This window comes from Miscanthus floridulus, chromosome 17, assembly GCF_019320115.1.
Source record: "Miscanthus floridulus cultivar M001 chromosome 17, ASM1932011v1, whole genome shotgun sequence".
In the NCBI taxonomy this organism is placed as follows: Eukaryota; Viridiplantae; Streptophyta; class Magnoliopsida; order Poales; family Poaceae; genus Miscanthus; species Miscanthus floridulus.
In genome coordinates, this window is record NC_089596.1 from 85042277 (window position 1) to 85113303 (window position 71027).

The following is a 71027-nucleotide window of genomic DNA, read 5'->3' on the forward strand; positions in this document are numbered from 1 at the left end:
TGGCCAACGCCAACGCGGGCGTGTGATCCTTCCGCGGGGCGCAAAGCTACCTTTCCCACCCGGCGACCAAGGCCGCTGCGCCGCGCCGAACGCCACAGCTCCCCGCAGATCCCCTTGCCGCGCCAGCGCCACCCCGAAGCAGTCGCCGTCAGCCCGTCAGCCGCGCAGCCCCAGCCTGCACCACTGCGCACAGCCGGCGTACCAGTACGTGCAGTGTGACCTGCGCGGCTGCTAGGAGCCTGCGCATGACTGCAAGCCGTCGCGTCGCGAGCACACCTTGGGCCTTGGGAGCTGACTGGCTGTGCCCTACGGAGTACAGTACAGCCCTACTGCCGCCCTGTGGGCGGCTTGCCGGGGGCCGGTGACGCCGGACCCGGACGTGCCCAATTTGGCGCCCGTGGCACTTGGCAGTGGCAGCCTTTTGGGTGTCGCGGTCGCCCCGCAGGCAGGCAGTTTCCTGGCTCAACTTTTTTGACGGGTCCCCGATCCAGGGAGCTGCCTTTTCAGTCCGGTCCGCTCTCCGCTGCCGTCTGGGGAGTGACACGACACGACACGACACGACACGCGTGATGGCGCGAGGACGAGGAACAATTCGGCTACCGCCACCACTACGGCAGCCCAGCCGTTTTGCAAACCTTGCCTTGAACAGCTTTGGTATTCATTGGCTAGCTGGCGCACGTTTTGGCAAACGTACTACACACGGCAGCAATTCGTTCATTCGTGTGTCTGATTTCCAAAACCTGTCAAAAGTGTCGAATGTCGAAAAAAGAGGACACAAATTTGAATCTCTCTCTCTCTCTCTCTTACCAGCACAATAGCTGATTTCCTAACCACTTTTATATATTCCTTCTCTCATACATTTGCATTAGAAACCCTTTCCTACTCCTTATTCTTTTCCACACTCTTTCACCTTTAGATTGACCCACCAATACGCACGGTAAAGCAGTATCCGCGCGACTGTGACTACGCGCAAAGTTACGCACGACGGTAGAGGATTTTCTAAGTACATAAATTTTGTCGAATGTAGGAGAGAGATAGATTCAAATTTGTATCCTCTTTTGTCCTGGGTAAGTTGTTAGGAATGTTCTCCGTGATAGCCGCAGCGTGACCAGATATTGTGCTTGCGGTTTAATTCCTAATTCCTAATGATGATTGGAGGTGACAAGCTTCCCTGCAGCTTCCTGCCAGAGTTGGGAAGGAGATGAGGGCCATGACCAGCCTATTAACCCCAGGGAATTCGCATTATTGACCCACTAATCTAACACGCATGCCAGGACGACGACTGTCCTTTTGCAATTTGTTGCATGCATGCATGCAGGGATGCCCATGGCCCTGCCGGCCGGCCTTGATTTCATGAATCGCCAATCCACATCCGTCGTCGCCCAAGCTGCATATGACGCACAGTACAGTATATGTGTGTACAGTGTCATGCATGTATGTATGTATGTATCTATGTATGTTTCCAGGTCCAGCCTGCCGGGTTGAACGAATCAAACTTTAAAAACTGTCCCTGAAAGAAATGCATGCGTGCTACCAAGCATAAGCGCGAGAGACTTGCTTTCAGATGGCGATTGCTCACCGGTCTTTGTCTGAATACTTATTTTTCAACAAAGTTGAAGACAAATTATATATTGAACATGTATGTATGGTTTGTTTATATGCAGCCGTTGTACGCAGAAAGCACTACTACCTGTATGTGTCGTCGTACCGCGCTTGTGAAAACGAAAGCGGCTGCTTCCACCGTTGTTCTACCTTCAACGCGCGCGCGCGTGCTTAATTACACTCTCCAGGGTTTTCAAGAAATTTTTTTGTCGTCACAGCAGCATCATCATATATATACTTACTCCCATGCATGGATCGTATGCTAATAATAACAATGTCATCGATATATAGCAAAAGCAAGGCAAAATTATTGGCATGTTGCTGCTTAATCTGTGCCACCAACAAACATAAACTTCTCAGTACTACTATTTTCAAAAATTTGTGCATTTAAAGCGAGGCCTGACGACCTGTTTGTGTGTGTGGTTTCGATAACGTAAACACAGGAACATCCGTCAAGAGACTGGGAAGAAGAAGAATGTTAGCATACGGCTCGCTGCCAAGCTAGCATAGTATATGCAGTACATATATACGCGTGTACTTTATATGTATTTTTCTTTCCATTCGCATGCAGTAGAATGTGTACACGGGCTACGTACCTTTGCAAGCAAGGCAAGTAGTAGTTACACAACGCAACACGAGGCAGAGTCCCGGCCCCCTCAGAACGAATCTCTCTCTCTCTCTCATGTGCGTAACTTCCATGCATCTGCACGAGCTGGTATAGCCCTAGTAGCTTCGCCTTGGCAATTGGTGCGTGGTAGTTTTCCAGCTGCGCACGGACGTGTCTGGCGTTCACCAGCCAGCAGCACACGCATGCGTGTCTGCCACCGTGCGTGCGACTCGATCAGCTACCTCCTCGTCGTCCGCTGCGGGCTGCGGCTACCTAGCAAGCTAGTTTCCCGCGGGTTCCACCACTCCCCGGCCGCCTAGAGCTCGACCCATCGATCACTCTCGTGCGACGCCGTGCAGTGCATGCGTGCAGACGCTGTTTCCTTGCTTGACAACAAGGCAGCTTCGTGGACACAGTCTTTGCTTGGACTTCTTGCATCGCCTGGTTCTAGTTTAAGGATACATGCATCGCCTGAGTCTTGGTGTTTGAATCTCTGGGGAGAGGTTCCTTGGAGAGAAAAAAAGCATCATTATCAGCGACAGCCAGTGAGGAACTTTGAAGCAATATGAGTTAATTAACCACAACCAGCAAGTCCATGCATGAGTTTTTGTCTTATTTGTGCTGGATATGGTCGATGACAAACTGGCCGGGTTCCAGTACTGCAATAATGCTAAAACACATCACCAAAGTGCACGGCTAATCTCAACTTTTTCTCATGGAGTCGAGCACTCGAGTTCATTGCATAAAAGGCATTCCTCCATCTAATATTCAAGGAATAAAAATTTCTTGGTCCATCATCGCCTCATAAGTTGGAAAGTAAAGTTTGCACATAGGGGCACATGCCCTCGCATTGTGCACCACACGTTTTGCATTGAGATGTGTGCAAAACATATTGTCTCTCTCTTACTGTGCATTGACTCTTTACTGTTGTGCACACATCTCAATGCAAAACGTGTTGTGCATAATGCGAGGGCATGTTGTACCCATATGAGTTACATAGTTAGAGCAGCATGCATCCAGTCATAGTATGGGGTTTGATTCTAAGACGAATTAAAACACATGACGTGATGGTCGAATGAATCTCCGAGTTGCGGGTTGTCCGAACGACCATACAACAAGTTGTACATTCCATTACAACACATATTTGCTAGTTTATATAAATGACGTACTATACCACAATAAATAATTGTACCACCAATTTTCCAATAAATTTACAAAAAGAACAAGGGGTTATCCTCTGATTCCAAAACCCTGTTTTTTTTTAAATTCTTTTGTATTCGCACATGAATACATCGAAACAAAATTATGCTAATCATTAAATCAATTGTCTCAACATAACAAGAAAACAAAACTTTTACTAGTACTTCAAGTTTTCAAGCGTCCATACTGCTGTCATCCATTGGCCTGCTGTAAACCGTGCGCCATAATGTAACGGTTCACGAGAAAAAGAAATGTGTACCCATTGCATTACCCACTTGAACATCCATGCACCATGATGGGTACTTGGATAGGCCGCCCGGCAAAACAGCTCTATATAAAACCCGTAGCCTTTCTCCGTGCCATCAGCTCCTCGTAACTCCCTCTCCCTGCCTAGCCAACAAGGCCAAAGAGAAAGCCAGGAGCCAGAGCTAGCCAGCGACCGGCATCTTCCTCCCCCTGTCGGCACGAGCACGACGCACCAACAAGCAGCAGCCGGCGCCGGGAAGGAGAACGAAGTGGGTAATGGGGAACAGCCTTCGGTGCTGCCTGGCTGTTAGGATAGCTGAGCAGGGGATGGGGAAAAGGAGGACAGAATTAGGAAGGAGAAGCAGAGCACGGGATTGAGTTCAGACGAATGATTATAGATTGGTCTGTTTCCGGTTTATACATCTCTGCCTTCTGTGAGCGTATGGTTCCCCATATATACATCCGGTTTACCGGTGGCCTGTTCCAGCAGCACAGCTGCTTCTAGACCTAGGAATCAAGCCCATTGAGGCCCAGTAGTACGAGTACTTGGAAGCTTAACACGCTCACTCTTCCTCTGTGCTGATGTCGAACGATGCACCGCTGATGGGCCGTCTTCAGGCGCTGCCGGTACAGTAGGAGCTGCCCTGACACTCCCTCCCCCTTTAGGACCTGCTTGACCCCAAGCAGGAGCATTGGGGAACCGTTGCTTGAGAGGCTCGAGATCTTCCCATGTAGCTAATGATGGATGAAGGCCAGACCATTTGATGAGGCCCTGCAGAACCACAGCAGAGGAATCGCTAGAAGAAACACGGCGCTGAAGGACTTGTTCAGGAACCTGGAATCCAGTCAGCGAGGGTGGAAGTTCAGCCACTTGATGCTTAACTGGTAATGCCTGCTTCAATTGTGATACATGGAAAACTGGATGGATTTGTGAAGTTGGAGGAAGAAGGAGTCGGTATGCTACTGAACCAACTCGAGCTGCAACCTGGAAAGGACCAAAGAACTTGAACGACAGCTTTTGATTTGCACGAGGGGCCACAGAAGACTGGACATACGGTTGCAACTTGAGATAGACCCAATCACCAATCTGAAAAGTTCTTTCCGATCTCTTTTTGTCAGCTTGTTCTTTCATACGACGCTGAGCACGTAACAGATGTTGCTTGATCAAGTTTTGCATGACCAGTTTGTCTTCCAGCCAGTCAGTGAGCTCAACAGATGGGCATGCATCAATAGCATCAATGCCAAAATATCGAGGAGAATAGCCATAGAGGACTTCAAATGGTGAACGATCCTGGGCCGAGTGCCAACTAGAGTTATACCAAAACTCAGCAAGATGAAGCCACTCAAACCATTTGACTGGAGTAGCATGAACAAAACAGCGAAGAAAAGTTTCCATACATTGATTCACGCGCTCTGTTTGGCCATCCGTTTGCGGATGGTAGGCGGAGCTCATCTTCAGCTGGACATCCGCGAGCTTGAACAATTCTTGCCATAGAGTACTTAGAAATATTTTATCACGGTCGGAAATGATGGAAGATGGTAAACCGTGAAGGCGGTAGACTTGCTGCATAAAGAGCTTAGCCACGCCCAGTGCTGTGAATGGATGCTTAAGGGCAAGAAAATGACTGAATTTGGAGAAGCGATCCACTATGACCAAGATACAATTGTACCCATGAGACTGTGGAAGGCCTTCAACAAAGTCCATGGAGATAGACTGCCATGCAGAGGACGGTACAGGGAGTGGTTGCAGCAGGCCTGGATAGCGAGACCGATCAGGTTTTGACTGCTGGCAAGTAGGACAAGTGGTGACGAAGTTATGCACATCAGATTTCAGTCCGGTCCAGGCAAACAATTGACGAACGCGATGACATGTAACCGGAACACCTGAATGGCCACCAACTGCTGATGTATGCAGAGCCTGTATCACTTGAACTTGCAGCTTCTTGTTGTTACCAAGCCAGATGCGGTCTTTGTAGCGGAGAAGCCCATTCTGAAGGGTGAAATTGGGCACTGCAGAAGGGTCCACAGCCAGTTGTGCTATATAAAGCTGTGCTTGAGGATCAGAAGAGTAGCCGACCACAATTTCAGCACACCATTGTGGAATGGCAGAAGAAACGGCAAAACAAGACTCTGGGACATGTGGTCGGCGAGATAAAGCATCAGCTACACGATTGTCAGCCCTTTCTTGTAGATAATGCGATATTGTAACCCAAGAAGCTTGGTAAAAACTTTCTGCTGCCAAACTGTATTCAAGCGCTGTTCATTGAGATGTATCAAGCTCTTCTGATCTGTAAAAATGAGGAACTCAGCAAGCTGTAAATAGGATCTCCATTGCTCTACTGCCAATAAGATGGCCATGTACTCCTTCTCATATGTGGACAGACCTTGAGTACGTGGACCCAACGGTTTACTGATGAATGCCAAGGGATGTCCCTGCTGCAAAAGAACAGCACCGACACCATTGTTAGAGGCATCCGTTTCAATCGTAAATGGTTTAGTAAAGTCTGGAATAGCCAGGACTGGGGCCGAGCTCATGGCTTGCTTCAAGGTATCAAAAGCTAGCTGATGATCAGATGTCCAAACAAAATAGGTGCCCTTTTTCAGCAAGTTAGTCAATGGCTTGACAATGACAGCAAAGTGTCGGATAAACTTCCTGTAAAAACCAGCCAAACCCAGGAAACTGCGAAGTTCACTCACATTAGAGGGGGTTGGCCATGTAACAATGGCTGCCACCTTAGCAGGATCTGTGGCAATGGCCTCGGAGCTGATAATGTGGCCAAGATATGACAGCTTTTGTTGAGCAAAGCAACACTTAGATAACTTGATGTGCCAATGCTCTGACTGTAGAAGTTCAAACACCTTTCTGAGATCAATCAAATGCTGCTCATAAGTTGGACTAAAAACTAAAATGTCATCAAAGAAGACTATCACACATTTGCGAAGAAGGGGTGCCAAAGTCAAATTCATGGCCTGCTGGAAAGTGTTTGGAGCTCCAGTGAGACCAAACGCCATGACCTTAAACTCAAAGTGGCCGGAGTGAGTGGAAAATGATGTCTTATGTTCCTCACCCTTCTTGAGTCTGACTTGATGATAGCCAGCATACAGATCCAAGATAGAAAACCAGCGAGCTCCAGACAATTCATCCATGAGTTGGTCAAAAACAGGAATAGGAAAAGTGCCCTTGACTGTAAGATCATTCAAGTATCGATAGTCAACACAAAAACGCCAAGATCCATCCTTCTTTCGCACCAACAGCACTGGAGATGAAAAGGCAGAGCTGCTGGGCTGGATGAGACCTTGCTGAAGCATTTGGGAGACTTGGGCTTCTATTTCATCTTTAAGTGCTGGTGGATATCGATAGGGCCTGATGTTGACTGGTCGAGCTCCTTGAACCAATGGAATGGAATGGTCATATGGCCGGATTGGAGGAAGCTCAGAAGGTGGCTCACACACTGATGTAAAATCCTGCAGGAGCTGTACTATATCAGCAGGTAACTGGGATGCCTCACGAATAGGTGGAATCCCTGACTGAACTGACAACAGCTGAAAAACCATGTCAGAAGATTGCAATTCAGGGGAACCATGCAATACCACAGTGGAAATGCCCATAGGAATCTGCATCCACTTGTTCCTCCAATCCACCCTCATTGGACTGAACTTCTCTAGCCAATCCATTCCAACAACAATATCATAAGTGCTTAATGGCAGGAGTTTCAGGGAATGAGTGAAAGAATGAGCAGCCATAGACCAACAACAGTTCTCAGCAATAGTAGAACACTGTAAAATATCACCATTGGCAACCTGGACTCTATAACTGGCTGGACTCAAGGCAACCGACTGTAGCTTATCAGCAACATGAGTACTGAGAAAGGAAGTAGTACTACCGGAATCAATAAGAACAACAATGGGTATATCCTGAATGAAGCCAGCAAACTGCATTGTGCGAGGACCAGCCACTCCAGAAATAGATTCTTGCGAAATGACAAGGAACATGTGCTCTTCGGCTGGTGACACATCATCAGGTTCAGTACTGGCATCAGTGAGGGCAAAGAGTTCCAGTACCTCTTGCATGGCATGTAGTCGAACAGTAGCTGCACACTTGTGATCACGCGACCATTTCTCGGCACACTTATCACAGAGACCGCGGGCTCGACGATAATTGCGGAGCGCTCGGAGCTTGTCTTCAGCTGTCTTGGCATTGGTCGGTGTAGTGAAGCCAGCATCATCAGGTTTGGAATTGCGATCGCCTGCTCCCGGTGGAGGAGGGAGAGGGTACGTAGTCCTGAATGACGGTCGGTGATAAGAAGCCTGATCACGCCGACCGTCCTTACGCTTGGAAGGATCGGCCACCTCTTCCTGTAACAGAGCCAAGGTATACGCAGTATCCAAATTTTGGGGTCGCTGAACCACAATAACAGAACGAATATCGTCACGCAAACCATCAACGAAACGAGTCGTATAGTATATCATGTCAATGTTTGGGTTATAGGCTTTGAGCTGATCGATCAATTCAGAGAAACGTTCGACATAATCGAGGACAGTGGACTCTTGGTGAATATGGAACATACGACGGATCAGAATTTGGTGTTGATCACGGCCAAAGCGCTCATGTAGCATGCGGCAAAAAGTGGGCCAATCAAGTGATTTCAGGTGGGGTTCGATAGATTGGATCCACCGAGCGGCAGTATCCTTGAATTGTTGTTTGGCGATTTTAAGCCAGAGGTGGGACTCAACTTGGTACATATCAAAGTAATCCTCAGCATTGGAAATCCACAGCCGAACGTTCTCGCCGTGGAAGGTGGGAAAGGGAAACTTAGGTAAGCGATCGGGCGGCCAGGTATGGGGGTCAGGAGGTTTGTTACGCGCGGTATACAGATCATAAGCAGTACCATGGAATTGAGGGATGGAGTTCGTACCATTGGCCGGGGAATGAGTGAGGGTGGTGACAACCCCGAACTCATTCTCCCGTGGGGGTGTGTCGACGCCGTGCCCGCTGGGCCGAGCAGCCATTTCGACAGCAGATGGGCGCTTGTCGGTCTGCTCAACACCTGGTGGATACGCAATCAGGCCCGGAGCAGAAGAAGATTGCTCGACGATGGACCGATCCCATGCCTTGTTCAGCTTCAGAACCTTCAGGCGCATATCGTCGAGCACTCCTGCAGCATCCTGGCGCCACTCCTCTAGGCCGCCCGTTACCTTCTCGATGATCTTCAGACGACCGTCGTGGCGGTGCTCGGACTCATTGAGGATGTTGTCGATGCGGGCCTCCGAGTCAGCGATGCGGCCGTCGAGGCGAGTCTCCGATTCGATGATGCGTTGCTCCACCGAGTGCTCGGCATCTGCAAAACGCCGATCTAAGATCTGCGTCTGCTCCTTGAAAAGGCGCTGGAGCTCCGCCATCAGCTGTTGGCCTTCGGGACTCATGGCTCCCAACTTCCTGGTGGATCGGGTGTAGTGGAGGTGAGGTGGTGGTGGAGGTGGGGGTGGTGGTGGGGAACTCGCCAGATCGAAGAGATTCTCCACAAATCGTCGAACGGGCCGTCGGAATTACAGCAGTTCGCCGGGGCGCAGCAGCTCACTGACCACCGGAAAACTCGAACCAACCAACAGCGTTTGTTCAGGCGATCGATGGCAGTGAATCTCAGGCGATCGGGATCGACTCGTCTCTGATACCAGGTTTGTTAGGATAGCTGAGCAGGGGATGGGGAAAAGGAGGACAGAATTAGGAAGGAGAAGCAGAGCACGGGATTGAGTTCAGACGAATGATTATAGATTGGTCTGTTTCCGGTTCATACATCTCTGCCTTCTGTGAGCGTATGGTTCCCCATATATACATCCGGTTTACCGGTGGCCTGTTCCAGCAGCACAGCTGCTTTAGACCTAGGAATCAAGCCCATTGAAGCTCAGTAGTACGAGTACTTGGAAGCTTAACACGCTCACTCTTCCTCTGTGCTGATGTCGAACGCTGCACCGCTGATGGGCCGTCTTCAGGCGCTGCCGGTACAGTAGGAGCTGCCCTGACACTGGCATGCATGCTTCCCTGCGGCGCGCTGGACGTGGTCCGCGTGGTGCACCTCAGCGGGCACGTCGACGAGTTCAGCTGCCCGCTCGCCGCGGGCGACGTCCTCGCCGCGCACCCGAACCACGCGCTCACCGACGCGTGGTCCGCCGGTGCGTCCCGGAAGATCGTCATCCTGTCGCCCGACTCCGAGCTCAAGCGCGGCCGCATCTACTTCCTCATCCCCTCCGCCGCGTGCTCCGCGCCGGCCGCCGCCGAGATGAAGAAGAAGCGCAGCAAGAGCCGCGGCAACAGCAATAAGAAGGCGCACGGCCACGGCCACCGGAAGCGCGGCGGTGCCTCTGTGGCGGCGGCGTCGCTGAGCACGTCGGAGCAGGACAACTACCTGCGGGAGCTCCTGTCGGAGAAGTGGGAGGTGAGCCTGAGCCACCACCGGCGGCGGCGGTGCGGCGCCCGCCCCGGCGTGTGGTGGCCGCGGCTGGAGAGCATAGCGGAGGAGCCGTCGTCAGAGTAGCTCTGATTGTTCACGAGTTCTTCTCGCCATTTCTTTGTCCGCCTTTCTCAATCTTCCGATGTGCATACCAGGAATCAGCAACCGGTGAGGAAGCGTTTTGGGTTCTCTGTTCTCTCTCGCGGCGCGTTCGATCGATGGTCTCCCTGTCTGTGTGTAAGCATCTTCAGGGCAGGGCTGCTTCAGCGCTCTTTGCCTCGGAAGTCGAGTGGAAACTGGAGAGAGAACAAAACACAGAGCGATTGTAAGATCCAAGCCAATCTGTACAAACAGAATTAGTTTGAGTTCATCTGGCTTTTGTTTATCTGCAAGTTGCTTGGCATTGTTGAGTTGTTGTGCGCTTGTGCTCTGTATTTTCGTTTTTCGCTGGGAGTGCGGGAGGCCAGGAGTGCCGCACTACTACTCGCCGCCGTGACGCCGTGGAAGATGACCTCCGGTCAAACCTAAGGCCCCCATGCCATGCTGTCCTGTTGCACTAGGCCTCAAACCGTGCATCTGCTTCTGCACTGCACTGTTACCGGCGGCGACGTGTCGACGGCAGCACCGCAGCAGCGATGGATCCGAAATGTGCGACCGGTTTGTCCAGCAGCTGCCCGACCAGCTTTATGCCCGGTCAGTATTTCTTCTGACTTCATGAGCACGTGTTAATCCAGCATGGTCGCAAGTAAATTTTGACTCTCTTGTAGAACGAAGAAGATGCATGAACTGAGCACTTACAGCAATTTTCTTTTGAAAAAAAAACAATTGTAGCCAAACTGTTATGCCATGGCCTTGCTTTTAGAGTCAACCGTCCTCACAAGATGCGTTAAACCATATTCCAAAAAAAAAGCGTCGTTAAACCATAAAAGTTCTTTATTTACATACTCATGTCTCAAATTTATTGTGTCATTACTCCCTCCGTCTACAAAATAATACAATTCTCGCATTTCAAGAAGTCAAACAGTTTAAACTTTGACTGAATTTATATAAAAAAGTACTAACACTAATGATACAAAATAAATACCATTAGATTAGTTATAGAATATATTTTCATAATAAATTTATTTGGAGTTATAAATGCTAATATTATTTACTATAAACTTGATCAAACATGAGCTAGTTTGACCGACACGGTTCACATAATTGCATTCTTTTACGGGTGGAGGGAGTACGAGACATTAAGACATAATACAAAAATCACCCCATCAATTTACATCTAAATTACCCAAAGTACCATTATGATGGATAATCTAAGTAACCCCTTAATTTTACATTTAAATTCCAGCTTCTACAAATATTTGAATAATCTAACCCTCAATTCAGCATCTAAAATTACCAATATCTTCTATTATAAAAAAATATTTATATAATCACTAATTTATTTTTCTAAATTACCCACTTTTTACTAATAGTAATATATATAAAAAGTAACCAATGTAAACAAACTTGTTGTACCATTATGTAAACCAAGTATACATTCATGTATATATGATAAATATATATTTTATATTTCGCCAATCCTAAAAATGTTCTCTTAACAACTCCTATATGTAAGGTGTGATTTTAGATAAATTTATACATTTTAATCAAAACATTATGACATAGCAAATGGAGGAGGTTAACATAGATTGAGGTGGCTATGGTCTCCCCAATAGTTGAGATTCATTTAGAGTAAAAACAAATGATTTTTAGGCTTAAATATAATCTTTTTGAGGTAAGTATTGTTGGTTTTTTCTAGATCTTACTTCAAGTTGTATCGGAAATCATAAGCGCTGTGGTGTAGGCTTAAATGTCTATTCATGCCATTTTGGTAATTCAAAGTCTAATCTACGATCTTAAATACTTATTTTTAATGATGTTTCAAATGAGAGTTTTGAATAAATGGTACAATAAGAACACGAGTTTTAGCTTAACTTTAGAAGAAAAAATATAGAACTAATAAGATTGAAATTTGAATGACAAGACTTATAGTCATGACATGATAAGACACGTGCTACAATATGACCACCAAAACTCAAAATTTTTAATTAAACGCATATTGAAAATATATGGAGAAAAATGAATATAGACGGCGAAGAAAAAAATACAGAATAATTGATAAGTTTATCCCAACCAAATAAACATTAGAGTATCTACACATGTATTGTGTTAGAAAATGAAGACACACACAAGCAGTGATAATAACTTTTATTAATGTAGGTATTACAAGAGCTTCATTGATCCTAATCTATGCAGAAACATAGTTTGATTTACTAGTAACTGTCGATGTTTCACCACCGATAGCCTGCCACGGAGGTACCCGGAGCAGTTTGTTCGGGCTTCCGCGTATGCAGAATTTGACGGTAAACGCAAGAGACAGTCGATTTATTCTGGTTCGGGCCCTCGACCGTGATCGAGTAATAGTCCTACGTCCAGTCGGCGTTAGCCTTTGCGTTGGATTAATTGTGAAGTGTTGTGTTGTTCTAACTCTCTTCTGCTGGACCTCCATCTAAGGAGCCCTGCCCTCCTTTATATAATCAGGAGGTCAGAGTCCTAGTTGGTTTACAATGTAGAATTCTAGTAGGATTACAGGGTGGTATTACTATTAGGATTACATGCGAGGAATCCTAATCAAACTAGATCTCCTCTCTTCCTTGCGGTGTATCCCGTGGGTCCCGCATCGACAAGCCCCTGAGCACTTCATGGTTGAACTCTGGAAGCCTTGTTTTGTTCCTCCAGGTCTTGCCGAGCAGGAACAAGCGTCGCCCGAGTGCTTTCTTGAGTGAAATCATGTAGCGCTTCTTGGGATCTTCGGGTGGTGTATGCTTTTTTGAAGAAAAAGTACTCCCATCGTGTAGCCCCTGAGCCTCTTGCTGTTTGGAACAAGGAGCTGGAGGGTATTGTCTTGAAATTGCTCTGATTCTTCGTCAAAAGGCTCCCGAGTATATACCTAGGTTCTTTATAAAAAAGAACTCGGATATAGATTGGTCCAGGTTCTTTTTGTCGTGAGGCCTTGAAGTGGTCTGTCTTGAAGAAGTCTTCTTGGTGACGTGCGCTTTTTCAAAGAAAAAAGTGCACTCACTGAGTGTAGCCCCCGAGCCTCTTGCTATTTGGAACAAAAAGTTGGAGGGTCTTGAATCTGAGTTGTTCAAAGAACTAAAAACCTCTTCTGAGGATATGTAGGATCTTGCAGACATTCTCAAGGGTGTATCCAAGTATCCCGCGAACTGCAGTAGGCTATCCATATACCATTGCAAGTCAACATAGCCGCGCCACCGAGTACTTTCCATAATTAGCTTGCGTGCTTGATGTCTTCTTGCATGCTGCTGCATGTCATGCCTCCTTTGTTTCGCTTGAGTAATGAAAGTACATATAAATATGCACGTGCAACCTCATATTCGTGCTCATCTTGCTGAGGCAAAATCTTCTCGTTCGACCATGATTTGATCCGAGCAAGGCAACCTAGATAATCCGTCAAAAGGCTTCGGGTGGGCAGTCCCCTCACCGGAGACCCCGTATCACCCCCACCTTAGAATTGACAAATCACCGCAACAAGGTCGACCTTAGCTGTTGAGTAGTTGATCATCCCAACAGAGTAGTCGATCACCGCGGCCGAGTAGTTGGACGTCCTGGCGACTTGTAGAGCAGCAACCGAGTAAGACAGCGCGGGGCGTGTGTCTCACCCAACGAAGTAGTGGCCAAGTAAGGCAGCCAGCGGTGGGCGAGCTCCTTATTTGATGACGTGGTCCAGAAAATAGTTCCCTTTCCGGCGAGTAGGTTTCACGGATTAAGGTCTCAGCAACCCAGGTAAATCAACTGTAGTAGAGCCGCGGAGACATATGGATAATATCCAGAGATGATGATTAAAGAATATTTGAAAAAATATTAAACCATGATTTAGCTTGATTGATGGCCGCGTGGTAGAATCAGCGCGCGATCCTGACATTTTGCGTTCAGGAGACCCTAGAGGTTGTAGCCCCCGAGCATCAACTTGCGAGTACTTGGACATGAGCTGTTGAGTAGTTGGTCACCGCAGCCAAAGTAGTCAGAAACTGTGACGAGTAGTTAGACAACTAGCTTGTATCAGCCATTTTGCTTTTTGGTTTGGGTGTTAGCTTATTAACTACCCTCATCGGTGGGCTCAAGCATCTTTTCAGCTCTTTTGCTCTTGGCCGGTATGCTCAGGCATAATTTCAGCCATTTTGCTTTTTGGTTCGGGTGTTAGCTTATTAGCTACCCTCATCGGCGGGCTCAAGCATCTTTTTAGCTCTTTTGCTCTCGGTCGGTATGCTCAGGCATAATTTCAGCCATTTTGCTTTTTGGTTCGGGTGTTAGCTTATTAGCTACCCTCATCGGCGGGCTCAAGCATCTTTTCAGCTCTTTTGCTCTCGGCCGGTATGCTTAGTGAAAACAACTTAGGAAGATTCGTAATAAGACATCTGTTGTCGAGGAACACCATCTTTATTGATCATGAATGTTGATCTCTTGTGGCTTGTATATATATTCTTCCTTGAGTTATTTTCATGCGTAGAATCTTCCTAGTTGGCTGATGTGTCATATATTGTTGACTTCTTTTTCATCTTCAGTTATCAACTTGTATGCGTCAGCTGTCGATGTTTCGATGATTTGCTTGTCCGGGTTGTCTCGGTTGTTTCTATCCGGGAACCTTTCTCATGTCTTCTCCTCTGCAGTAATAATCTTTTCTACTGTGCATCTGAATTCTTTATTGTTTCTCGGATTTTCTTTGCAGAAGTCCTGAAATTGCCACCTAGCCATGATTCCATGAGAGAAAGCTTCGATTACTTCTCATTCGGTGATGTCACGTACTTGAGCACGTAGTTCGCCAAATCGTCGATAGTAATCTCTGAGACTTTCACCCCCTTTCTGCTTGAGTCCTTTTAATTCTGCGTGGGTGATGGGGTGCGTAATGATACCCGCGAAATTTTCACAGAAAACTCTTTGCAAGTTCTCCCAATTTCTCATTGACCGTGGATTTAATTTGTCGAACCATTGGAGGGGTATGGTTTCTAGGGCCATGGGAAAGAACAAGGTCTTGATGTCATCGTCTCCTCCGGCTAGTTCAATTGACTGCGAGTAAATCCTGAGCCACTGCCTTGGTTCGGTCTTGCCATCATATTTAGAGTGGTTGGACGGCTTGAACTTATGAGGTAGTCGTATTGAAGCAAGTCTGTTCGCAAAACAGGGGAATCTATCGTGCGTTCCGACTTCTTTGTATTCTGATTCGGCACCTCATTCCTGCCAACTGTCGTTTTGGTGAGAGTAGTTCTGTGGGGATGTCTGAATGGGTGCTTCGCTTCTGATCTTCCTTGGTTGTTCGACTTGGTAGTTTTGACTATGGTCCCTTCTACTTTCTCTATTGTGACTCCCACTTGGTCCAAGTCTCTCGAAAGCGGACCTCCTTTGATTTTAATCTTCCTTCCTATGAGATATTGACCTGGCAGGTAGTCTTGAGCGGGTCCTTTCATCATGCGTCCTTAGGGCTGCTAACCGGAGAAGGTCCCGGAGCTATTCCTATTTTTCACTGGGAAGTGATGTCGCTCCGAGTTCTTCTAGTGCTTCTCGGATCCTATTGTGGGGTGTATTCACCGTGCGTCTTTCTTCGACTTCTTGTTCTGATTTTCTTCTATTGTACTCAGCCAGATCTGACTCATATCTGATCCAAGCTTCCTTGCGCTGCCTAGCACGGCGTTGGCGTCCTTGTTTTAATTTATTTCTTCTTTCTCTGGCTTGCCTCTGACTCTCGGTCTCACCATCGTGCCTCTGGATAAAGGGTGATATGTTGGACTCAGATTCGTCCGATGACCTGATGTCGGGTGCTTCTGGGGGGACCAGATGTGATCGATGATGGCGAACCATGAATACTTCTCGTGTGTGAATTGTTCTGTTATTGGTGTTGGTTTCCACACTGTCGGAGTTGTTGATGACTTTAGTAGAGGCTTCAAGGTCGCAGATCGAGTCTCCTTCTTGGTAGGGTAGAATTGCCGTCATCGTCGTGCCGACTAGTTGGGTACCGCTGTCTTTAGGAACAGAACCTGGCCAGTGAACGATGCAGTCTTGAGATGTTATAGTCAGTACGAGACCTTCTTGAGCTCCTTTTAGTGGCATTCTAAGCACCGGATCGAGGGATCCTTCGGGCCGTGCCTGATAAGATTTTGCCATGTTGTGGAGTCCGAACGGAAAAGGACCCGACTTCTTGGAAAGACTCTGAGTGTATTCCGAGTTGTTTTCTTGATGGGCCGAGGCCGCGTACCGGAGCCCTGTCGGAAAAGAACTCGGTTTCTCGAAAGAACTCGGTAGAGATTCCATCTCGGATGCGGAGCCTGAGTTTGAGTCGGATGCGGAAATCCGCGAAATCTGAGTTGGATCAGATATCATGAGCTACGCGAATCTTCCGGCGATTTGATCTGTCGTAGTAGCCGAAATAGAAAGGTTTTTATGGTGATCCGAATCTTTGAGGAGACGGCCTTGAAGCTTGCCGTTGTCGTCCGCCTCGCAGATCCATGAACCGAAGATGAAGGTTGATCCCGTCGAGAAGATCATGTTGTTGAGGTCCGTCGAGCTCTCAGATGCAAATTCGTCGAAAGCCCCTACCTGGCGCGCAACTGTCGATGTTTCACCACCGATAGCCTGCCACGGGGGTACCCGGGGCAGTTTGTTCGGGCTTCAGTGTATGCAGAACTCGACGGTAAATGCAAGAGACAGTCGATTTATCCTGGTTCGGGCCCTCGACCGTGATCGAGTAATAGCCCTATGTCCAGTCGACATTAGCCTTTGCGTTGGATTAATTGTGAAGTGTTGTGTTGTTCTAACTCTCTTCTGCTGGACCTCCATCTAAGGAGACCTGCCCTCCTTTATATAGTCAGGAGGCCAGAGTCATAGTTGGTTTACAATGTAGAGTCCTAGTAGGATTACAGAGTGGTATTACTACTAGGATTACATGGGAGGAATCCTAATCAAACAAGATCTCCTCTCTTCCTTGCGGTGTATCCCGTGGGTCCCGCATCGACAGTAACACTAGAAATAAAAAAGGTACACCAAATCATGATAAAAAGGCATAATGTATTTTTCAAAAATAAGTTAAGATGTCACTATCACTAAAAAAACTTAACTTAAAACTTTTTTCTAGAGAAAAACAAGAAAAATCTTACTAAGGGTTAGGCTAGAAATGAAACACCGAACCAAGAAATAGTTTAGATAGTTATCGAGACACCGGTCAAACTTGGAGTAATTTTGACTGTACTAAGATACATGAACTGAACACATTATCTATTACTCGTAAGATCTAAGCACTTACAACAAATTTCTTTTGAAAAAAAATGCAGTCAAAATGCTGAAAAATCATTTGCCATGGCCGTGCTTCCTGCGCGGCTACAGCAATAATGTGGTGTCCTAACGTTTCTTGTACATGTTACAGAAGGCTACCCCTGCAGTCTACAGATGATGCCCGCAAAGTTGGGGCCTCCAAACAAATCAACAAACCACTATAGATAGTGTACATAATTTGCGTCGAGTCAAAAAGAATCACAAGTGCGAGCATGTCTTGCCAATCGATGTGGCAGTGAGTGAGTGGTTCATCCGGTCAGAACAGGAGCGGCTGCTCGAAAAACGACATGTCGTCTCGTGGCTCGTCCTTGGCGTAGTACATCGCCTCGTTCGTCTGCTGCTGGTGCTGGTGGTGGCTCGTGTAAGAGTACGCCGTGCCCACCGCCGCGTCGCCGAACCCGGACAAGGCGAAGCCGCTCTCCGCGGCCTGGATCGGCGCGCCGTGGCCGCCGCTGGCCCCGAAGCCGAACCCATCGGCGGTCCGTACGAGGCCGCCCTGCTGGTAGCTCCCGGCCTGCTGCGGCATCTGATGCGCCGCCAGCGCGGCGCGGTGGTAGAGCGAGGCGCTGCCGCGCGCCGGGGGCACGTCGTGGTTGTGCTTGCCCTCGTACGTGGTGACCACCGCGCGCGTGTCGTGGCACGCGCGCTCCACGTGCTTCCGCACCGGGCACCCTGCCGTCGTGCACTTGTAGTAGCTCCTGCTCGACACAAGACGTGCATACATGTGGTGAGCTCACGCTAGCTTTCCTTCGTCGCGGCAGTAGCACGTGGTAAACAGCGTAGTTGTACGTACCTCGGGTTCGGGTTGCCCTTGACGACCTTCTGCCCGTACTTGCGCCACCGGTAGCCGTCGTCCAGGACGTCGATGTCGCTCATGGTTTGCACGACGACCCTCGGCTCCCGCACCGTCCGGTTGTTGCCGGCCACCGACACCCCTGCATCGCCGTCGCCACCATCTTTCCTCCTGGACGGAAGCGTAGCACGTTAACACCCATATATAGCCTTCTGCTCTAATCACACAACACGAAGACAACAGAACAGAAGAGAAACTTCGGTGACTCACCATCTCTTGGAGTCGGGTTCATCGTCGTCGAGATCGTCGGTGCCGAAGTTACTGGCCAGCCGCGAGCTCACGCCGTTGATCTCATCGTCGCCGCCGAAGGACCCCGACGAGTTCTCGGGCGTCGCCACGGGCGTGCCGGACAGCGCGCCGAAGGAATGCTCGGGCACCGCGTCGCCGCCGCTCTGCAGCACGTACGACGCGGCCGCCAGCGCCGAGCTGGCGCTCCGGCCGCGGGTGCTCTGCGGCTTCGGGTGGTTGTGCGTGCCCTTGTACACGATCTCCGTGACCTGCCCGTCCGGCGACCGCTCCACCTTCTTCTTGGTGGGGCAGCCCGGGAAGCTGCACTTGTAGTAGCTGCGCGGGTTCTCGCTCCCCTTCATCTGCTTCTGCCCGTACTTGCGCCAGTTGTACCCGTCGTCCGACGACGGGCGGTTGCTCTGGCTCTGCTCGCGGAAGCCGGATACCGCCGGCCCGGGAGCCGCGCTGTAGCCGCCGTTCCCGAGCATGTTGTTGTCAGGCTGCGCCGCCGCCGGTGCCTCGAATTGCGCAGTCGGTTCCTGGTAGGTCCATGGCTGCTGCAGCTGCATCTCGCCGCCGTTGAACGAGTCTCCTACTCGTCCCTATATATAACAGGGCAACGCTATTATTAGACATCAAATACTCTACTCTTGAGAATTGCTAGACATTGACTATTGTGGATTAGTGCTATAGTATATTTGTGATCAGTAAGGAGATCGAATGCGACAGTTGAACCATGCATGCATAAGATCAACATCTGTCGTCATGCGAGATGTCCAAGTTTCCAAATAAAGTTTTTAAAAAAACATGTCAGCATCTTAAAACAGGACAGACGTAGTACTACTCCAGTACTACAGGGGCTACAAGCTACCGGCAACTGCTGCTAGAGACGAATGCGTGGACTTTCTTGATTGGAGTTTGCTTGCTGCTTCTATATTCAGATATTCTACCGTGAAGTACTAGTTCATGTTAAACGCTTACCAATGGCGGCATCAGCACGGATGACTGCGGAAGAAAGGACGCCGTGTGCGCGGCACCGGTCATCGTCGACGTCGCCGGTGCAGACGCCGCCGTCTGGAACGTGAAGTCGGTGTACTGCCGCTGCTCGGCCTTTACGCTGCCGCCTAGGTTCTCCGACGTCCCCATCCAGTTGAAGGGCTCTGACGGGATCGCGCCAGTCGTCGGAGACGGGAATAGCTGAAACAACAGGAAAAACCTTCGCGTTAGCCACGGACAGGTAGCAAACACATGCTCGACGGTCGACGCAACAACGGAACGTTCATGCATGCACGCACGCCGGCGGCAGCGGTGGCTCCGTACGTGCTAACTTACGCTGGGAGTGAGGAGGATCGGCGAGTCGAGGATGCCGGAGAACGCGTGGAGGTACGACGCCGGCGACGCCGGCGGGTGCGACAGCGGGAGGGAAGGCGGGGTCATGGCCTTGAACTTGGACAGCCCGACTCCCCCGTTGTCCGCTCCGCTAGAATCTGGACCACCGCCTAGGAAGTTGGCGAAGGAGGTGGTCGGGAACGAGAGCGCAACCGGTCCAGAGTTAGCCGCCAGCGTTCCGCCGAAGCTCCCCGGCGTCGAGGTCATCGCAGGCGAGGAGGGTCGGAGGCTGCCGGAGAGGGAGACAAGACTAAGGGAACGAAGCAGCCGGGCCGGGCGGGCGTATAGGAAGGATGGTGATCTCGAGACCGACCGGCTGCGGCCTATATAGACGTTTGAAAGTTTGACCGTTGACCGGTCAGCGCCCCCCGGGCGTCTCTGACTGGCGGCTGCGCGGCCACACTTTCCCGCTCGAAGATCCTCACCCACCAATGGGGGATGGGAGCGCGTCCTGCCGCCTACGTGGCGGCCCTGCGGGCCCCGTTGCTGGCCGGTGCGGGTCGGCGCGCGCCAGCGGGAGTAGCGGTCGTGGATGTTTTCTTTGACCTGCTCAAGGTCCGGGGCAGCGATGGGGGTTAGGGACTTAATCGCACCGTGCTGATCGGATTAGTTTACGCGAGGGTGAATCAGAGCGTATTATGCAGCGGGTGAGCGCGCCGAATGGGAGGACTGCCCTGCGTAGCAAACCGTCGACCGTCGTAGATAAAGTGAGCTCGGTGTTTTTTTTTAGAATTCGATTTGCAGCTGAAATTTCCACTGCTCTCATGCTCTGATTGGCAAAATGGGTCGTGATCGATCTTGGAATCGATTGAACGGTTCTGCAGCTGTTTTTTTGCCCCGTTTATTCAGGTACTGGCGTACTGCAAAGAAAGAAACTCAGTGGCTCGCTTGACTGGGCTTAAGGGGGTGTTTGATTCGGCTACTAAAATTTAGGAGATGTGTCGGGGGATGTTGCACGGGATGTTCGGATACTAATAAAAAAACAAATTACATAACCCGTCAGTACTCTACGGCACAAAATTTTTTAAGCCTAATTAATCCATCATTAGCACATGTTTACTGTAGCAAAACATTGTCAAATCATGGACTAATTAGGCTCAAAAGATTCGTCTCGCAAATTAGTCACAAACTATGTAATTAGTCTATATTTAATACTCTATACATATGTCAAATATCCGATGGGACAGCGACTAAAAGTTAGGAGGGGCAACCAAACACCCCTAGATAACTACGAGACTTCGTAAGTTTTGACAACAAGCATGCGATGCGTGCAGACAAAATTAGCTTCAAACGTACCAGATCTCGGCAAACAGATCTCAAAACAGGCTGACGTCGTAGCTAAGGTCTGTGACCAAAAAAAAAAAAACGATCGAGTCCATGGTCTCCATCACGACAGATCAGTTAAAGCCCCGAAGGACAGCAGCAGAAGGGCGTTAATGACTGAAGTAGGGACGGGACACGGGACCCCGACACTTCGCAGCAGCGCTACGAAAAGAACCTACCGTGCTCGAAGCGTTTCGTTCGACCAAAAACGGACGGACGGACCGCCCGTCGCCGCGCGCGAGGCACGTGCGAGACCGACCTGCGCGCCGTGGCAATGGCAAGTCGCACGCACGGGCACGGGACGCGGACGCGGACGCGGCTTCGTTTACGTTTACTCGCGCGAGTGAATCGAGTCGAGTCGGTTCAGACCCGAACGGCAGGCAGGCAGCTCGGCACGGAACGGAACACATGTGATTCTCTCTTCTCGAGTCGACGCCTCGCACGGTACGCTCGCCTGGTCGAAGATGGACGGACGGTAAAGCCATGCAAGGAGTAGGCGTTCCGTTCGTGCCAACACAAAACTTTCTGAGAAATTGCCTCTCAAGTGGAGGCAGGCAACGCGTAATGGTAAGAGCTGTGCTCCATGCATGGCTCTTGCTTGGGAGGAACAGGGAAATGGAAGAGGAGACGCTGTGGCTGTGCTTACTTGAACGGAGAACCGGTCGTCATGGATCCATTGTAGTATACTTATGATCTTCTGCTGGTCATGATGCACTCTGAAAACCATGTTCTACCACAAGCATACCTTTCATTGACTTAGGGTACGGGGATGAGAGTAATTTATAATAACTCAATTTTTTTCCCTCTCAGAGAAAAAAAAAATGCAGCACATCAGATGACGGTATGGACTATTGGTGCTGAACGCTTCAAGCATACTCTGTTCATCCCAGATCAGAAAAATTGCCATTGAGCAAGAGATTCCTCAGGCAAGTCATGCTAGTAAAATAGAGAAAATTTTAAAGTTCTCGCAAGAAAACAAAGCATTCGATCATCGATTAGTAGACTAATTCGTCATTAACAATGACAGCTATTGATCTAATCTGCTCTAAAGTAAACAACTTTGCCATTAAAAATGTAAAACCCACCAAAGATCATATACCAGATTCCAGGTGACGATTTTGCTATGAATCAAATACTTCCCTTCGGAACTAAAATGCAAGCAGATGACGATGAAACGGGTGGCGGTGTTGAACTCGTCAAGAAATATATCCTGTGCATATCCCCTAGACGAATACTTTGCTACTGGACCAGGAACTGAAACTGTCATGCTGAGAAGAAATAGGTATAGCAGGACAGGAGAGAAGAGAGACCACTTGAACACTACAATAAAGGGAGATGTCGTGATCACTGAAGAAGGCTTATCCCAGAATCTATAAAGTTTCACGATGAGAGTATGGTGGAATGAATGTGCATGTAAACAAAGGCCGAGACAACAAGCATTGCTGGAATTGCTGCGATAAATGGACAGACTATCAGCAGCAGCACACTCCTGTTATCATGAGCACATCAACAGATGCTGAACAGCAAATGAGAGATCTATACAATAATTGCACCTCATATCAAAAGCAACCGTGCATGATGGAGCTGAAATGCACAACAGAACTGGACAGTCTATACATTTCTTAAGAATAAGAAAGCGTAACAGCACAGGAATTTTCTGCCGAGGATGTATTTCCTTTACAAAAAATATACATATCTCATAGGACCGGTAACTGCTTCACTGGATAACCCCCGTGCCATGATCTGGTCCACCTTCTCTCTGAAGAACAGATGGAGCTGGTGCCTTCATCACCCTATCACCCATTGTCGGTGAACCACCCTGAGGCGAGGAACCAGATGACCTGCGTGGGGCTGACGGGCTCTCCAGGATAAAGATCGATGGACTAGCATTGCCGCTCCTGTATGGCGAACTTGGACTTGACTTGAAAAGGGCCAAACCATCTTCACGCTGCAATGGGGACATCATTACGCGGGGGGGTTCGCCAGTTACTTGCCCTATGTGTGACTTGTCCTCTGTGATATCGTAGTAATCTGTGGTCCTGACTTCCTGAGCAAGTGAGCATGAGCAGCAGAACAACCACTGGAAACAATCCGATGCATCCGGGTTGTGGCAGCAGAAGTTGTTTTCAGGCAGGTTGAATCTCTTCCTCATCTGAATTCTCCAGAAGCCACCATACAGTAAACCAAAAAAGCACAGGAAAAGTCCAGTGAGCACCAATGCCACTTGAAGGGATTCATTGTCAACATTCCCAGCTGCGAGGACGAAGATAAAAAATGGAGCCAGGCAAAAGAGCAGAAACGTTGCAATGTGGACATACATGTTACCAAATCCAAGCCTCTGCATATTCCAGCCAAAGACACAGCAACTGCAGAAAAGTGACAAGTACGCAATAGATATCTGGTCCCAGAAATCCATTAGTCCGCCAACCCACTGAGGCCTTCTCTCCACAAAACGGCGTTCATCACTCTGAATGAAAGAGTATCTCCTCTCAAATGACTTAATCCGTGAAGTTGGCCTGCCACTCTCAGTTGAGGTGACATCGATTTGTGCTTCTTGATCGATAGCTGCATGTTCTGTATCATAGTCCTTCCCAAGAGGGCTGATGATATTGTACAGACCAGCGAATGCTGCAGCCCCAATTGCAACAGAAATAGTGAGGCCAACACCGATAGGAGGCCGTTGAGATCTGCGGTACCCTAGGTTTAGACCACACAGGGCATACTGAGCAAAGCAGTTCAAATTAAGAAGGATTACAACCACCATCATGTGCATCCACTCATTAGGTTTATATGTTCCATTTTTGCAATATATCTTCCTAAGCCTTAAAATGTCCTTCTGCTCCCATCGACAAAGAAGCACAAAGTTGTAGATCCGTTGTGGGTGTTGATAAAGGCACATAAGCGTGAATAATGCATTCAGGATTTGGTTGTTCACTTCAAACCAGGTGTCTCTTTGTGATTTGCTAGGCAAAACACGATTCAGCATTCCAGTCATAACAAGAAAGAGAATTGCACCAGATACAGCAACAACAGCAATCCAAACAAAAAGGGCCATGTTCATAGGCTCTTTTATCCAATTCTTGGCCATCAGCCACAGCTGTTCCCAATTAATCCTCCTGATAAACTGGAAATGCTCATGGCTAACATGGTTGTCCGAATGGATCGAACGTGAGAACTCATCCCGTTGAAGTGCGATCTGTTGAAACTTGAACGAAGGGGAGGAACCAAACTTCTTTAACTGGTGGCCAGTACAAAGGCGATTCCAGAAATTCCTAAACCCACTCCACCGCTTTCCAGGTTGTGAAACACCCTGAGTAGCAAGAGTGTTGACGCCTGTTGCGCTTGGAACATTGTCCGAAGCTGTTGACTCTACTGGTTGAATGTCAGCTTTGAGATTTCCATTACCATTATAGGCCATTTTGTTCAGCTGGAGATGTGGAGTTGTGGAGTGTCCGATTACAAATACAATTCGACCCCTTTCCACAGGGTAAGGCACCCTATTTAACACTCAGACTGGAAGTGCCATTTTCCACAGGAATGATTGCTCTCTTGTATATACGCAGAATGCACATACATACTACTGGCTAACCATTTCTGCAAAAAACAAGAACCAGTCCAAAAGAAAGGAAATGACAGTTACTAAAAGCCATTTAGAACGAACTCATAACTTACACAGAAATAGTGAAATGACAAGGCTAAGGAAGAAGGAAAGAAATTGAAGTTTCAGAGGGGGTGGGGGAGGGGAGGAACCAGGTATGCTTGTGCCATATCACAAATGAAACCTTGTTGATAGAACTAATGAAACAATGCAAAAAATTAAGACAAACTTTAATAATTATAAAAGCATATCTCCAAAGTATTATGTAAAACAATTCTGGTTCCAGAGTTGTGCAATCCATGTTTGTTGATTACTAACTTGTTATCCTGGAAAAAGTAGTCACATTAATTAATTTCACAAAATGCCCGGTTATTTCTACCCAGTTCAGATATTTTCAGCGATCCCAGCAATTAAGTTCACAAAATGCCCGGCTCTGACTTCCATGCTTAACTAAACATTATCAGGCCACTCAAACAGAGTTATATCGATCAACCACAGGTGTGCTGTGTACAGAACTGAAAACGCGTTCAGATATTTACCTCTAGAGAAAGAAATAGAGGATGGCCTAGGACCAACTACATCTTAATCGTTACATGCTTGATGATCTACCATTTATGACGTCAGTATCGAACTCAGTTGACTTGAATCTGCTGCGAAGCAGACACCAAAGGATCCCATGAAATCCAAACTGATTTCTAGACAGATTTATGTACTACCACTACTAGTACTAATGTAAAATGGTGTTTGGAAACAGCACACGCAAAAGAGGAGGTATCTACTAAATCGACCGATTGGCATCTACCTCAACAAAGAATCCATGAAATTCCTGCGGGGATGAAGCAGGCAACAAGCCAAGAGGTCGCTATATTGTTGAGTAAGCGATCCATCGATTATCCATCAGGAGCAGCAGCGCTCAAGGAGGGTAAGTAAGGAGGAGGAGGGAGCGCTTACCTGCGAGCCGCAGCCGGTGCCCGGAGTGGCGCGCAAGCAAAGGCCGGGATCCCTGCCTTCCCCAGCCGCCGCCGCCAGCGAAGCCCAAGCCCAAGGGCGGATTGGAATTTGGGGGAGGAAAGGAGACGCTCCAGCAGCCGCAGAGGCATCTGTTGGGGGTGCCGCCGTTTGCGAACAGCGTGGGAGCGCGACGAGTCAACGTGGCCGCGGGGAAAGTCAGATTCCTCAATCCGCGTTGCGTTCCGCCAACCCCCACTGGCCACAAGGCTAACGGCTTAGGGCCCTTTTGGAATAGAAAAGAGTATTTTTCACAGGCAAAAGAAATCTCCTTACTCTGTTTTTTCACAGGCCATAGCGTTTTTTCAATAGAAAAAAAAGCAAGATAATTCCTACATTTTGAACACCTGTTCTCATGTATTCCTACGTTTTCCCACCATATCTATTCTTTTTTGTGTGTTTTTTGTTTCTTTATTTACTTTATTATCTTCCTCCGAAACACACGCGGTTCCACTTGGTCGCTGGCCTACCGGGCTATATCGGCCATTCCGCCACGTTGAGGGCAGGCGGGTAGCGTGCGGGGTAACGGGCTAACGGTGAAAAAGCCCGCTTATCTATCTTCGTGCCATCGCCGTCTCACTCAGTCACAATCTCTCTCACCCCTTGCCTAGCGCGGCTGGTGGCAACGGTTGCAGCCTTGCAGGGACAGAGCGTCGCCGCGGTTCCCAGTTCCCACCGCGACAGAGCCACAAATTTCTTCAGATTTTCTGAAGACCTTGGGGATGGGATCATCAGATCATGGGAGTCAGAGCCTTAGAGGTCACAGGCGAGGCAAAATTGCTGATTTGCTGTGCTCGTCTAGATCCCTTTAGTTCTTTGTCTTGTTTGACGAATGCGGTGTTCTGGCTCGTGTTTTCGACGACGACGACAACAACAAAAATACGCTGGCTTCTCGTTTCCGCGGTTCCCTGCCTAACTTCTGCTTCGACATTGCAGGTGCGCGGTTTCTTTTGCTACTCGATATTTTGGCAAGCAATTATTCTCGTATTAATGGTGATTGCTCTAATTGCTCTAGTCGACTAATGGCAGGTCAATCACCTTAATGTTGTAATTACGTGGCTATTTACTTGCCATAGCTGTGACGCGTGTATATATTGGGACGAGACGTTGTCCTCGGTACCGACAATTCATCTCCTCCTCTTGCCGTTGTGTTGCGCCGCCGTCGTCTTCCCCATTCCGTCGTCGACGTGTCATTGGCGCCGGGAGAGCAGATCTTCGAAGCCTACGTCCACTCGTGTCTTTGCACGGGGTAGGGGCCATATCGGGTTTTGGGGAAGCGTCATGGCGACTACTCATTGAACGTCTTCTTCCCTCTACGCCGGTGTTCGCGGATCTCCATCGAAGGTCTGCTTCGTCTACTTTTGCGCTATCTCTAGGGCCGACACCCCTACGGTAAGAATGTCTACACTTTCACTGTTCTTCATTCTTGCGTTCCTTTTGTTACTAGCACTAGAGAGTTTGAGTTTGACTCGTATGGTTGTGCTAGTGCTAAATCGTACACATATATTATATGCTGTTGTTTTTTCCTCAATATTAAAATTAATTTATATGTCATTAAATTGTTATTATTTACGACGGAATTGGGTTCGCGAGGGTGTTTGGTTTGGTGCATTTTTCCACTTTCATAGCTACCAATATGCAGCCTGTTCGTTTTGTCGTAAATGATCGTGGATTATTTACTGTTGGCTGGTTTGGTGTGAGAGAAAAATACTATTCTAACTTATAATCCACGATCGTATACGACCTGCGAACATGCTGTGGTTCAGAATTTCGCTCAGAATTTCGCGCGCCATTCTACGTAGTGTGGCCTAGTGGAAAAGGCTGCTTTGTTATTATTTTTTGGGTGAGTTTAAGTGTACCTTTTGCCTGTACTCCAAAGCAGAAGGGTTCCAATTTCCAAAAGCTGGTGATGACTGATTAGTTGAGCCGGTGCGCGACAAAATGGCAAGTACAGCAGTACACACGTTACCGAGTACCGCACCGCACTGCCGCCGTGCACCGCACCAACCGAGTCCTCGACTCGTATCCACTAGAAACCATGCGCGGCGTTGCCGCGCTCCTGCCTGTCTTGGGCCAGTTCATGATGTGTGCGTGCGTATGTGGAGACCATTAGTGTGTGCAGCAGCTCATGCTCCTTCGCTGCCTGGATGATATATAAGAATATCCATCGATATCGATATTATTGATTTCTGAATGATAAAAATAGAATGATGCACAATGGTAATAATTGAAAATAGGAGATAGTTACCTTTGATATTACGATGATAAGAATATGCAATTTGCAACTTTCTATATGTGTAAATAGAAAATAAACAATCCAACTCACAGTCACTATCCTTGTTAGAGCACCCAATCGGGTATATTTTGAGCCCTTCTTCGATGTGGCTGGTACATGAATCTGGACTCGAGGACATGAGTCTAAAGTTTTTGACATATAGGAGCAACAAGTAACTAAATATAAAAATATGTGCAAGCTGATAATGTTGGCAGCTGAATATTCACTTATGTATTTTCTGCTTAGTTGGCCCACTTTTAGACATTGCAAGATCGACCACTAACAAGCTGAGAAAAGTTATAAATGATTTAATTTGCATGGACATTTATGTATAGACCTACTCATAAGGATTCTAATAAAACTGGATTTTCCTTTATACAAATTTTCTATGAATTACTACGGCTTTTCAAAGTTTCAACTGATTATATATATATATATATATATATATATATATATATATATATATATATATATATATATATATATATATATATATATATATATATATATATATAACAGAAAAGGAAATACTATTTTGCATCGGGGACCTTGGTGTTTTAAGTAATTAACCCGCAACCTCTGTGTACTGTATAGAACTATCACATGAGTCACGGAATTTGCATCTAGACTCAAGAAAGAGTTTTAATCATTTTTCCTCCCTCTTCCACAACCTTACGAACAGAGCAGCAGGGGAATGGGCTAGCAGAGCGATTCCGGCTGGGGCGGCTCGCCGTCGACAAGCGGGGGTGCTCGACCATCAGCTTCCCATCTCGCACCCGTGGTGGACACAGGGTGGTCGGGGACGGCCTGAGGGCGCCGGGCCACGCGCACGTGCGTCCCTAGCAGTGGCGGCGCCGGCATTTGACGCTGGCATCGGCACCGTCGCTGGAGCTCGCTGGGTGGCGGGCTGTAAGGACGGAGAACGGGAGGCCAACGACGTCGTGCTGCGGGAGTCCGGGGCCGTGACGGTTGTAGCAGAACCGTCCAATTTATAAGAGCACAAGTACAAAAACGATCGCCTAAACGATCAAATTCTCGTACTTGAGCCCATATAAACCCGGTAGTCAACTGAAATCACGAAGGATTTCAAACCAACTTGCATACAACCAAGATCACCGTAATTCAACATAACACATCACACGTTACAATATTTCACAAACTGTCGGTGTTTCGGACCGGGGGGTCCTCAACCAACCGACTAGTGAATTTGTTCTGCGTGCTCCCGATTCCGGATGGTGATGCAAAGAGACACAAGGTTTATACTGGTTCGGGCAATCGAGGCCCTACGTCCAGTCTGAGAGATCGATCTTGTATTCCTTGCACCGAGGTGCTCGTAGTAGGGGGTTACAAGCTAAAGGAGAGAGGGAGCTGGTCCCAGGTCTCGGCAGGGTGTCGTGCGGGCCGCTTGAGACGTTGCTCTCAGGCGGCAGGGATGTGCGTGTGTGTGTTACCAGGTCTCCCCTAAAACTGCCCAGGTCCTCTCCTTTTATAGCATGAAGGGAGGACTAGGACGGTACATGAGCTGACTATACGGCGTCGTGTGAACAGAGGCGGCGTGTCCGGGCCCTGTAGCCTGTTCCTGTGGCGGTGTGGCCATCGGAGCGGTCCGTCCTTGGAGCACGGGGGCGACGTGGCCGTCCCATCAGATCCTGTGCGTCGTGGGAGCCCCGGGACTGCCTCGGAGTGGGTGCGGCGGTGGACGTGCAAGCCACTGTGGACGGACTGTGCGCGAGGCCGAGACTTGGTCGGTGTCGAGGCTGCACCATGGTGGAGGGGTCTCAGCAGGCACGATCCCCAAGATGGCCGAGACCTTGGTGTATGGTGCCGAGGCCTTGAGTGGGCGGCTGATCGTGGGTACAGTGTTAGGACACAGTGGCCGGTAATTCCCGCCGTACCCTGTCCCAGTCGGTATGGCGCTGATCGTGGATACAGCGTTAGGACACAGTGGCTAGTAATCCCCGCCGTACCCTGTCCCAGCCGGTATGGCGCTGATCGTGGATACAGCGTTAGGACACAGTGGCCGGTAATCCCCGCCGTACCCTGTCCCAGCTGGTATGGCGCTGATGCGACCTTGGGTCGCGTCGGCCTTTCTGTGGCGTTGAGCCGTCGTCCGGCTGAGATTGCGGGAGTGGTTGAATCATTAATGGGACATGACACGTTGTCTGGAGGGCCGGTCGAGGCGAGGGGTGATGGGCTGCGGGTGACCCGGCCTCGAGCGACACGAAGGCTGGGGCCTCACGCGAGATGGAGATCGGGTTCCTTGCCGAGGCCTTGCGCGAGACGCCTCGCGCGATACGGAGAATGTACCCCTGCCGAGGACTTCCCTGGAGAGCCTCGGGCGAGACGGAGACGGCGCCCCCTGCCGAGGCTCGACGCCCCCTACCAAGGCCTACCCTGGGGAGCCTCGCGCGAGGCGGAGTTTGTTCCGAGACCTCCTGCTCGAGGCTCAAGGCAAGGTGGAGGAGAGCTCGGTCGTGGCAGGTGAGGGGCCCACGGCTTACCTCCTGGCTTTATTTTGATGTTTGCTTGGGGTACCCCGTTCTAAGGTACCCGACAGTAGCCCCCGAGCCTCGGGGTGAGTGCGTGCACTCTCCCTGAGGGTTCGTCGAGGCTGGGTTTATGCTTGCTCCGTAGGAATTGGTTTGTTTTCTGAGGTTCTGGTGGGTGCGCGCGAGCGCACCCGCCGGGTGTAGCCCCTGAGCCCCTGGAGGAGTGAAGTTACTCCTCCAGGGGCTTTCTGCATTTTCGCATTTGAGTGATCAGTTCTTATTGCATTTGCCGAGCCCATAAGCGCAAGTTCGGGTTGCGGGGGTCTCGGCGAGGTTGCAAAAAAAAGGCCCTCTAGCCTCCGCACAGAGCGAGAGGTTCGTCAGGGGTCCCCCTGACTTTGGGTATGTCCCTCACGCTTCCTTTCGCTCGGAAGGAGGGGTGGAATGTGCCATGCTACCCTTGATGGGCGCGAGCGTGGACACTTTCGGTGAGCTGTTATCGGGTAGTCCGAGTGGAGGTCCGAGCCCCATTCGCTAGGGGACGGCTAGCGGTCCAGAGACGCACTCCAAAAGTACTAGAGGATTTCTCTAGTGGGTGCCGAGGCCGTTCGCTGGGCCTCGGTGGCTCGGTGCCTCCCTACGGTGGGATCCCATTTGGATACTCTCCTGTCGGTCTCAAACACGACTTAGGACGCCCCGAGCGACTGTTCGTTCGGGCCTAGGCCATTCGTAGGCTCGCCCCGAAGTCGTCCCTGACTCTGTTGCCCTGGGGCGGCTGTCGAAACCTCTTGGAGGCCCAGCCTTCGAACCCCTGGACCGTAACGGGCTCGGTGCCCTTTATCGTGTTTTTGTCTTGGTTTTTGGGTGCAAGAGGAGCCCCCGAGCCTCCGCCTGGAGCAAGAGGACGGTCGGGGGTCTCCTGACTTTTTCATTCACCCCTCACATATCCTTTTCGTTTGGACGGAAGGTTTGTTTGCTGAGCCCATTCTGGTCTCGGCAAGATCGCAGGAAGAGCCCCTAGCCTCTGCGTAGAGTGAGAGGGCCGTCGGGAGTTCCCCTGACTTTTTATACACCCCTCGCGCATGAGGGTTTGTTTGCCGAGGCCCCTTTTGGGCATGGGCCCGAGTTGTGGGGTCTCGGCGTGTTTGCAGGAAGAGCCCCCTAACCTCTGCACAGGGTGAGAGGGCCGTCAGGGACTCCCCTGTCTTTTTATACGACCCTCACGCTTCCTTTTCGTTCGGAAGGAGGGGTGGAATGTGCCTCGCTACCCTCGATGGGCACGAGCGGTGGCACTTCCAGTGAGCTATTATCGGGTAGTCCGAGTGGAGGCCCGTACCCCGTTCACTAGGGGACGGCTAGCGGTCTAGAGACACACTCCAAGAGTACCAGAGGATGTCTCTAGTGGGTGCCGAGGCCGTTCGCTAGGCCTCGGTGGCTCGGTGCCTCCCTACGGTGGGATCCCATTCGGAGACTTTCCTCCGGTCTCGGACACAACTTTGGGCGTCCCAAGCGTTTCGCTTGCTTGGGCCTCGGCCCCGTATGGGCTCGCCCGCGGTCGTCCCTGACTCTGTTATCCTAGGGCAGCTGTCGAAACCCCTTGGGGTCCAGCCTTTGAACCCCTGGATCGTAATAGGTTCAGAGCCGGATTCCTTCATACGAAAGGAATAGGCCACAGGGAATATCTTCCCTATTGGCTCGGGTGGCGTGCCTTTTGAGGCAGTTTTATTGGGAGTCGAAACGGGACCTGCTGCCGTAGTGGCCGAGCGTGGCGTGGTGGATGGGACGTAACCGTCCTTGCATTTAATGCGGGAGACGTGGGCGCGTGGGCCGCCGAAATTGGCTCGTGGTTAACCGCGTCGGGCGGGGGAAAACCTCCCCGATTTCGTCGCCCGTTCGTTTCGCCTCCTCCCTGCATAAATACCTGAGGAATCTCGCCCCTCCTCGTCTTACCTTGCCTGCATTAGCACCGCCTCCATCGAGCCATCGCCAGAGCAGCGGGTGCCGGGAAGAAGAGGAGAGAAGAGCGAGCCTAGGGGGAAAGCGAGGAAAAAAGCGAGAGCGTGGGAGGGAGAGAGAAAAAACTCACCGCCGCACCTAATTCCTCCATCGCACCCATGGCCGGCAACGTCGTCGTTGTCGAGGCGGACCCTTGGGATCCGTCGGACGTCACCGAGGAAATGCTCCAGTCGCTTATCGATGGTGGACTCCTCCGCCCGGTGACAGACCCTAGTAGGCCAGAGTGGATTGCTCCGTATGGCGAGCCGGAGCCGAGGCCCCACGACGGCTATGTCGTGAGCTTCGTCTCTTTCCACGAGCGTGGTCTCGGTGTCCCGGCGGATCGGTTCATGCGGGCGCTCCCGCACTACTATGGCGTGGAGCTCCACAATTTTAATCCTAACTCCATCGCTCAGGCGGCTATCTTCGTTGCTGTCTGCGAGGGGTATTTGGGGATCGCTCCCCATTGGGAGTTGTGGCTCCACCTGTTCCGGGCGGGGCACACTACCAAGCTGACAGGTACGTCGGGTAAGAGGAAGGCGTCGAGGGCCGGAGGCTACACTCTCCAAGTGCGTCAGGACCGCCTGCACCTCTACATCCTGGCCCAACTCGCGTCCTCCAACCGCCGGTGGTACACGAGTTGGTTTTACCTCTGCAACGACGGCGGAGGACTTCCCCCCTACACCGGGCAGATTGTGGGGAGTTGCCCGGAGAAATGGAAGTGGGGTGTCCCAAAGGTCGACCAGCCCAAGTTGGAGCCACTCCTGGAGGGGCTGGCGAGGCTGCGGAGCCATGGCCTCACGATCGCTGTGGTCGCGGCCGCCTTCCACCGCCGGAGGGTGCTGCCGTTGATGGCTCGGCGGCGGCGGCTGTTCGAGATGAGGCCGGGTGAGCCCGTTGATGGCACCCGGATGTCTTCCTTCGCCCTCTCCGACGAGGAAATTCTCCGATGGGTGGGGGAGACGGTAGACGCGAAGTTGAGGGGCGGCAACCTGACCCCCCTCGCGATGCGACCGTCGCGGGGGTTCCTTTCGCTGGTAAGTCGAGTGCCGCTGTGGCCTCTGAGCCTCCTCAATCTCCCTTTATCCCTTGTTTCCTTATACGCGTTTGTCGTTCCTTCAGGGGATGAGGGACGTACGCTCCTCCCCGCCGCCCGTTCCCGAGGACGCGGGGCAGCGGGCGATCAACCGCGCTCACGCCGATGCGCAGAAGAAGCGAAAGGACGCTAAGGCGGCGAAGCGCACGAAGCACATCCTTGCGCGCGAGGCATTGGATAAGCGCCGCCGTCAGCAACGGAAGGATGGTCTCCCATTGGAGGAATCCCCGTCGACGTCGTTGTCGACGGAGGCCTCGGACAGGAACGACAAGGGCGAGGGAGGGCGAGGTCCCCTAGACCACCTTCCTGACGTCGTGGAGGTGGCGCCCGGGGCATCGGCAAGTAGCCCGGCACCCCCGGGAAGGGGAGGAGAAGCGGACCCGGGGCCGGCGGTTGCCCGCTCCGGGGCCGAGGCCGACACACCCGAGGCGTGGGCGTTAGGCAAACGCGCCGTCAGCCCGGTAGGCTCGACGGCCGCGGCGGAGCAGGTGGCGGTGGAGGCGACGCCACCGCCCCCGTAGAGGACCGAAGGGGCGCCGGGGTCCGCTGAGGACCGACCGGCGCCGATGGATACGGATGCGACGCCACTGCCGCCGCCTCCACCGTTGCGGATGCGGTTTGCCGTGGCGAAGCGGGGGCCGCCCCGTTCTAAGTAAGTGTATTTCTGGCAGGGTCATAGTGTCTTCCGTTTGCTTTTTTGGTCTCGCGTTGACCCTATAGGTTAATTTCCTTTAGTCGGAAGCGGCCTGCGGATGACCTCCCCTTGGCGCCCCTTAAGGCGCTTAAGGCGAGCCCCGGGTCCTCCGCCCACTGGGTGGCGGAGGCACAAGCCGCTATCCAACGCGGCGCGGCGTCGGCGAGGGTCGACCCAAAGGGACCGGTCGCCCACGGAGGGGTCGCCGAGGCGGCCCCTACACAGTCGGATGGGCCGTCGTGCCCTTTGTTGCCAAGGCTCCTGGGGCCTCCGAGGCTGAAGCGATGGAGGCCACGGTGCCCATGACCACCGAGACCGCAGTGGCCGCGGTCGGCGTCTCTACGTCTGCCGAGGCCACGATGGCGGAGGCCGGAGCCCCCGAGACCGCCGAGACCGTGGTTGTAGAGGCGGGAGCCCCCGAGGTCACCGAGGCCGTTGTGATGGCGGCGAGGCCGTCTGTGCAGGAGGTGGAGATGCAGGCGGCGGAGGCCTCGGCCGTGCCCTTGGCTCAGGGCCCGCCGTTGTTGAGGGAGAGCGCCTGGGAGACGGAGGTCTATCCGATCTCCTCCGACGATACTTCCCGGGCACGGGAGGTGGTCGACGTCGAGGAGACCGATGCCGTGGAGCAGCCGGCGCTGCTCTTAGACGAGGGAGGCTTGGCCCTCGTGCGGGTGCGACTCGAGCCCCGCGGGTGGGATCACCCGTGGGTACTGTGGCGGAGCTGGGACGACCCTGAGGGGGAGCCTCTGTTCACCCTCGAGGACATGGCCGAGGGCGGGCGCTGGAGTACCTTCGAGCAGTACCGTGAGCTGGCAGAGCGGTCGCTACGGACGGCGCTGTCCGTGGTGGTCGATGAACTGCCCGGAGTCGCCCAGGTTCGTGTTTTCCTTTCTCGCGTGACGTTGTTCTTTTCTCGGTTTTGTCGTAATCGACGACCTCTGCTCTGCCTCCTCAGGAGCTCGAGACCCGGTCCCTCGGGAAGTCGGTCTTCCTCCAGCGGGAGAGGGGAATTTGGGACCAGCTTCAGCGGCAGAGGGGCCGTCTTGCCGATGCTAACGAGCTTCTGTCGGCACGAACCGCGGAGGTGGGGGACCTCCTCCTTCGCTGTGCTGATGCGAAGGTCGAGGCGACCACAGCCCAGACGCAGCTCGCCCCCTTGGCGCATGGATCAAGGAGCTAGAGGAGGAGCTTACCCGCGCCGTCAGTGATCGGGATGCCTTCAGATCCTGGGCTAAAGAAGCGATGGCCTCGGGCAAGGCCCTCGCCAGGCAGCTGGGGGCAGAGGAGAGTGCGCACCGGCTGACCAAAGGCGCTCTGAACGAGGCCCTTGCTGCAGTTGAGGCCTCGCAAATCGAGGCTGTGGTTTTGAGGGGGACGGTCGAGGGTGAGTTTGAGTCCCCTTGTTTTGTTTTCTTCTCCTTATGTTCGCTCCCTAACTTCCTTGTGTGACGCAGAGCTGGGGAGTGAAGCTTCCAGGGCGGCCGAGACCTCTCGGGTCGAGGCCCAGCAATTGAGGGAGAAGGTCGAGGCTTGTCAGGTGGAGACCCGACGCTGGGAGCTGAAGGCCAAGGGTGAGCTCCGTGGGCTTCCGTCCCTAACTTAGGTTGTTTTTTCTTTGGCTCGACCTCATTACATTTTCCGCGGTGCAGAGTCAGAGGCGGAGTTCACCAGGGCCGCCGAGGCTTCTAGCACGGTACAGATAGTGCTCGATACTGAGATCAAGGAGCATGAGGCGCTGAAACGTGCCGCCCTTTCCGCCTGCGAGGCCTTGGAGGTCGAGGGGGTTTAGTCAGGCAGCTCCCTTGGGAGCCGCTTGATTGCGCTGAGCAGCCAGATGCGCGAACGGCTCCGAGGGGCGTTGCACATGGGTGTCAAGCGGGCGATGGCTGTCATCTCCTCTCACTACCTTGGCGTCGACCTCCCGGCCATCAGTGATGGCTACGTTCTACCTGATGATGACGAGGAGGCCAACGCAGCGGTCGCAAAGCTGATGGAGGCGGCGGAAGGCCCTGGCGCGGCGCTGGTGACACTCTTCGAAGAGGAGGTGGTGCCCCCCTACCATCTGCTGGTGCTGAAGGCCCTGAACCTTGATCTGGGCCCCAGGGGCTATGTAAAGATAGAATAGGGGTTATTTTTGTATCATAACGTTTGTGGCCATCGAGGCCTTTATTTCTGAATTATTTGTGTTTCTTAGTTGTTTTTCTCATGTTTCCGAGCCTTTGCCCTCTGTTGCTTCTGATCAGATTTTATTTGCGAAACACCCCTTTGGGGCCTAAGCCATTCCTTGAGCGAGAGGTAGTGAGGGAGTGCCGTAGCCTGGGGGCATAGGCCGTCTCGCGACTCTACCGACCTCTTGCTTAGGAAGCAGACCTTGGTCCGAGGAGTCTTCACAAATGATTCGTCAGAGCCTGCTAGAGTTCTTGGCGTAGGAATTTTTGCGAAAAAGCAACTTAAAGAATGGTGCGTGGGACCTAGGGGGAGTCCCCCATCTAGCCCCCGAGGGAGGCTTGGTTCTGCCGAGGCAGAACCAAGTTTCCCTTGCCGTGTTACCGTATTGCCGAGGCCTACGATGGGCTCGGGGGGTTTCTCAAAAAAATTAGACCAACTAAAGAATGCTTTTTAATTGTATTTCGAGGAACGACATATACAATGCTTGGAAATTTAGGGATAAAAGCGACGTAGCTATTCTATGTTCCAAGCGTTGGTGAAGACTTCGCCCTTCTCGTTGGCCAGCTTGTAGGTCCCGGGCTTCAGCACTTGGGCGATGATGTACGGTCCTTCCCATGGCAGGGTCAGCTTGTGGTGACCCTTGTTGCTCTGTGCTAGCCTCAACACCAGGTCGCCTACCTTCAAGTCTCGGCCTCAGACGCGTCAGGCCTGATAGCGCCACAGGCTCTGCTGGTATTTGGCTGAGTGTAGTAGCGCGACGTCTCAGGCTTCCTCCAGTTGATCAAGGGCATCCTCTCGGGTGGTGCGGTTACTTTGTTCGTTATAGGCTTGCAGCCTCGGGGAACCATATTCCAAGTCGGTGGGGAGGATGGCCTCGGCCCCATAGACTAGGAAGAAAGGCGTGAATCCCATGGCTCGGCTTGGAGTGTTCCTCAGGCTCCAGATGACCGACGGGAGCTCAGCGAGCCATTTTTTGCCAAACTTTTTCAATCGGTTGTGAATCCTTGGCTTGAGGCCCTATAGGATCATGCCGTTGGCACACTCTACTTGGCCGTTGGTCCTTGGGTGTCCTACGGCCGACCCGGGCACACGGATGTGGTGGTCGTTGCAAAAATGTCAGGAACCTTTTGCCGGTGAACTGCGTCCCGTTGTCGGTGATGATGGTGTTGGGGACCCCAAACCTGTGGATGATGTCAGTGAAGAATAGCACCGCCTGCTCAGATTTGATTCGATTGATCGAACGAGCCTCGATCCATTTGGAGAACTTATCGATTGATACCAATAGATGGGTGAAGCCCCTAGGGGCCTTTTGCAGAGGCCCGACCATGTCGAGACCCAATACGGCGAATGGCCAGGTGATGGGGATGGTTTGCAGGGCCAGGGCCAGGAGATGTGTCTGCCGGGCATAGTACTGGCATCCTTCGCAGGAGCGTACCAGCTTGGTAGCGTCAGCGACTGCCGTCGGCCAGTAGAACCCTTGGCGGAAAGCGTTCCCTACAAGCGTCCGAGGCGCCGCATGGTGCCCGCAGGCGCCCGCGTGTAAGTCCCAAAGCAGGGCTTGGCCCGCTTTAGAGCTGATACACCGTTGGAGGACACCTGAGGGACTTCATCTGTACAATTCACCGTTGTAGAGGGCGTAGGTATTGGCTCGCCACGCAAGCCGCCGTGCTTCGTTTTTGTCGTCAGGAAGCTCCCCCCGATCAAGCCAATCGAGGAACAGGACTCGCCAATCCGCGTCCTGATCAGTCTGTGGAGGCTCGGTGTTGACTTCCATGACCTCGAGCTTGGTCGAGGGGGTCTCGGCAGCAGAGAGGGCATCGAGCTTCGCCGTGGATTCCACAGGTGGGCCCTCCTCTGTTGCCAAGGTGTATTCAATGGAAGGTTTGTGGAGGTCTCTGGCGAAGACGTTCGGGGGGACCGGAACCCGTGCTGAGGCCATCTTTGCTAGCTCATCGGCGGCTTCGTTGTACTTCCGCGCGACGTGATTTAGCTCGAGACCATCGAACTTGTCTTCTAGGCGTTGTACCAGCTTGCAGTAAGCCTCCATTTTGGGGTCGAGGCAGTTTGACTCCTTCATCACTTGATCTATGATGAGCCGCGAGTCACCTCGGACGTCGAGGCGTCATGCCCCAAGTTCGATGGCGACTTGTAAGCCGTTGACGAGGGCCTCGTATTCGGCCACATTGTTGGAGGCGGCGAAGTGGAGCCGCACCATGTAGCGCATGTGTACTCCGAGGGGCGAAATGAAGAGCAGACCCACGCCCGCCCTGGTCTTCATCAGGGATCCATCGAAGTACAAGGTCCAGTATTCCGTCTGAATTTGAGTGGGTGGCAGTTGGGTATCTGTCCATTCAGCCACGAAATTGGCCAAGACTTGAGACTTGATCACCTTTCGAGGTGCAAAGGTCAAGGTTTCCCCCATAAGCTCGACAGCCCATTTGGCTATCCTGCCCGAGGCCTCCCGGTTATGAACTATTTCACCCAGGGGGAAAGATGATACCACAGTCACTGGGTGCGACTCAAAGTAGTGACGCAGTTTGCGCTGGGCCAGGACCACGGCGTAGACCAGCTTCTGGATGTGGGGGTAGCGTGCTTTGGTCTCGGAGAGCACCTCGCTGATGAAATAAACAGGTTGTTGGGTGGGCAGAGTGTGCTCCTCTTCCTGCCTCTCTACCACTACGGCGGCGCTGACCACTTGGGTCGTTGCGGCGACGTAGAGCAAGAGGGCCTTGTCCATGGCCGGGGGTATCAGGACGGGAGGATTCGTGAGCTGTGCTTTGAGTCTGTTGAGGGCTTCTTCGGCCTCGGGAGTCCAGGAAAAACGCTCGGATTTTCTCAAGAGTCGGTACAGAGGCAAACCTTTTTCGCCGAGGCGCGAGATGAATCGGCTCAGGGCCGCAAGGCATCCCATGACCCTCTATACTCCCTTGAGGTCCCTGATTGGTCCCATGCCAGTTATGGCCGAGACCTTCTCTGGGTTGGCTTCGATGCCGCGTTCTGAGACTATGAATCCTAAGAGCATGCCTCGGGGAACCCCAAACACACACTTCTCGGGATTAAGCTTGATGCCCTTCTCTCTAAGGCATTTGAAGGTTATTGTCAAGTCATCGACGAGACCCTCGGCCTTTCTGGTCTTGACTACGATGTCATCTACGTAGGCCTCGACGATCCGCCCAATGTTGTCGCCAAAGACCTGGGTCATGCACCGCTGATACGTGGCACCGGCGTTTCTGAGGTCGAAGGGCATCGTCACGTAGCAGTACATGCCGAATGGTGCGATGAAGGAAGTCGCGAGCTGGTCGGACTCTTTCATCTTGATTTGATGGTAACCAGAATACGCATCAAGGAAAGACAAGGTTTCGCATCCTGCAGTGGAGTCAACGATCTGATCGATTCGGGGTAACGGGAAAGGGACTTTTGGACAAGCTTTGTTCAAACCGGTATAGTCTACACACATCCTCCATTTCCCGCTTTTCTTCCTAACTAACACGGGGTTAGCCAACCATTCCGGGTGGGATACTTCCTTGATGAATCCGGCCGCCAGTAGTTTCTGCACCTCCTCACCGATGGCCCTGCGCTTTTCCTCGTCGAAGCGGTGCAGGCGTTGCCTTACCGGTCTAGAGCCGGCACGGACGTCTAGGGCGTGCTCGGCGACTTCCCTCGGTATGCCCAGCATGTCCGAGGGACTCCATGCAAATATGTCAGCATTCGCATGGAGGAAGTCGACGAGCACGGCTTCCTATTTGATGTCGAGGGTGGCGCTGATCCTCAGCGCCCGGTCATCAGGGCAGGCGGGGTCGACCGGGATGAGTTTGATGGTTTCCGCGAGCTTGAACGCCCCCGCGCGACGCTTGGAGTTAGGCACCTCGCCACTGAGTTGGTCGAGGTGGGCGATGAGGGTCTCGGCCTCCGCAAGAGCCTCGGCGTACTCGATGCAGTCAACGTCGCAGTCGTATGCATGTTTGTACGTGGACTCAATCGTGATGACACCGCCAGGGCCTGGCATCTTGAGCTTGAGGTAGGTATAATTGGGCACTGCCATGAACTTGGCGTAGCACGGCCACCCCAGAATGGCGTGGTAGGCTCCCCCAAATCTAACTACCTCGAAGGTGAGGACTTCCTTGCGGTAGTTGGAGGGGGTGCCGAAGCAGACAGGAAGGTCGATGCGCCCGAGGGGTCACGTGCGCCTCCCTGGCACGATGCCGTGGAAGGGTGCGACATCGCCTCGGAGCCTCGACCGATCGATCTCCAAGAGCTCCAGGGTGTTGGCGTAGAGGATGTTGAGGCCGCTGCCTCCGTCCATCAACACCTTGGAGAGTCGGGTGTTGCCGATGATTGGGTCGACAACCAGCGGGTACTACCCGGGATTCGGAACATGGTCAGGGTGGTCATCTCGATCGAAGGTGATTGCCTCTCAAGACCAGTCAAGGTACTGGGGGGTGGCTACCTTGACCGAGAAGACTTCTCGGCGTTCCCTCTTGCGCTGCCGCGCCGTAAGGCATGCCGAGGGTCCGTCGAAGATCATGAAGGCGTTGTGTACTTCGGGGAACCCGTCGTCCTTGTCCTCATCCCGGTCACCGGTGCCCTTCTGCTTGGCGTCGTCGTCGGGGAGCCCGAGCCTGGCGTAGTAACGTCGCAGCATGGAGCAATCCTCAAGGGCGTGCTTGATTGGGCCTTGGTGATAAGGGCATGGTTTCTTGAGCATGTCGTCGAAAGGCCTAGGGCCTTTGGGGCCTCGGGGATTCTTGCGTTCTACGGCCCCGACCAGATTAGCTCCCATGACCTCCTGCTTCCCTAGGCGCCCCTTTTTCTTTCTCTTAGGGAGGTGGGAGGCCGAGGCATCGGGGGCCTCGTCCCTCCATTTTCCCTTGGCGTCGCTGTCGGGGAAGATGGCACCGACGGCCTCCTCGCCCGAGGCGAAGTTGGTGGCGATGTCGAGGAGCGCAGCAGCGGTGCGTGGCACGTTTCGACCTAGCTCCCGCACCAGGTCCCGGCAGGTGGTGCAGGAGAGGAAAGCCTGGACGATCTCCGAGTCGCCGACGTTGGGCAGCTCGGTGCACTGCTTGGAGAAGCGCCGGATGAAATCTCGGAGAGACTCGCCTAGTTTCTGGCGGCAATTCTTAAGGTCCCAGGAGTTTCCGGGACGTACGTATGTGCCCTGGAAATTCCCAACGAAGACCCTAACCAAGTCGCGCCAGTCATGGATCTGTGAGGGAGGGAGGTGCTCGAGCCAGGCTCACGCCGAGTCTGACAAGAGCAAGGGGAGGTTACGAATGATGAGCAGGTCATCATCCGCGCCACCTAGCTAGCAGGCTAGGCGGTAGTTGGCAAGCCAGAGTTCGGGGTTGGTCTCACCGCTGTATTTCGCGAGGTTGGCTGGTTGCCGAAAATGGGCCAGGAACTGGGCGACACGGATAGCTCTGCTGAAGACTCGAGGGCCAGGTGGCTCAGGAGAAGGGCTACGGTCTTCCTCGCTATCGTAGCGGCCACCTCGGTGCACATGGTAGCCTCGGGCGGGCCCCTCACCGTCATGGCGTCATCGTCGGCCGACCACCTCATGATCTCCCTGCCCCTCGTGTCGATTGTCGAGGCGGTCAAGGAGCACAGGGACCCTATGAGCTATCGGCGCTCGAGCAGGTTCGGGACGAGCCGAGGCTTCCCTGTCCTGCCGAGGTGGTGCCGCGGGTAGGTTCGAGATGCCCCCATGCCGTCGGGAGGCAGAACTCTCGGCTTGCTGAACCGCGACGGTCTCTAGGAGATCTCGGAGCTCGCCGCAGACCCGCCGCCCCTCTGCGGTAGAAGGCTCGGGCATTGCGCGAACCAGCATCGCCGCAGCCACGACGTTCTGGCTAGCGCGATTGAAGATTGGGGGTTGCTCACTCCCTTCGTCGTTATGGATGCGGTGATGCACGTCGAGGGCCCACCGTCGGGCTCCCCCGCCTTCGCCGTGACCTCGCTGTTCCTGTTCGAGAGAGTCTCGAAGCTGCTGCAGAAGGAGTTGGTCTTGCTCGACCTTGGCCTGGAGCTCACGGAGCTGTTCTAGGTCCGGGCGCTGAGGTCGCGCAAGAGCGACGTTCTCATTTCGTGCGGCCGGCAGGATGGTGCGTGGAGGTGTAGCGACACCCGCGCCGGGGCGGAGCGGGGAACGGCTACCTGCCCCCTCGTCCTCTTCGCCCGCTCTTGGCATCCCGACCCCGACATGAAAACATTCGCGAGTGGGGTCGTAGGTGCCTTCGTCATCGGAGTTGGAGTAGCCGAAGCAGTAGTCGCTTGCAGCCAAGAACTGGTGCAAAGCCACAGGGTTGTGGAGTCCGGAAAAATCCACCCTGGGCCATGCCTCGTCCTCGTCCGAGGAGTCGGAGTGGGTGCTCAGGTCGAGAGCGAAGCGCTGGCGGCGTTCCGAGGGGTGCTCATGAGCGGCAGAGTAAGCGTAGGCGTACGAGGCGGCGGCATCTCTCAACCCAAAGGGGTATGGGGACGGTGCCGTCTCCAGATTCTGCCCCGCCGGGGTCGGCTCTTTAGGGAGTGGTGGAGCGGAGCTTGACAACTGGGCATCGCCGCATGCCTCAGGCAAGTTTCCTTTGTCCAAGCTCAGGCTAGACAGGTCCCCAGCCAGGGACCCTGTGCCAACAGCTGGTCGTAGGATATCGGCGGGGGGTGGCATGTCGCCCCGGATTCGCGTAGCGTCGGGGTGGCCTTGTTCGTGCCGTGCTTGGCGAGCGCGGCGAGAGCGGCCACCCGGACACCGCCCGCGCCTGGGCTGCCAGGGCGTAACTTCATCGTTGGTTGGTGGGGCTCGAGGAGTGAGGAGCACCATGTTGTACTCATGCCCTAGAGACATGAACTCTAGGCTCCCGAACCAAACCACGGTGCCAAGACGCAATGGTCGTACGGGGTCTGCCATCCGGAACCTGCTGGGATGACGAAACCGACACGTAGCGTCCCCTACCTGGCGCGCCAACTGTCGGTGTTTCGGACCGGGGGGTCCTCAACCAACCGACTAGTGAATTTGTTCTGCGTGCTCCCAATTCCGGATGGTGATGCAAAGAGACACAAGGTTTATACTGGTTCGGGCAATCGAGGCCCTACGTCCAGTCTGAGAGATCGATCTTGTATTCCTTGCACCGAGGTGCTCGTAGTAGGGGGTTACAAGCTAAAGGAGAGAGGGAGCTGGTCCCAGGTCTCGGCAGGGTGTCGTGCGGGCCGCTTGAGACATTGCTCTCAGGCGGCAGGGATGTGCGTGTGTGTGTTACCAGGTCTCCCCTAAAACTGCCCAGGTCCTCTCCTTTTATAGCATGAAGGGAGGACTAGGACGGTACATGAGCTGACTATACGGCGTCGTGTGAACAGAGGCGGCGTGTCCGGGCCCTGTAGCCCGTTCCTATGGTGGTGTGGCCGTCGGAGCGGTCCGTCCTTAGAGCACGGGGGCGACATGGCCATCCCATCAGATCCTGTGCGTCGTGGGAGCCCCGGGACTGCCTCGGAGTGGGTGCGGCGGTGGACGTGCAAGCCACTGTGGATGGACTATGCGCGAGGCCGAGACTTGGTCGGTGTCGAGGCTGCACCATGGTGGAGGGGTCTCGGCAGGCATGATCCCCAAGATGGCCGAGACCTTGGTGTATGGTGCCAAGGCCTTGAGTGGGCAGCTGATCGTGGGTACAGTGTTAGGACACAGTGGCCAGTAATTCCCGCCGTACCCTGTCCCAGCCGGTATGGCGCTGATCGTGGATACAGCGTTAGGACACAGTGGCCGGTAATCCCTGCCATACCCTGTCCCAGCCAGTATGGCGCTGATCGTGGATACAGCGTTAGGACACAGTGGCCGGTAATCCCCGCTGTACCCTGTCCCAGCTGGTATGGCGCTGATGCGACCTTGGGTCGCGTCGGCCTTTCTGTGGCGTTGAGCCGTCGTCCGGCTGAGATTGCGGGAGTGGTTGAAGCATTAATGGGACATGACACGTTGTCTGGAGGGCCGGTCGAGGCGGGGGGGTGACGGGCTATGGGCGACCCGGCCTCGAGTGACATGGAGGCTGGGGCCTCGCGTGAGACGGAGATCGGGTTCCTTGCCGAGGCCTTGCGCGAGACGCCTCGCGTGATACGGAGAATGTACCCCTGCCGAGGCCTTCCCTGGAGAGCCTCGGGCAAGACGGAGACGGCGCCCCCTGCTGAGGCTCGGCGCCCCTTGCCGAGGCCTACCCTAGGGAGCCTCGCGCGAGGCGGAGTTTGTTCCGAGACCTCCTGCTCGAGGCTCGAGATGAGGTGGAGGAGAGCTCGGTCGTGGCAGGTGAGGGGCCCACGGCTTACCTCCTGGCTTTATTTTGATGTTTGCTTGGGGTACCCCGTTCTAGGGTACCCGACACAAACAGTTTGTAAATAGATTACAACACATCAGAGTCATAGTTATTACAAACCAAGTCTTGTAAAGTAGCGGAAGCAAATAGTTTAACTCACACACACGAGTTCAAATACAAGTACCAGCTTGCTGATCACATCCCATAAAAGCATTCGGATAAGATAAATAGAGATCATGCCCGTGATCTAGTCTTCGTCACCCGCCGGGTGGAGACAGTACTTACAGAAGCCCTGATAAAGAAGGTCATCTGCAACAAGAGGGAATAAACCCTGAGTACGAGAATGTACTCAGCTAGACTTACCCGTCAGAAACCAAAAATAATTGACACCAAGGATCATGCATAGCTTAATTTAGTGGATCTGGCTGACACTTTCTTTTTACGGAAAAGCATAAGTAATAATAATCAACTCTTAACCTGAGCTAGCAGTGACTTTTTAGCCATTTATCTGTCCTCTATATTAGCACCTGTACTAAGCAATCACTTGATTAAGATGCAAACATTATTAACCATAGCAGGTATAAACTATGGCAACATTATCATCATTCTCCATTTAACCATATCGTTAAATTAAGTGAATCTACGTTGCCGTTGCTCAGTCAAGTTCTCACTATCCGGGAGAGACGACGATTCAAATCGATTCCTATCCAGTTGGAGGGGTATTCCTAAACACAAACCCTGCTTCCTCCGTCAGGGTCGCAGCAAGTCACCTTTGGTACAATTCAGGAGTCACGGGTACGATCAGTGCCGCAAAATTAGAGAACCACTCTGCCATGAGTGCTCGGTGACTTAACCCGCTCTTGGGCTTACGCCAATGGCTCTCCGCACATCCTTACTGCCATCCAGATTACGACCAACTGCTTATGATCCCGACCTGAGTTGAGCTACTAGGCTTCGTGGTCGGAACGACTTATCCGGCCAGCTAAGTGCTATGTTGCGTTCAACATGACATGAGGACGTACAACGTATCGGTCCTTAAATGACACAAACGGAGTCACTATGTCCAAACCTACACCAAACTCCGTCCGGTCTTAATTCATTATTAACATGGTTCTTTTCCACGATAGCAAATATAGCCAACCATGACCCACCTCATCCTAAAGCTCGTAGGTGACAGAAAATCACCTGACTTCTACCGCACTAAGCATAGCTAAGCATTTAACCCGTTCCTGAACTTAATTAGGATTTAAGTGTGATATCTGGACAATGATAGATATATAATGCAATAATTGGTTCCAACCAATTCCTATACTTAATGCATCAACAATAATAAAGGATACTTAAGATATTTATAAAAATATGGGAGACTTAATATGCTCCGGGGCTTGCCTTTCAGGAAAGAGGATGGGCGGTGGTCAGGGCACTCGGGCAACTCCTCCTTGACGGCTGCTTCGTTGGTTGCCTGAACCTCGGGCTCCTCGTCCTGGCTCGTTCCCTCGAACTTCAGAAGCGTCACTCCCTCCGGCACACCTATTGCATGTATGCGCCAGATAAATATCATGGATGCACATGAATGAAGTTAGGGATGCTCGGGGAATGCACATGCTTACTGTAGTCCGTATATTCTAACCTAAGCTCTATTCAAATCACTTTAACTTACCAAGTTTGTACAACCTAATGTACAATTGCTCATATTCAGTTAATGACCTATCACCTACACCTAAGCATGTTCTCAAGTTAGGCTAGCACCTAAACAATCAACAAGAACATTGCAACAACGCATACACATAAACATTCGTATTTCAGGAAAACAGGGACTATACAGCGGTACAGTAAACTGATCATAACTGGAGATCTACAAATCGAAATGATAGGCAACAAGATAATTTGGAAAGCTTATAAAATTGCCTACAATTAATTTTTAGACCTTAAGGCATGATTCCAACCTTTACCAGGTCGAATTTATATAAACACATAATCAGGTCTAAACAAGACAGAGAGCAAGCAAAACTGTGATCCAACTTTGAACGACTGTAACTCCTAAACTACTAGGCCAAAAGCCACCAAATTTTAACAAGAGCTAGATACATAAGTTCTCTACAACTTTTGTATTCACCACTTTCCCAGAAAACCAATTTATCATGGTGAACTTTGTAAAGTTCCCAGAACTATCCAGAAAGACATAATGCAAGAAAAATAATTATTAACTTATATTGCAAACATATAAATAGACAAAACAACTTTACTCACTCATCACCCATATCACAAGAACACCAGAAAGTAAGGTGTTCACCACCAATTCATTTCTTTTAATGCCTTTCTTAATTTATTTAATTATTTAAGAGGAATCATAAACATATATGAAAATTGCACCATTTAATCTACAAAAATTACAGTAGGTACTACATGCTCCAAGTAGGCTACTGTAAAAATTTCACCCAAAGTTACCAATAGAAATATCCTACACAAAAATATCAAGGCAGCGAGGCTGATTTTGGCATAAATTAGAAACCCTATTGAAAAGTGTCAAACAACAGATTTCATATTTTTTTAGAATCCTAAAGGAACTAGGACAACCTCCAATAAATTTTATGGGCATTGGATTCATAGATTAATTATTAAAATTCACACAAGGATCATCCAATGATAAAAGGGAAATTAATAACTCAAAAACTATTCATGCACTGACTCTAAAATTTTTACCAGAGCTTCTACTCATCAAGAAGAGCTCACTATCCAAATTTCATAATTTTTGGAGCACAGGAACCCTAGATATGAATTAAACAAGTTTGCATTCATTTAAAAACATATTTCAAGTTTCAATTTAATTCTTCTAAAAACTTTATTATAAGTGTTCATGTTATATTTTCCCTAAATACTACACTTTACCAAGATCCTAAGAAAATTGGAATCACCCAATTTGGATCTACCCAACTAGAGATATGAATTTTACAAAGTTGCATTCAAAACTGAAATAAATGAGCTATCCTTTTACTTAACAGTCACTGACAACCGGGATCCACCAGTCAGCCGGGCCCGCAAGTCAGTGACCGAAAAAATAGGGGAGGCGGCTCTGCTCAACGCGGATCGGTGGAGCTCGCCAACGGTGGCTTCTCCGGCGACGAGGAGGGTACTACCGTGTCCGCCTTGACCTCCCGCATCGATTGACCTCCTTAACCTAAACTCTACCGGCCTCTAGGTGCATTGGCCATGGCGCACGGCAGCTCGGCCATGGCGCATGGCAGCTCGGCCATGGCGCATGGCGGCTCGGCCATGGCCTCTACCAGATGCGGTGAAGTGGTCGAGTGTGGCCGCGTGAGGTCACCGGCGGCGGCCATGGCGCGGCGGTGCTCGGCTGTGTTTTGGCTCGGCTGGACCGGCATTGTCGGTAGCGTCATCACCTAAGCATCTACACGTGATGTAGAAGACAAGGCGAGAGCTAGGGAAGGAGGAGAGGTGCAGTGCTATGCTGGCCACGATAGACCGCGAGCGCGGCGACGCTCTAGTGAGCTTTGGCCAGGGTGAATTTGGCAAAAGCTGCTTACCTAGAGCTCGTTTGGCTCAGCTAGAACATCTCTGAGGCCCATGAGGTGCTAGCGGAGCTGTGGTTGGAATGGTGCTGGCTGTGGTGCAGCGGCGAGCTTGCGCGAGCTCGGTGGAGCAAATGGCGACGACGGTGGCTTCTCAGCGGCTCAGGCGCGCGCTAGTGGAGCAAATGGAGCAGGGGCGTAGCCGGGGTGAGCGCGGGCATGATGAGGTGCTCTCTGGCCTGACATGGCCTGACTGAGCAGTGCAGTGCCGATGTGCGGCCATCCACACGACGTTCAAAGCCTGACGACGGTCGGCACTGTAGCGCGCCATCAGAGAACCATTCGCCCGACTGACAGCTTGAATTGTCGACCTCCAATCTCTTAAACCTTGGTGATCTAGGTTAAGGCGTAGTTGAAAAAATTGTAGTACCAAGTGAGGTCTTCAACTTTGCCAATTGGAGCTCGAGCTGGTTCGGCTTGGTTAGTGAGATACAAGGCTCCAAACATCGACACATGAAACTAAAAAGCAGTTCCCAGACTTAGAAAATTCTAAGTCTCCAACTAGCCCCCCCAAAACTGACTTGTGGGCTATTTTTTAGCATGTTCTGCATATTTTCATGAGATGGTCATAAAATAACTTTTGTTCCTTATAAAATTTCCTACAACTTTGCTTAAGGGTGCATAGCCATGCAAATAATCTAAGCTGTACTTTTTAAACAGTCAAACAAAAGAGCTCTAGGGGTCAACACAAGTCAAACTATTACTTGGAAGCATAATTAGGCAATATGGTCAATATGGATATTGTTCCTAATGACATTCTAAGTGTAGCTAAGTTGTTTAAGAGGACATTTGATATGCATTTGCATAGACCACACATGAGCACACACAAATGCTAGCATAAAATCAAGCAATTCAAATAGAAACACATGAAATGATAACATTCATCATGGTATGACTCTTATGAATGAGATGATGATGCACATGCTCATGTGATGCAAGTGTTTTAATGCAACCATAACACTGAGGTGTTACAACGGTGGTGGCGAATCTGGTGGTAGCTGCTCGTCGAGCGGTGGCAGCTACGGCGGCTGCGTCTGCACCCGTCACGACTGCTCACTAGCACGGGCGTGGTCAGCTCTCTGGTGCGGGATACGGCCGACGACGATGTGCACGTAGGTAGGGGTGAGCGAACGCGTAGAGAAACTGCGGCCCGTGAAGCTTCGCGATGGATCGGTTGGGAGATCCAAATCGACTCGTATTGGACGGACCAGATCGCATGAGCGCTTGATCCAATGGCTAGCGGCTTAGCGGGCAACGTGGCCCTATCCGTTAGCCCGCTTTTGGTGCAGGATTCGTTTATAGAGATGGATGGATGGATGGATGTGCGTGCATGTGCCGCACATGGAGGGAGGACCTGATTAGGCCTCGCTAATACCTGGACCACACCACCTGTGCCCACTAATGGGTCTGTTGTTCGAGAAATGGGATTATACGGACCGCCGTGCCTTTTCGATCCTTTCGTTTTGGAAAAAGTCCACGTTACCTCCATCAACTTTCGTAAAAGTCTATTTTTTCTCTCTGAACTCCAAAACCGGGTAAAACACTTCCCTTAACTTTTAAAACCGTTCATCTTACATCTCTGACCCTGTTATAAGCAGTTTTGAAGGCGGTTTTGCCTTTTTCTTTTTTATTTATTTCGACTGAATCTTTAAAAAATCATAGTAAATCACAAAATGGAAAATCAAATTTTGTTGGACTCCACATGAGTAGATCTACCAAGTGAACATATAATATGGTATGCTTTAGTACAAAGTTTTTGTTGTGGCTTTAGATCTATGCTTTTCTGTAATTAAATAGAATAATTCATAGCTCTAGTTTCTATGGTCCAATTGTGATGAAATTTTTATGATGGGCTAATTATTGTATGATTAAACTGTAGTAAAAATGTCAGTCATTCGATCATGTATAGCTTAGTTATAGATTTATTTATATTTAACCAACATAAACCTAAATAAAATCTATAACCAAGTTATAAATGATCCAATGAGTATGAAATTTTTACTATAGTTTAAGCATACAATAATTAGCCTACCATAAAATTTCACCATAATTGAACCATAGAAACTGCAGCTATGAATTATTCTATTTAATTACAGAAAAACATAGATCTAAAGCCATGACAAAAACTTTATACTAAAGCATACCATATTATATATTCACTGTGTAGATCTACTCATGTGGAGTCCAACAAAATTTGATTTTCCATTTTATGATTTTTCTGTGATTTACTATGATTTTTTAAAGATTCAGCCAAAATAAATAAAAAAGAAAAAGACAAAACCGCAGTAGGCCCAGGGGGTAAGATGAACGGTTTTAAAAGTTGAGGAATGTGTTTTACCCAATTTTAGAGTTTAGGGAGAAAAAACAAACTTTCGCGAAAATTAAGAGAGGTAATGTGGACTTTTTCGTGTCGCTTTTGCCGTGTGGCCCAGATTAGTTCTGAGTTCTGACCTCAGAACAGTCTTACTTGTACTAGTACTACCACATAACAGAACATTCTTACCATTGCTAGCAAACCTCTCATCAAAGTGCTGTCGTCACTACTGATCATTTGAGACATCACGGACAAGTTTGGTCCATGTACTAATATACCGTCAATATTTTCTAATTTTGCCACCGAATTTAGTAAACTCTCATCTAATAAGGTTAGGTGCTTAATTAAAATCTTTGCTGCACTTACAAGTCAATATCCCTAACCTTACTATCCTAAGGACATGAGAGTAATTTTTTTTAAATGGAACTAGTAACAAGATTGAGAGTGTTACGCAAATAAATAACAAATCTTTGAGAGTGTGTTACACAAGGTTGTTATTTCATTCTGAAACAACATCAATCCAAAGGTTGTCCACGGGGGAATAGGGACGATTTGTTGCTCTCGTATGTTTGTTCTTCGATTCAAGCAACTATCAGCTATGAAGTTGGGTGTAACGCGATGCTTTCTCAGGCTTCTAATCTTGAGTTACGTGTAATAGATGGAACAACTAAGGCTTTATTTGGCTGCACATAATCCACCTCAATCCACATTCCACAATCTCTCCCAAACCACGTGGATTAGGACAGATTCATGTGCAACCAAACAAAGCCCTGTACTATCCCAACAACCAGTACAGAATGTAACACGAAGCCTGAACCTTATCAACAACGTACATAACCATGATAAAAGAAAGGCACATGAACATGACAAAAAAGTTAATACACAGAAAGCGACCACACCGAACCACGTTGTTGGTCCCAAGCGTACGTAGGGTGGAACGTGCCGGCTAGGCTAGCCTGAGACATTACTGCCAACATGTATTTCGATGGGTTGATGGGTGTGTCAACTATTAGCTACAGCATACAGGTAACGTGCACTCCTAGTGGCGTGTCATTTTTCTGTTCATGGCGGTTCGACACGTGTGTCCGTTCATTTGTAACATGGAGGAAGATCTGCTTAATTGCTCTTGCTGACTGGTACAATTAAGCACCGGCCCTGTGATAGACAAACACGGGAGGGGCACAACCTACCATGCATAGTGAGGATAAGATGCATGGCATCGCAAGCAGTGACGATACATCGCATGCATGCTTTATCTTCTTGTACTCTTCTTCTTGAGTTCTAGGTTGCCTGCATCCGAAGAAACCAGCTGGCCAAGCTTTCGCTGCACTAGTAGACAACATACATTTGATCCAAAGATTAAACCAGGCTTTAGTTCCGGAAAATATTGTGCCCGGGACTAGAGAGACCTTTAGTCCTGGTTGATAGCTCCAACCGGGATTAAAGGTCCCTGCACTACATAAAAATAATTTTTAGCAACGATTCGATTTTTTTTAGGGGCGGCTGGTGATGGAGCCGCCCCTACAGTGGTGTGCTCGGGTGCCCAGACATCAGCCGCTCCTACAAATAGAACAGCAGGGGCGGCTGGTGTTACGAGTTGCCCCTACAAATGGGGTCTGATTTGTAGAGGCGGCTCAATCACCAGCTGCCCCTGAAAATGCTATTTGTAGGGGCGGCTGGTGATTGAGCCGCCCCTACAAATGGCCCTGTATTTATAGCACCAATTTGTAGAGGCGGCTCAATCACCAGCCGCCCCTACAAATGCCCCCCATATCTTCCTTCTCGGGTCACTCACTCCAACCCGTGAAAAAAAGGTGGAGAGGCCTTGGGCACCTCCCAAAAATTGCTCTACTAAGGGGGGAAGGTTTTGGTCTCAAATCATTTGGTGGAGAGATTGTAGAAGGTAAGAAAATGCTATTCCATACTTTTTTTGAAGTTTTAATGGTTGGTTAGTGAGTAATTAGAGTTTTGTTTTTCTCTCTCTTCTATGGTGCTTGAGCTATTTATGAAGCAAATTAGACCCAACTTTTGAATGTACTAGGGTAAATTAGGGAGGAGAACAAGATCATACACTTATTTGGTCCATGTTTCTTGATTTTATTGAACAATTAGTTAGTTTTATGGATGTTTCATGTGCATATGGATCTAGATCTAGGGTTTGGTTTTTTTATTAATTTCGTTTTTGTAAATTTATGTTTGATGAAATTGGACTAGGGTTTGTATGAAAGATATTGGGTAAAGTATAATTCTTGCTAATTGTTGTCTTTGAAATTATTTATTATAATCAATAAATATGTATTTTAATTATTTATGGATAAATGGGCCGTTAATTAATTTTTTTACCATGGTGTGTTTGTATGCTTCATGTAATTATATTAGATTTATATTCATATATATCTGAAGTATATACAATTATTCTCAAGTAATTATTAATTTATTTCATTTTTATATATATCTAAATAAGTACTCCTTTAATGTTTGTTTTGTTGTTGTTGTAAAAGATGGAGTATAGAAACTCTTGGATGTATGGTTCGTTAAGGTTCAAGGCAGGTTTCCGTAAAGAGGTGGATAAATTTATTGAAGCCGCAAAGAAGCATGCAACGACATTGAAAGAGAATAAGGATACAATTATTTGCCCATGTAAAGATTGCAAGAACCGTATGGCATGGACAGATGTGACTATCATCAGATCACATTTGATTATGCGAGGATTTGTTGAGGACTACACAGTGTGGATTCATCATGGTGAAACGGTTATTGTTAACGACGAGGATGAGGAGGAATACGACGACGAAACCATAGAATCCCTGTCCCAATATTCAGCAGAGCTTGATGCACGAATGGATTTTGAGTTTGGCAATGAACAAGGTGGTGATGCTGGTGGTTGGGATGATAACGACGAAGGTGGTGCCAATAATGATGGTGGAGCACGTGTCGGGGATGAAGATGATTTGGAGGACATGATTCGAGCCCTTGGACCAGAGATTTTACTAAATAGCCCGAAAGGTCTAGAAAATTTGGAAAGGGTGACAAAAGCATCGAAGGAGACTATGTATGGTGTTGAAAAGGGTTGTCCGATACATTAGACATTGCTACGTTTTGTGCTTGAGCTGCTCATCCTGAAGGCTAAGTATGGCTGGTTAGACTGTAGTTTCAATGATCTATTACATCTCCTATCATGGGTGCTGCCACAACCAAACTCAGTTCCCACCAACACATACCAAGCGAAGAAGGTCATAAGTCCATTGACAATGGGGGTTGAAAAAATCCATGCATGCCCCAACCACTGTATACTTTTTCATGGCGAAACGTTCAAGTCACTGGATAAATGTCCCCGGTGTGGGGCCAGCCGGTACAAGAACAATGACCTTTACGGTGGGGACGAAGCCTGCACGGGGAAAAAGAGGAATAAGAAGGGTACCAAAAAGGTGGTACAAGAATCTCAGCCCCCAGAGGACACTCCATTAGGCAACGATGCAAAGTAGAGAAGAATTCCTGCCCTGGTAATATGGTACCTGCTAGTGATCGACTGCTTGAGACGTATCTTCGTAAACCCTAAAGAAGCCGCACTCATGGCATGGTGGGATGATGAGCGCAAGGTGGATGATGATAATATTGCACACCCGGCTGATTGTAGTCAGTGGCAAAGGTTTGATGAGAAGCACAAAGAATTCAGCGATGACCCAAGGAATGTACGGTTTGGCTTGAGCACCGATGGAATGAATCCCTTCAATGAGAGGATGAGCGACCACAGCACATGGCTAGTGATCTTGACCATGTACAATATCCCAACATGGCTGTGTCAAAAGAGAAAGTACCTTCTCCTCACTATTCTTATTTCTAGCCCTAAACAATCAGGCATTGATATAGATGTGTTCCTCGAGCCCTTGATGTAAGAAATGGAGAGGCTATGGAGGCATGGGGAGCAGATGTACGATGCGTTCCGAAAGGAGGACTTCATATGTAGAGCAATAATATTTGTTACTACTAATGATTACCCCACGCTGTTTGCTTTGTCTGGACAAATAAAAAGGAAGACGGGATGCTTGGTTTGCTTGGATGGTACTACATGGGTGTACCTGGATGCATCCAAGAAGATAGTTTACCTAAGGAATCGATGCTTCTTAAAGATAAGTCACAAGTACCGCAGTAAATTATTCTTTAGATTTTATGACAATGCCCCGGAGATTGAACCCCCTCCGGAGAGACGTCATAATAGAGAACACATGTACAGAATGGTGAAAAACATACGCGTCGTCTATGGAAAGAAGAATCCAGATGGGACGAACAGAGATAGAAGCACACCTCCTGTCGATGGCGTACCTTTTAAGAAACAATCGATCTTTTTTCAGTATCTGCCTTATTGGCCAGACTTAGAGGTCCCCCATGCCATTGATGCTATGCATGTGCAGAAGAATGTCTTTGAGAGTCTCATTGCTACCTTGATGGACACAGGCAAGTCAAAGGATGGTTTGAAAGCACGAAAAGACATGGTGCAGCTAAACATGATGCCACAGCTTCACCCGGTACCTGAGGCTAATGGAAAATATACTCTGCCCACGGCGTGCTTCAACCTAACACCAGACGAGAAGAGAGCTATATGCACTTTCCTGAGAGGGATCAAAGTCCCGACTGGGTTTTCAGCAAATATGAAGAAGCTAGTGTCAATGAAGGACTTGTCAATAACACACTGCAAGGCTCACGATTGCCATGTGATGCTGACAATATTTCTACCTATTGCAATCAGGGCTATAAAGCCAGGGTTCTTGAAAATGGCCATCACCTGCATGTGCTACTTCTTTTCGAAGATCTCACAGAAGACGATTGGTAAGCAAGAGCTGAGTGACCTACATGAATTTGTGGTGGAGACACAAAACCAACTGGAGATGTGTTTACCTCCTGCTTTTTTTGATATAATGCCACATCTCATGATTCACATGGTTCATCAAATACAGGCGCTTGGCCCTTGCTACTTGCATGAAATGTGGTCCTATGAGCGGTTCATGTCGGTTCTAAGTCGATACGTGCATAATCGAGCATACCTAGAGGGCTCCATGATAGAGGGTTACAGTACTGAAGAAGTCGTCGAGTGCTGTCAAGAGTACCTAAAAGTACAGAAAGGGATTGGTAAACCCGATTCTCGTCACAAGGGTAGGCTGGCTGGGAAGGGCACCAGTGGTAGAAAAGCGTTCATCGACCATGATTACAAAGAGGTGAGTTGGGCGCATTACAGTGTCTTGCAGAGTACACAACTGATGCAACCGTATATTGATGAACACTTGGCTATCATTATGGTGGAGAGAAATGGTCGTTCGGATGATTGGGTCATGAAACAACACAAGCAATGACTAACTACATGGTTGAAGGACCAAAACATACCGCCTGGAGAAACCATAGACTCTATTACCATCAGTAGGTTGGTGGAGGGGCCATTGAGACAAGTGACATCTTGGAATGCTTATGACATCAATGGGTATACGTACCATACCCACGCAAAGGATAGTAAATATGTGAACCAAAACAGCGGCGTTCGAATAGAGGCTCTTGATGGATTAGGGCGAAAGATCCAATACTTTGGCATCATTGAAGAGATATGGGAACTTGACTATGGAAGGGATATAACGGTGGCCATATTTCGATACCGCTGGATCAAACAACACCAACTGAACGAGATTAGATTGAGAGTCCTAGACCTCGAGAATCTAGGCTACCAAGATGACCCTTGGGTGCTCGCTTCACGTGTCGCACAAGTTTTCTATATGTCTGACCCAAAAAGTAACCTCCCCCCGAAGAAGAAGACAAAGCACGTGGTTGCCTCCGGGAAACAGCACATTATTGGAGTTGATGGCGTGGACGATGTTGAAGCTTACAATAACTATGATGAAATGCCGCTATTTATAGACTTTTCTAAGAAGATTAGTGTTGTGGAAAAGAACCTCCCCAAAGACATATTGCCATAGGAACAAAAAGGTGTCAAGGGGAAAGTCGTTACACTAGGCTAGCTAGTTGTTGAACATGGAGTATTTGTGTAAGTGTGTGTTTGTAAGACTTTATTTATGCATGCGTGTGAGACTATATATTTATGTACATGTATAAGACTACATATTTTTGTATGTGTGTGAGACTACATTTATGCATATGTGTGAGACTACCCTTTGCAACATCCAGATGACTCTATTTGAACATCCACTCTATTACTTCTAAAACTTTATGAAATCACTTAACACTTTATGAAATAAAGAAATGACCAAAATAAAAGTAGGAGATCTTGATGAGTTATACAACTCTTATATTCATCACCTTTACAGCTGAAATCATTTAGTGTTTGAAAATCAGGTTTGAAGCTGTCATTTTCTGAAATTTAAAATTTGAATTGTTCAAAATTAGTGACAAAGATAGATGACTAGATTAAAATGATAGAGCATGATTTTAGAAAAATTTAGGGAAAAAACCATCACATTTGGAGTTAGTATGAAGGAGAAAAACTAGTTACAAGTTTCAGCCACAGATTAAAAAGAGAAATCACACTTGTTCATCATTGATCATCATGAACAACTGTGATTTTTCTTTTTAATCTCTGGGTAAAATTTATAACTAGTTTTTCTCCCTCATACTAACTCCAAATGTGATGATTTTTTTCCTAAAATTTTCTAAAATCTTGCCCTATCAAGTTAGTGTGTTGATTTGGTCATTCTTTTCATTTGATAAAGTTTGAGCACTTCAAATTTTCAAATTTAAAAAAATGACAAGTTCGAACGAGATTTTCAACCATTAAATGATTTCAGCTGAAAAAGTGATGAATACCAAAGTTGTATAACTCAGCAAGATCTACAACTTTTATTTTGATCATTTCTTCATCTGACAAAGTGATAGTAAACATTGTTCACAAATCAACATGTTTCTCATATAGTTCATGAAACTATGAGTCATATATGAATTTATGAACAATGTTTACTAATACTTTGTCACATGAAGAAGTGACCAAAGTAAAAGTTATAGATAGTGAAGAGTTCAACAACTTTTATGTTTACGACTTTTATTGTTGAAATCATTTAAGGTTTCAAAATCTTGTTTGAAGTTGCCATTTAGTGAAATTCAAAATTTCAACTATTCAAATTTGGTCAAATGAAAATATGATCAAAATAAAAGTTGTACATATTGATGAGTTCTACAACTTTGGTATTCATAAGTTTTTCATCTGAAATCGTTTACTCTTTCAAAATATTGTTTCAAGTTCAAATTGTTTGAATTTCAAAATTTGAATCGTTCAAAAAAAGTCACATGACAAGATGACCAAAATAAAAGTTGTACATGTTGATGAGTTATACAACTTTTATGTTTACAACATTTTCATTTTATTTAATTTAATGTCATAAAATTATAGTCGAAGTTTTAAAATTCAAATTTTTAATTTTTGTTTTTTTGTTTTCTATATTGTTTTGACTACAATTGTTTATATATATATTTCTTCATATATAGAATAATACAAAATATTATATTTGTGCATATACACAAATTGTTTTATATTACTTTGTGTTTTTATGATATAAAAATATAGAATTTATAATATAAAAAATAGAAACTATTTGTAGGGGCGGCTGGATCAGGAACCGCCCCTACAAATGCTTTTGTAGGGGCGGCTGGATCAGGAACCGTCCCTAGAAATATATTTGTAGGGGCGGCTGTATCAGGAACCGCCCCAACAAATCATCCCAACTATATATATAAGGCCGCACACGGGAGTTGCCTGTTGGGCGCTCTCTTCTTCTCCGACGTCGTCAGGCTGCCTCCCGGACCTGTCCTGACGCCTGCCCCGCGCGCCCCCTCCCCGCACCCGCTCCCTCACCATCCTCTGCCGTGCGCCGGGTCGCCCCTCGCCGCAGTCGTTCCCTTGCGGTGCAACCGCGCCCCTGTTCCCCACGTCGCCGACCGTCCGTCGCCCCTCGCCGCCGTCCGGCCCTCTCCCGGCGTCCCCCCTACAGATCCGGCCTTCGTTGAACTCAGAGAAGCCACGGCACCTTCACGGCCGCCCCTCCCAGACCTGTCCCGACGCCTACCCCGCGCGCCCCCTCCCCGCACCCGCTCCCTCACCATCCTCCACCGTGCGCCGGGTCGCCCCTCACCGCAGTCGTTCCCTCGCGGCGCAACCGCACCCATGTTCCCCATGTCGCCGACCGTCCATCGCCCCTCGCCGCCGTCCGGCCCTCTCCCGACGGCCCCCCTACAGATCTGGCCTTCGCTGAACTCGGAGAAGCCGCGGCACCTTCACGGCCGCCCAAAATGCCCCAGATCCGAGCAGCTCCGCATCCTCTTCGGTGGTTCACAGTCCTAGCGGCCGGATCTGATTTGCCAAGGTTCGTTTCTTCCCTTTTCTACCCTACCTACTGTTCCCTTGATGCAAAAGTGAGTCGCATAACAGGTACTACATCACGAAAGGCTTGCATTTGACTATTTGTGCTCAAGTATTGCTGCTTGCAATGGAAACCTCAACTCTGCATATCATTCCTTCCTTTGAAAAGTGTCTGCCCCAAAAAACTGATTGTTATGAAACCTAAGCACTGCAATCTTATACTGTCAATGTTATTCTTGCATAAATTTATTGTGGTTCAATATCTTGTAGATTCTAACTGGTTGGATAAGAAGATACTAGTTTTTAATTTACTGTTCTGAGACCTACTTTTGTGGCCAGCCTGGTAAACATCCAAAGTCAAGATAGCTTATATATTTGTAAACCTTGAAATCAGAACACAACTAGTGCAATAGGGACAAGACCATTGCCACAATGTCACCATACAGGTTGTCCATAGGTTAAGCTCATCGGGAGAACATAACTGACATTGTTAAAGAATAACAGAAAATTAGTTTTGACTTGGCTTTAGTTCTAATATTGATTACAGCTGGAGTATGGTGTTTGTTTATCTGGATTTTGTATTCATCAGCAAAGCTCAAGTTATCACAGAACTGAGTTTTGTCTCACATGTCCGAGACACTTCATCAGTCATCAGTATTGTTTGTACTTGAGTTCATGTCTGAATGTTTGCCTAGCACTTAGGGTCGGAGATCAAACCATGACACTTTTATTAAATTGTATGTCATGTTGCAACCCCACGGACATGTTCACAGCTAGCAGTTTACAGAAAAACTTCAAGTGCATGTGAAACACTGCTGCTTGATGTGTCGTCTTATTTTTGTGTGTGCGCTACATAGCCAACCAGCTAGCCAGTATATATGTTGTTGGCCTATAGATATAGATGTCGGCAAGTGGATATCGTTCGCTTGATATATGTAGATGAAAGCTATGTGGTGTGATATATATAGCCATCTTTGAGAAACGTAACTTTACGACCATGAATGATGCTGTTCGTCCGACTGACCGACCTCACCGCCGGCACATGTACCTTTCCCATGACACTTACAGTTTCAATTTCATTACCGAGCAATCGATCTTATATATTACATTATGACATCTGTAAAACGATTCTTCTATGATTCATCCGTATTGATCATGAATCATATGCTGCATTATTGGCCAATACACTCTCAGTTTGATTGCTCTTTCAGGTTCATTTCCTCACTCTTTCTTAGACATTAGATGAAATAGATAGCCTGTCCTACTGTTATAATTAATGTGCTGCTATTCTATTCTCTCAAGTCCTACTGTTGAGGGTGGCAGTTTAGCCTGTTTTTTTATGCTCTTTGTTTTTGCTGATTTGGATGCGCTTCTTTTTGGGATCGACCCAGCATGGCCGTCTGCATTGTCTTATTATGAATAGATATCCTGTCCCCGAGGTAAATAGAAACTGACACTATACTCAATATGACCACTAAAATATATACTTAGGGTGAATCTAGTATATATCGTTGCTGGAGCATTGCTAACACAATTCATTGAGTACAACTAGCTGCAGTTCATTGAGTTTATAGTTGGTTTATTTATTTGCAACTCAGATTATAAGTGGTTCATTGAGTTTCAGAAAATTTGTAGTAGCTAGCTGAGTTTAGTGTGGTTTTCATTTCCTGTGCAATGTCAGTTTTCATGATACAACAATCTACCTTTATAATTTGTTCTATGCTTAGCTGTTGTGTTTTTTTGTAGCTGTTTGTTTCTTATATTAGTCTCTTTTTAGCTTGAACTGCATGGATGCTTGGCCCGTTGGTGGATGGTAGCTGTAGGTTAGTTTCATATCAATGTTTGAGTGGTTAGTAATTGAGCCTTTCAGTTTTAAATATTTGAGAAGTGAATAAAATAAGTTTCTAAATAGGCCATTTGACATTGCTAACAACATTGCAAGTGAATCATACATATTCAAATTAGATTGTTATACATATTCAAGTAGCAGCCATTTCAGGTTCTAGATCTCGACTGTAGCATTTCACTTATATGATTGGTTGTAGCATTTCACTACATACCTGCTACTGCTATACTACTATCCTACTGTACTACTCTCTACTGTACTGAACTACTACTACTCTACTTGCTACTGCTAGCTACTCCTACTCCTACTAGCTGGCTGCTACTCTACTCTCTTCCCTTGCTGCTGGCTGCTACTCTACTACTATACTGTCCTCCTGCTCTTCTCCTACTACTCTACCACTCCTCTTCTACTACTACTCTCCTCTACTCCACTCTACTCCTCTCCTCTCCTAAGCAGTTGTTGCTTTTTTTGCTACTTCTACTACTTCCTTACTACTACTGTTTACTACTTCTACTTCTGTCTTCTATCCACTACTTATACTACTTCCCTACTACTACTGTTTACTACTTCTGATTGTCCGATCTGTCTATCAGGTTCGGAAGATATTAAGCATATGATGTTCATGTGTGATTGAGCAAAGTCAGTATGGCAGCTGTTGCTTTTTTTGGGAAGCAGCACCTGCTTTTTTTGTCAAATCTCCCCTCTCCTCTATTTTTGCCACCTTTCCTATCCTCTATGTTTGGGAAGCAGCAGCTGCTTTTTTTACACCATTTCCTCTCTATGTTTGTTAAGCAGTTGTTGTTTTTTTGCCAAATCTCCCCTCTCCTCTCCTCTCCTTTGTTTTGCCGATGATGAAATTGTCCAAGTCCATACATTATATGGAATATGAGCTGATGATCAAGAACTTGTGAGGAACTTGGCATCATTAGCAGCCGCCCCTACATTACCTTCTCCTCTCTTCTCTGTTATGATGCCTTGATGCTCTAAGTTCAAGATCAGATGATTTTGAGGCCTCTACCACTGCTACTTCTCGTTTTTTATATATTGTTGTTTTATAGGACTACTTTGGTTTATAGACCTTTTTGATTTCTTATACCTTCTCGCGTACCTAAAGCACACTTTCTTGCATCTATTAGAACAAAGCGTGAAATAATGTCATGGACACCAGATAGTGTAGCCTGATGCCTCGAGCATGATGAGCAGCCAACCCTTGAGGAGCAAGCACTAGAGGACCAGCTTACTCAGGAACAGTTCAATAAGGAGGTACAAAATGATCTAGAAGTGATGCTTACTCAGGAGCAGTATGACGAGGAGGAAGGCCTCGAAGGAGAGGCTGCTGAAGGCGAAGAAGAAGAGGATGATGCTGATGATGACTCAGAAGAGGGATATGTAAGTCCCGAGGATCCTTTCCCACGTGAAGCCAGAAGGAGGCCAACGGAGGAAGATTTGGACAAGGACTTTGACCCAAACGAGGAGGTAGGGAAAAAGCCTTAGCTTGTAAATTTTGCTAAAGCTTTGGCTGTGTTACCTCTGCTAACACTTTGACCTGTCGTATATACAGGTCCCTCCTAAAACTCAGAAAAGACGACGTCGACGTCCACGACATCTCGCTGGACAAGACAGAGTAGAGGAAAGGAGAGCAAAGGCAACAGCCATAGAGACGGATCACGATGCCTCTGCTCCACAACCTGAAGACACAACCACGACTACCAAGCCTAAGAGGAAACGAGGGGATAGAAAAGGAAATCTATATCTAGATAAGGCATGCCATGTGATAACGGAGGTCGGGCCAGCAAGGGAGGTCCTTGAGCTGAAGGAATTAAGAGGACGATTCCATAATGCGATCGGGGCCCTAGTAAGAGATAAATTGAACCCAACAATCCTTAACTGGAAAGAGGTACCAGAGAACAAAAAGAATGAACTATGGGATAGGCACCTGAGTGTCAATTTTAGATTTCTAGAGGGTAAGCACGAACTAGTAAAAAAATGCTTTCAGGATGATGGGAGAGGTATTCCGATGTTGGAGGTCAGAGCTCAACATGAAGTATATCCAAAAGGGATTAACTCCCTTCAAAGAGTTTGGCAAAATAACTCCTAGTCAATGGGAGGAGCTCGTGGCTCAGAAGACTTCACCGGAGGCATTGGAGCTCAGTGCCCATAACACCGAGCTGGCGAAGAGGAACAAACACCACCATCATCTAGGCCCCGATGTCTACTATGCCAAGGAAGAGTAGTTTAGGAAGATGGACGAAGAGGCTGCAGCTGCTAGGAATATCGATGTGATGAATCTGAAGGTATGCTCAAGGAACTAGATATATGCGAGGGGTACAGAAACATCCGGCAGTAATCTTAAGTTTGATAAGCTGAAGACCCAAGAGGCGGTATCAAGGATACTGAAATATGCTGAAGACAAGGAGAAGGGCTCCTTCAATCCTTCCAGAGAGAGGGATGAGCTTAGCCTTGGCTTGGGAAACAAGGAGCACACAGGCCGCACCAGGGGGCTAGGGAAAAGGACGACCTAGAAGCAAGGATTCGAAGAGGACATGCACATGTACAAGAAACATGGCCGAGACCGGGAGACTAGTCTTGAGCTCCAAGTGAAGGATCTAGTTGTGAAGGTGCTGGATGAGCAAGGACTGTCTATGGAGCCACGGATGTTAGTGACGCCGCTAGGAGAACTAGCATTAGTTGACAACCCTCCGAAAGTTCCTAGCAGCCAAGGTTCCACTGCAGCCTCAACCCCCATCGATCGCATACGGGAACCAACTAGTTGCACCTTGGTGTTTCTAAGCGGCCGACAGAACACTGTGATGGAGGTGGCAACGGGTGTGACACATCCTCCCGGTGGCTTACACCACAATAATAAGATACCACCGGACTACACTAGGGTCGAGGTGCATACCATGAAGCCCGAGTTCATGCAGTGGAGGATAGACTACACAACTTCTGAGGGGCTGGTGTTACTCAGAGATGTTATTGGGTAGTTCATCCTCTGGCACAAACGGGACATTATATTGACTGCTTCTTCGTCGCCTCCCCCTCTCCCAAATTTGGAGCGAGTTGTTGAGGTTGGAGAGATATTTTCACCATCTCGTGACCACCACATACCTGAGATGCCACATTCTTCCCCGCCTCCTAGCGAGCATGTGCCTGATGAGATGCCACAACCTTCTCCAGCTTGTACCAAGCAAGTGCATGATGAGATGCCATAGTCTTCTCAACAAGCACAGCCGATACATGAACAACGAGTGCCTCCTAAAGAAGGTGATGCACAAGAAGACGAGGACGTGCCTGAATGGGAACTTCGAAAGAAGATTCCAATCAACATAAGGCCAGTTTAAGTTTCGGTGAAAGATGTCTCGTCGGTGTCCAAGTGGTATTCACATGACTAGTTGAAGCCTGAGAACCAAGTTAAACAAGTCCCAGAACGGGGTTCTGAGGAGGCCGTAACTAGCAAACTCCACCAAATTGCAAAGCAGTATCCAAATGTTGATGACATCAAATGGTCAAAGGATTGCCCGAAAACATATGAAAGAGGCAAGCCCTTTATACCAAACCAGGACATCCGGTGCCTACCACTTGGAATGAGAAGGTTCCATGATTGGTACTTGCGTGTTCTCCCAACGAGCATAGATCTCGTACAAGCATGCTTCCCCACCGGCACATTTGGAAGCCCAGCCGGGAAAATTGTCTTTGACTTCAATGACATGCACACATGTTTTCACCTAGGAGAAATGGAGATGAATCTAATTCGCACGTGGTGCTTGTAAGTCCTTGTCCTCCCGATATGATATGAATGTAATCTTTGAATTTTGTTGTAACTAACCAACGCCGTGATTTGTAGAATGCAAGTGCACATTGTTAAACAAATGCCAAGTCTAAAAGCCAGGTATGTAGACCCTCAAGCTATAGCCCAACCAAATTTTAATTACCCTAAACAGTGGACAGTGGATGCTAAAGAGCTAGCTGCTGCAAAGACTCTTCAGGAGAAAGAACGCATCTGTACGGCGAAACTAAAGGAAGAGTCCCTTAAGGTTGCGGCATACATTGCTCTGGCTTTCAAAAATCTACAACAACACTCTACTATATGGTTACCATACAACTTTGAGTAAGTTCAACTATATACTTAAAGCTTTGTTTGATATATTTTATTCGATGCAAAAGAGCTTATCTAGTTCTATGATTAAATCCATGCAACAACCACTGGATTTGTATAGCCGTCGATGTCGGGAGGAGCATGGCATGGGTCTTTGATTCAATAGATAAGGACCCGGCGACATACAAAGACTTCATATTGATTCTCAAGACGTATACATATCGACAATCCTCATTAGCTTATATGTTTGTATACATACTTGTAACGTTCACTTATGGATACTAACAAGTTGTATTTGCTAAAATAATTCGAACAGGGCATTTAGGTTCTATGTCACTCATCATCACGGAAGGCATGATCCAGCGAGGAAGGAAAAGTTGGCTATAAAAACACTATGTGCGGTAAGTGTAACTTACTTCTTCAGTACTCCGTTACATGGCTGTCAAAAGCATTACCTAACATTTTCATATGCAAAACACACAGTGCCACAAGCAGAGGCCTGGGAGTGTACATTGTGGATACTATATATGTTCTATGATGAGTAACACTAGTGCCTACAGGAGACACCCCTTAAGGGTAAGTTTGAACCTCTTCATCAGTAGTATAAAAACTTTGTACATGGTATGAAATACTAAACCGAAACTTGTTCTCTTGTAGGGGAGAGAAGAGAAAGGAATGAAAAAAGACCCATACAAGGATGACCAACTCTTAGAGCTCGTCGGCGACCTTTGCAACTTCATATTGGACCAGATTGTACACGTCAAAGGCGCCTACCATGACCGAGAGTCTGACTTAGGTAGAAATCCTTAGTACCAACACCTTCGTGAGACTGAAAGGCTAGCTCTAGGACGTTGATAACAATGTTTATGGAATTTGTATATTAAATGATGGATTGTATATATCCTTACGAATTAGACTTGCAATTATAGTTTATATAATACTATTGTGCTAGTAGTCGTGTTCGGAACGTTGGTCGCGGGGCGTTCGGCAACGCGAACGCGGTTCGGAACGTTGGTCGCGGGGCGTTCAGCAACACGAACCCTGGATGGAATACGCGGAAACAAACAGTTCTGGTCGAATTTGAATTGTAAATTTGAATTTTTTTTGGCGGGAAAACGTACTGTAGGTGCGGTTCTAGATTGAACCGCCCCTACAAACAGGTATTATAGAGGCGGCTGGCACTATAGCCGCCCCTACAAATCGATTTGTAGGGGCGGTTGGTGATTGAGCCACCCCTACAAATCTATTTGTAGGGGTGGTTCGTAATACTAGCCGCCCCTACAAATAGATTTGTAGGGGCGGCTCAATCACCAACCGCCCCTACAAATCAATTTGTAGGGGCGGCCTGGGAACCGCCCCTACAAATGCATGATTTGTAGAGACGGTTCGGTAGGGGCGGCTGGCCATACCGCCCCTACAAAGGGTTACCAGCCGCCCCTAAAAATGCTTTGTGTAGTAGTGCTGCCCAATGGCTCCTGTGCTAGGCCGTTGTGGCAGGGGACCTTTAGTCCCGGTTAGAGCCACCAACTGGGACTAAAGGTCGACCTTTACTCCCGGTTGGTGGCTCTAACCAGGAGTAAAGCTCTTGTCCCAGCTAGTGGCGTGGCCCGGGACTAGAAAGTGACCTTTAGTCCTGGTTGGATCCACCAACCGGGACTAAAGGCCCCCCTATAAATCCTGCTGGCCGTCTTCTTCCTCCCCAAGCCCGCCCGAGAGCTTCAGTTCAAATTTAAGCAGTGTTCTTGCTCTTTCTCCATCCATTCTTCGATTCCTCCATCGATTTCTTTGATTCCTCCATCGATTCTTCGGTTCTAAAGGTTACCAACTTCATACTCTCATGTTTCACCATTGTCTTATCTCATTTTGTTCACTATATATATGGTTCTTTATTGTGGTTTTTTTCGTTTGTAAGCAATTTGAGCTCAAAATCACTTCAAGCTTGCATATTTACATGAAGGAAGGTTAAAGTAGCTATTAAAAACTAGTATTCACCGTTCATTTGTAGCATGCATAGCACACTTCATTGTTTAGAGATATAGAGAATTTTAGAGTTTTTTTAATTTTATTTGTTTATAAAATGAGAAATTTATAGTGTATTAAAAAATGAGTATAGATAGTAGATGGCAACTGCTTCCGGGTCCTCGGCCTCGCATGGGTTTCCAAAGCGACTTAGGCCGGGCCTCCCACTCATTGCATGCGGCAAGTGTTGTGATGAGACAAAGATTGTGATGGAGTACCGAGTGAAGAAGGAGGGTCCCAACAAGGGTCGCATTTTCTACAAATGTTCGGATCGCAATGTGAGTTATTTTATCGTATTTAATGACTATGGTTAGTTTATACCTATTTTCATGATGGTTGTGATTAAAGTTCTAATTTTCTATTTTAATTTCAGTGGGATGGCACTGGATGTTCAAGCTTTTACTGGAAGGAAGAGTATGTTGAACTCGTGCAAAAATATCTTGCACAATAGGCAGATATGGCGGCTAATAAGGCAGTGATCCAGCCGAAGAAGTCCAAAGATGTTGAACAAATGGGGGATCTATCTGTTTTAGTTGGGATTGGTCGCAAAATCCTTGTGCTGCTGAAGTGCATTTTAGCTTTAGTGTTTTTAGTGGTAGTTGGGATTGTCTACATTGTAGTGAGGCTTTCTTAAATTTATAGCTTTTGTGGTGGTATGCATGTTGTATAATTAACTAATTATGTTCTAGGTTTTAATACGGTATTTATGTCATGTAATGCAGATGAGTCGGCATTGGATGTACAATGCTGATCGTCGCTTCCAAGAGTTCATGGACGACGTGCATTCTTTGTTACGTGCGGCCGAGGTAAACAAACGCGATGGTTTCATGTGCTACCCATGTGCCGTATGCAAGAATACGATGGAATATGCTAACTCAAAGACTCTTCATTCACACTTGTTCAAGTCGGGTTTCATGCCAAACTATATTTGTTGGACGAAACACGGAGAAACCGGAGTTGTAATGGAAGAAGGTGAAGAAGAACAGTGGGGCGATGATGACATTTTTGCTGAATATGGTGCCTTCAATGATACTGCAATGGGGGAAGCTGAAGAAGAGGTGGGGGTAAAGGAGAAGCCCGCTGAAGAAGAGGTGGGGGCAGAGGAGAAGCCCGCTGAAGAAGAGGTAGGGGCAGAGGAGGAGCCCGCTGACGATCTTGGTCAGGCCATTCGTGACGCACAAAGAGAATGCGAAAGTGAAAAGGAGAAGATCAAGTTTGACCGCATGCTAGAGGATCATAAGAAATTGCTATACCCAACTTGTGATGCGGGGCAGAAAAAGTTAGGTACCACATTGGAATTGCTGCAATGGAAGGCAAAGAATGGTGTATCTGACAAGGGATTCGCGGAGTTACTAAAAATCTAAAAGAAGATGCTTCTGAAGGATAACGAATTGCCCAGCACTACGTACGAAGCAAAACAGGTAGTCTGCCCTTTAGGATTAGAAATCCAGAAGATACATGCATGTCCTAATGACTGCATCCTCTACCGTGGCATGGAGTGCGAGAAGTTGGATGCATGCCCTGTATGTCACGCGTCGCGGTATAAGATCAGGTGAGATGACCCTTGTGATGTTGAGGGCGAACGTCCCAAGAAGAAAATTCCTGCTAAGGTTATGTGGTATGCTCCTATAATACCATGCTTGAAATGTCTTTTTAGAAACAGAGACCATGCAAAGTTGTTGCGATGGCACACAGAAGACCGTAAGGTAGACAATATGTTGAGACACCCTGCTGATGGGTCCCAGTGGAGAGCAATCGATAGAGAATTCCCCGAGTTTGCAAGTGACGCAAGAAACTTAAGGTTTGCTTTAAGTACAGATGGTATGAATCCTTTCGGGGAGAAGAGCAGTAGGCACATCACTTGGCCTGTTACTCTATGTATCTACAACATTCCTTCCTGGTTATGCATGAAGTGTAAGTTTAATATGATGTTGGTGCTCATCCAAGGCCCAAAGCAACCTGGCAACGACATCGATGTGTACCTGAGGCCACTAGTTGAAGAACTTCTACTTTTGTGGAACAAGCCAGGTGTACACATGTGGGATGAGCACAAGCAGGAGCACTTTGACCTGCGAGCATTGTTGTTTGTAACAATCAATGATTGGCCAGCTCTAAGTAATCTTTCAGGATAATCAAATAAGGGATATAATGCATGCACGCACTGTTTCGGTGACATGAAAGGTATATTCTTGAAAAAGTGTCGCAAGGTCGTGTACCTTGGGCATCGACGATTTCTTCTTGCAAATCACCCCGTAAGAAAGAAAGGCAAGCATTTTAAAGGTAAGGCAGACCACCAGACCAAGCCTCGCAACCAAACTGGTGAGGACGTCCTCGATATGGTCATTGATGTGAAAGTAATATTTGGAAAGGGACCTGGTAGCCAACCTGTTTCGAAGGATGCCAACGGTCACGCACCCATATGGAAGAAGAAGTCCATATTTTGGGAGCTACCCTATTGGCAAGTCCTAGAGGTCCACAGCGCGATCGGCGTGATGCACCTGACGAAGAATCTTTGTGTGAACTTGCTAGGCTTCATGGGCGTGTATGGGAAGCCTAAGGACACAATTGAAGCACGACAAGACCTGCGGTGTTTGAAAGAATGAGACAACCTGCATCCAGAGAAGACAGATGATGAATGCCAGTATTTAAGTCCTGCCAGCTACACTCTTAGCAAAGAAGAGAAGGACAACTTGTTTGAATGCCTAGATAGCATTAAGGTACCATCTGGATTCTCCTCGAATATAAAGGGTATAATAAATGTGCCAGAGAAGAAATTTAGACACTTAAAGTCCCATGACTGCCACATGCTCATGACTCAATTGCTTCTAGTTGCATTAAGAGGAATTCTACCGCCAAATGTACGTCTAGCCACCGTGAAGCTATGTGCATTCCTCAATGCAATTTCTCAGAAGGCAATCGATCCAATGGATCTAGCAAAACTATAGAATGATGTGGTTCAATGTCTTGTCAGCTTTGAGTTGGTGTTCCCTCCTTCCTTCTTTGATATCATGACACACCTCCTAGTTCATCTGGTCAAGGAGATTACTATTCTCGGTCCTGTGTTCCTACACAACATGTTCCCCTTTGAGAGGTTTATGGGAATCCTAAAGAAATATGTTCATAACCGTGCTCGGCCAGAAGGAAGCATCGCCAAGGGCTATGGAACAGAGGAAGTCATTGAGTTATGTGTTGACTTCATTCCCGATATTAACCCGATTGGTGTTCCTGAATCGTGACACGAGGGGAGACTAAGTGGAAAGGGGACACTAGGGAAGAAAACATATATTGGTAAGGGTGATGATTATTTCAATAAAGCACACTACATAGTTCTACAGAACTCCTCCTTGGTAGATTCGTATATCGAGACACACAAGAACCTCTTCCGATCTGAGTTCTCAGGGAAGTCTAAAGCATGGATTACGCATCAGCACATGGAAACTTTCAGCGACTGGTTGTGAAAAGAATGTCAGGGTGATGAGAGTATTGATGAGGAGCTGTATTTGTTGGCTAGGCAGCCATCGTGGCATATCCTCACATAGAAAGGGTACGAGATAAATGGGAATACATTTTACACAGTAGCACAAGATAAAAGGAGCACCAACCAGAACAGTGGTGTTTGTATAGATGCCACCGACCCTAGTGGGAACAAGCAAACATACTATGGCCGCATAGAGGGGATATGGGAACTAGACTATGCATCTCATTTTAAGGTACCTTTGTTGAAGTGCCAGTGGGTAAAGACGACTGGAGGCGGCGTAGCAGTCGACAACCAGTATGGAATGACAACAGTGGACCTCAACAATATTGGGTACAAAGGCGAACCGTTTGTCCTTGCAAAGGATGTGACTCAGGTGTTCTATGTCAAGGACATGTCTACAAAACCAAAGAGAGGGAAAAACGACAACCACCCAATCAAT

At 48.8% G+C, this 71027-nt stretch overlaps 4 protein-coding genes across 4 annotated transcripts; 2 read left to right on the forward strand and 2 right to left on the reverse strand.

Annotated features, from left to right (window-relative positions):
• The first annotated feature begins 3931 nt into the window (after positions 1-3931).
• LOC136514958 (uncharacterized) lies at positions 3932-10188 on the forward strand. Its single transcript, XM_066508656.1, has 2 exons — positions 3932-3955; positions 9679-10188. Exons 1-2 carry the CDS (start codon positions 3932-3934, stop codon positions 10186-10188), a joined length of 534 nt encoding a protein of 177 aa, XP_066364753.1.
• Positions 10189-17409: 7221 nt separating this feature from the next.
• LOC136517167 (WRKY transcription factor WRKY24-like) lies at positions 17410-20234 on the reverse strand. Its single transcript, XM_066510691.1, has 5 exons — positions 19901-20234; positions 19550-19765; positions 18551-19170; positions 18281-18451; positions 17410-18185 (listed from the first exon to the last, which is right to left on the reverse strand). The coding sequence occupies exons 1-5, from the start codon at positions 20162-20164 to the stop codon at positions 17744-17746; spliced, it is 1713 nt and encodes a 570-aa protein (XP_066366788.1). The 5' UTR covers positions 20165-20234; the 3' UTR covers positions 17410-17743.
• Positions 20235-22792: 2558 nt separating this feature from the next.
• LOC136516329 (uncharacterized) lies at positions 22793-26073 on the reverse strand. The gene is made up of 2 exons (XM_066509693.1): positions 25830-26073; positions 22793-24874 (listed from the first exon to the last, which is right to left on the reverse strand). Exon 2 carries the CDS (start codon positions 24696-24698, stop codon positions 22998-23000), a length of 1701 nt encoding a protein of 566 aa, XP_066365790.1. The 5' UTR covers positions 24699-24874; positions 25830-26073; the 3' UTR covers positions 22793-22997.
• An 8646-nt stretch (positions 26074-34719) lies between these two features.
• Positions 34720-36224, forward strand: LOC136515899 (uncharacterized). The gene is made up of 4 exons (XM_066509360.1): positions 34720-34986; positions 35609-35723; positions 35890-36006; positions 36085-36224. Exons 1-4 carry the CDS (start codon positions 34720-34722, stop codon positions 36222-36224), a joined length of 639 nt encoding a protein of 212 aa, XP_066365457.1.
• The last annotated feature ends 34803 nt before the right edge of the window (positions 36225-71027 follow it).

Bases quoted from the DNA above. Each gene is read 5' to 3' on its own strand.
- LOC136514958 (XM_066508656.1), top strand. From the start codon at position 3,932: ATGGGGAACAGCCTTCGGTGCTGC. The intron at 3,956-9,678 runs CTGGCTGTTAGG...GCTGCCCTGACA, and splicing joins GGAACAGCCTTCGGTGCTGC to CTGGCATGCATGCTTCCCTG.
- LOC136516329 (XM_066509693.1), bottom strand. From the start codon at position 24,698: ATGGCCTATAATGGTAATGGAAATCTCAAAGCTGACATTCAACCAGTA.
- LOC136517167 (XM_066510691.1), bottom strand. From the start codon at position 20,164: ATGACCTCGACGCCGGGGAGCTTCGGCGGAACGCTGGCGGCTAACTCT. The intron at 19,766-19,900 runs GTAAGTTAGCAC...CTGTTGTTTCAG, and splicing joins CGATCCTCCTCACTCCCAGC to CTATTCCCGTCTCCGACGAC. The intron at 18,452-18,550 runs GTGAGTCACCGA...GCTTCCGTCCAG, and splicing joins GAACCCGACTCCAAGAGATG to GAGGAAAGATGGTGGCGACG.
- LOC136515899 (XM_066509360.1), top strand. From the start codon at position 34,720: ATGGAGGCCACGGTGCCCATGACCACCGAGACCGCAGTGGCCGCGGTC. The intron at 35,724-35,889 runs GTGCGCACCGGC...TGTGTGACGCAG, and splicing joins GCAGCTGGGGGCAGAGGAGA to AGCTGGGGAGTGAAGCTTCC. The intron at 36,007-36,084 runs GTGAGCTCCGTG...TCCGCGGTGCAG, and splicing joins CTGGGAGCTGAAGGCCAAGG to AGTCAGAGGCGGAGTTCACC.